Source organism: Ascaphus truei, chromosome 2 (genome assembly GCF_040206685.1).
Source record: "Ascaphus truei isolate aAscTru1 chromosome 2, aAscTru1.hap1, whole genome shotgun sequence".
In the NCBI taxonomy this organism is placed as follows: domain Eukaryota; kingdom Metazoa; phylum Chordata; class Amphibia; order Anura; family Ascaphidae; genus Ascaphus; species Ascaphus truei.
Window position 1 is genome coordinate 190,310,657 of NC_134484.1, and position 72,089 is coordinate 190,382,745.

At 39.0% G+C, this 72,089-nt stretch overlaps 1 protein-coding gene and 1 long non-coding RNA gene across 8 annotated transcripts; both read left to right on the plus strand.

The window, feature by feature from the left end:
- The first annotated feature begins 3,150 nt into the window (after window positions 1-3,150).
- LOC142488623 (uncharacterized) lies at window positions 3,151-7,865 on the plus strand. Its single transcript, XR_012799539.1, has 3 exons — window positions 3,151-3,294; window positions 7,322-7,482; window positions 7,647-7,865. It is a non-coding gene; the product is annotated as an uncharacterized LOC142488623 (long non-coding RNA).
- A 26,319-nt stretch (window positions 7,866-34,184) lies between these two features.
- Window positions 34,185-55,008, plus strand: TFAP2A (transcription factor AP-2 alpha). Of its 7 annotated transcripts, XM_075585731.1 has the most exons (8): window positions 40,131-40,257; window positions 40,455-40,967; window positions 41,935-42,369; window positions 44,948-44,999; window positions 47,533-47,764; window positions 50,198-50,316; window positions 52,185-52,326; window positions 53,157-55,008. In XM_075585731.1, exons 2-8 carry the CDS (start codon window positions 40,941-40,943, stop codon window positions 53,443-53,445), a joined length of 1,296 nt encoding a protein of 431 aa, XP_075441846.1. In that variant the 5' UTR covers window positions 40,131-40,257; window positions 40,455-40,940; the 3' UTR covers window positions 53,446-55,008. The 7 variants fall into 7 exon arrangements, with proteins under 7 accessions (XP_075441844.1, XP_075441848.1, XP_075441843.1 ...); XM_075585729.1 differs by lacking the exons at window positions 40,131-40,257; window positions 40,455-40,967 and adding an exon at window positions 34,185-34,324; XM_075585733.1 differs by lacking the exons at window positions 40,131-40,257; window positions 40,455-40,967 and adding an exon at window positions 37,705-37,891.
- Window positions 55,009-72,089: the final 17,081 nt, after the last annotated feature.

Here is a 72,089-nt window from a genome sequence, read left to right on the forward strand (position 1 = left end):
TATATATATATATATATATATATACACACACACACACACACACACACACACACACACACACACACACACACACACACACACACACACACATACTATTAAATACTAAGGGGGCTATGCACTAAGCTCAATGGGTTTGCGTTCTGATGTTCAAAAAAAGCAAGTCCGTTAAAAAGTGAGGCCGGGGACGTGATTCACTAAGGCCTTGAGCCCATTTTTTTATGTACGTGCTCAAAACACCCACAGCGTACATGTTGCTTTTTTTCCCCCTGCTAGCGTTCTTAAACTTCACATACGCTAGCTGCTAGAAAAAAAAGCCGCATGTAACATTTGCATGGAGATTTGCCATCTCCATGCAAGGCTGTTAAAGGCGATCGTACACTAAATACATACATTTGAATAATAGTGTACATGAGCAGGGGGTCTCCGGAGCTGAACATCATTGGTTTCAGGTCCGAGGACACCCTACTTCAGGAGATACAGGCCCCATTATGGGGTACCGGTATCTCCTGCAGAATTTCAATGTCCCGGTCACGTGACGCGGGCGCTTTAAAGTGCAGGGGATACCGGCACCCCATAACGGGGCCTGTATCTCCTGGAGTAGGGTGTCCTCGGACCTGAAACCAATGCGGTTCAGCTCCGGAGACCCCCTGCACAACTACACTATGAAACATGGCTGGCATCATTCCCTTTAAGTGACTTCATGTAAGTCACTTACTTGGATATGTTAATGTAACACCGTGCACTTCAGCAAGTCACCTGACATCATCACATAGGTATTTAAAGGAGGGCAATTACCTGCGCATTCACAGTTACAGACCTGAAAATGATGCGAACGTTTATGAGACGGAGGAAGATTCTATTGGACGAGAGGGATGGAGAGGATGTCAAAGGCCAAGGAAGGGATAGGGACAGAGGCAGGGACAGTGGCAGGGACAGTGACAGGGACAGGCACGTGGACAGGAGAGGGAGAGGTCGAGGGAGAGGGCAAGGAGTTGAGAGGAGAAGAGAGAGGAGAGAACTTGTGGCTCGTCCTCGTTTGTACAGGGAGAGAACCCTGTTAGATGGGATGAGTTGTTGCAATGTATGTGATTAGTTGTTGTATCACTTCATCTTCATGTTGATTACTACATTGTCACATGTGTATGTATAAGTGAAAGATGTTTGTTGATTTGACGTACATGTAATGTGTCAAAATGTTAATACCATTCCAAAGTATAGTTCTTTGGATTCTCAACTTTTCCTAATTCATTCAACACAATGACAATGTTGTTAATATAATTTTTATTTCATTCACGTTAGTTATTCATAATGATCATGATCCTTTATAACTAATGTCAACATATGAACATAAATGAAGTGGACATTTGCATACGCACACATTTCAGCAACAGTGTGTGCGTGTGTGTGTTGTACTTTTTGTGTGATGCATGTATTTCTATGTGAAATAATATAAACAAACATAATAATGTTGCTTTTATCATCGGCCTCACTTAGCTCTGTATGTGTTGAACGTTTACTAATAACACTAAACTATAGTTAGTCGTATGAATAAAATGTACACACAAATGTTCATGGTTTCATGATCTTTAACTAACATTCATTAGCTCATGCATGTTAGGTTAGCACTACAACTTAGGTGAAAATATAAAATGCACACGACTAAACAGTTTCTATCACCACCCTATTGTTATTGTGTACGTTCAGATACAATGTCTACGAGTTGTTATGTAGCATTTACATTCTTTGACAAGTCACACGTGAGATTATAATATATAGTAGATTAATGTGTTTCCTGAGTGATAATGTTGGTTGCATATATCACATGGCAATACATATAATGTTAGTAGAAAAGAACCAAAAAACAATATAAGTTCTAACGTCAGTGCTTAGCAACATCATTATGTTAATTAAGTGCATAGTAAATATTTGCATAATAGGATAACATGATGTAGTGATTGTTAATCTGCGCAACAATCATTGAAAGCATTGTTACATATTTATTATAATAGTTGTTCGCTCGTCGTCACAATCATCTAATATAACGATTGGCTCATCTGAAATCATACATTGGTCCCATGTATTCATCCGCGAAATCTGTGAAATACAGCAAACACATGATGTTCAAAGATGGCACATTTATATATGTCTCAGCATGACAACGCTTAACACATCTCTATATGATTGTGGATATTCACGCATAAGTAACGTATATGTTTAAACTGCAAGGATAAAACTACAGATACAGAACTGTGTCATTTTTCGAATGGCGTTGCTGGCATTACTACTGATATGATTTTTCCGGTGCCTGTATACATAATAATGTGCGCGCACAATGTCTGTTGCGTGCGCACGTCACGAATGTGTGGACTAAGTATTAGCGCATGTGCAAAACGATGTGTACGCTGTGCGTTCAATACATGTCCCTCCATGGTGCTGCTAGCAGTACGCATATCATGGCTGGAAGTTTTGATATGGAAGCGAAACAAATTCACTTCTACACACATACATATCTAAACTTTGTAAACGGACGTGTGCCCACGGAAAAAACGGACGATCAGCCAATGAGCGAACAAAAGACATATCACGTCATGTTAAGGCACTGTGAAATGCACGCAAACACCCCTCCCACTGAATTAACATTGGCCTCCAGCGCTGTGCACGCACCGCCCCACCGACGCGCGCGCATGACACTGCACTGACCGTACAATAAGCTACGGGCACAGCCAATACGGTTTCATGTGCGCACGTCGGTTGGGGGTGGGGCTTCCATCGGTAACCTTTTTAAGGACGCCTTGGGACATTACCACGTTCCCACGTCATATGTGGGCGACACTTTGTTTTTATATGTTGAATGCTAAACAATGAGGTGGGTGTGTGTGTTACAGTTAGTGTAACATGTTGAAATGATACTTTAAAAGCGATAATAATCTAGGATTTAGGACTCCATCACCAATGTGTACTAATGGTTCGTCATGTAGTATATTGTTATAGGAAATAATGTCTTTGTGCACGCTACATGTAAGCCTGTCTGCAATGTTAAGCTGTATCCACTCATTTGGCTAACAAATGGTGTATATTATTAATGTAGACATATATAGTTTGAGTAAAGGCATAACGAAATTTGTATTTACCATACTTGTAGAAGTCAAAACTGATTTGGCTGCAACTGCTCGCTGCAGGAAGGCACAACAGTATCATCCATGGTTGAGGCAACCGTTGAATCCTGAATCACACACATCTCCATGAGGGCGTCATATGGATCTGCAGTGGCTTCTTCAAACAAGACGTCCGGAGGTACGTACAGTTGTTGGTTGTTTTCCCATCCACATTGATATTGCCCATATAAGTTTGGATACATATCATAGTAGTTATGTCCTTCTTGCATCTGGTCTGGCTGAATGGAGGGTGCAGGTAGATCAGCAGACACGACAGTCGGTGCGGCTTCAGTGTCACTGGTATTAGGCAAAAATATGCAATTTAACAGAAGATATGTTCCATGTTCCATGGTAAGTTTAAATGATGGCGCAACATGCCAGCATCCATATCGTTGATCTAGCCGATCATGGACACGCTCAAAACATTCATTTGCGGATAAAGTGAATCGTACAGAAGTTTTAAAATTTCGTTGTATGTCAGGTTGTTGGTGGTATGGAAATGGAGGAAGTTCGGAGCAACTGCGCATGTCTGAAAGAAGGCTCCCGGATGTCTCTTCAAAAAACTTTATTGTTCACACACCAGGGCTACACCAGCGTCTCCCCCTCAACGCGTTTCACCCTTACACAGAGGGCTTCGTCTCGGAAACGCGTTGAGGGGGAGACGCTGGTGTAGCCCTGGTGTGTGAACAATAAAGTTTTTTGAAGAGACATCCGGGAGCCTTCTTTCAGACATGCGCAGTTGCGCCGAACTTCCTCCATTTCCCTGAATCGTTTCTGACGGTGGCACGCAGGAGTAGGCGAGGAGAGTGGGTCCCAAACCGGAGGAGCAGGTGATGTAACAATATTATCCCCCTGCACCGGTTATTTCTGTGGCCCTGCATAGCTCCCTCATACCTACTCCAGTGTCTGATACCTCCAGACCTGTGTAATACACTGAAGCGCACGACAGACTCACTGGTTGTTGGTAGTATGGATATTTCTTTTGGATCAAGTCATAGATTTTGGCCACGTTTGCACTTTTCTCTGGCGTTGATTCGATTGCTTCATAAATCATAAATTTGTATGATTTACTTGGATGGCTGTGCAATGTGGAAGCTTCTGCCATTTCTTCTCTCTTCAAGTGTACGTTGTGTGAAGTTGAACGCATACGGATGTCTGCTGAATGTGTGAATAGTTACATGTTATCTTCGTGGTTTCTTCCAAGGTTATAATACAACGTAGCAGTTATACGCCTAGGTTTTCCCCCACAAGAAATGTGTTACAATAATTGGCTTAAATTCTTTGGGTAAGATACTCTTTTCACAGGAATCGAAACTTTACTTTCGGCTTAGGCAATCAACATGTGCAAAACAAGTAGACTCTTTGAATTAGAATTATAATGTGTGTGAAATCATCTACAGTGCTATGATGAACAGATTTCTGGTTACACTTAGCTAGATGTAACCATACACACACATCTGTATGTTTCTCTCTTTTTCTGTTTTTCTCTCTGTCTGTTTATCTCTCTTTCTCTCTCTGTTTCTCTCTCTCTTTGACTCTCTCTGTTAGTCTCTCTTGATATATACATAAAAAAATATATATATATCCTCCGATGACGTCACCGCCTGGATTTCACTGCTACGGTGTCCCTGAGTGGCCAAAAACCTTTCCAACGCGTTTCGAAACTCCTATTGATGGGTTTCTTCGTCAGGGATGGTTGCTACATGGGATTATGCTTCTTTTTATACCCCAGGAAGTTCAAATGGGATAGTTGATGTAATTGTCTTTTGGGTACACCCTAATTAAAGTCCTCCGTATTGGGAATACACATATAAGTCAATTATAATACTTTAAACAGTTTTAAACAGGTATATAAAGTTTAATGATGATCTATTTGTTGTAATATTGTATATGTATATAACATCCATTAATATTTGTGTTTATTATTGCACTTCATCTATCAATATGATTCAAAATTCTATGTTTCATGTCACCTGTTTAAAACTGTTTAAAGTATTACAATAGGTATTAAAAGGTTTTTGGCTATTGCACTATTGCAGTGTTTTTTGCCTTTTTTTGTCTTCCTTTTCTGAGGTTTTTTCAGCTCAAAGAAAAGAACTGTTGCACAAGAATCCACGTCCATTCTTTCCTCAGCGCCATAGGAGGTTTCATCCACACAGACTTCATATCTGGTTGGGAGATACCAGATCAACCTTTTCAGGCAGCTCAAGGACTACCTTACCAACTCTGTATCACAGGTTATATTGCACCACTGTATATTGTTTGCACTAGCGCAATTCACACTTATTATTTCACCACTTTAATATATATATACACACACACACAGTGTGTGTGTGTGTGTGTGTGTGTGTGTGTGTGTGTGTGTGTGTGTGTGTGTGTGTGTGTGTGTGTGTGTGTGTGTGTGTGTGTGTGTGTGTGTGTGTGTGTGTGTACATATATCCATAGAGATACAGAGAGACTACAGATCTACAGATCTGCTATTGTAACCAGAAATCATACATGATCACATGCCAACATTATGAACTATGAAAGAAGATTAATGTACGTAATGTTTTACAGAGTTAAGACACCAGAAAACACAACATCAAAATGTATGCTGTTATATGGGTAGTTACTTAAAGTTGTATGTCAATAATATTAGCATGAAATGACAATCTACATTACCAAACAAACCCACATACATCTAATCTTGAACAAGAGCTAAGTGAATGTCAGCTTCTATAAACATGGCAAGTGTGTAATGTTGTAGCATTAATAAAACTGATGATTAATACATATTCATATGTGTTACGCCGGTGCTGCCCGCAGACCAGACCCGTCCCTTCTACTGAGGTGAGGGACGTATATAGGCACGCACCCGCAGCAAAAGGAGCGTGTCCGGAGTGTGGTGATTAGGCGTTGCCAGGCCAGATGATGTTTAGCTAGCAATACTTGCCGGTACCGGAGTAGAAGTGCCGTTGCCGTTTTAGCCAAGGTCAGGGATTGGAGAATTCCGGAAGGTCGTTGTCCAAGCAGGGGTCTAGAGCCAGAGATAGACGTCCGCCAAGCCAAGTCGTAACCTGAGAGAATGAGAGAGAGAATGCCAGAGTAGTGTCCAAGTGGAAACTATGTCGAGCAATGAGTGAGAGGATGGACAGGCATTATAAAGTGTGGCTGACCAATCAGAGGTGGGGGAAGGCCTGGAGGACTGCGTGGAGCCATCATGGATAGGTCCCTTAGATTGGCAGGCAGGTGAGGACTCTTGTTTTGACAGGAGGTCCTGTTAGTGTGCTGGGGGCGTGTTTTCACTGCAAGAGCAGTGAATAAATTATCTTCACCCTGCGTGCGCTGTTCAGGTGTGCGGCCGGAACACATGGCGACCGCGTGAGAGGATGAAGATCCCGCAGGAGCCCGAGGACGAAGAGGACAGCGGGGAACCCCCAGACACACCGGAGGTGAGTGACGCCGGCGGGAAGCGCGCGCCACAGCAGCGGGGTTTAAAAGAGGAGAAGAGGCAGCAGGGCGCGGACGCCGCGATCCCTGAATCCTCACAATATGTTATTAAATATGCCTTAATTCAGTCAGTGAGCATTTCTAAACATTCATGTGTACAAGGACATACTTGAATGTTAGCAAGCATCTGTACATGATCATACATACACTATGCATTAAATAGTCTGCAGTAAACACCACCAGGACACCAACACATTTAGTGAATGTGATTATTTATTTTTATTTATCCTTTTGAGAGCGAGTCACAGGCCTGCTTGTTGGCTGTTGTGTTTGCCTTTTCCCTTTGCCAAGTACTTTGGCCTTAACTGTACGAATTGTACTGGCCTGTGGCAGTTCTGTGGCACTCGGTGTCGGCTGTGGCACTTCAGTGGCACTGGGTGTGGGCTGTTGCACTTCAGGGGCACTGGGTGTGGGCTGTTGCACTTCAGGGGCACTGGGTGTGGGCTGTGGCACTTCAGGGGCACTGGGTGTGGGCTGTGGCACTTCAGGGGCATTGGGTGTGGGCTGTGGCACTTCAGGGGCACTGGGTGTGGCCTGTGGCAGTTGTGAACCAGTTGCTAAACATTGCATGACTGAGGTTGGAGCAGTTTCTTGTTTTGGTGTTTTAATCTTTTTCCAAAAGCTGGTTAGTAGTAATTGTTGCCCTAACTTTCTTTTTCGTGTCTCATTTGTAGGTGTCCGTTCCTGATTTTGAACAGATGTAAGCGGTTGGATGTTGACAGGGACCTGCACAGAACTTGCACCTACTGTACCGGTATCATCCACAACTGGGGAATGAAGAACTGATGACTCTGGAGAAAAAGTAGCAGCATGTAAAGATCCATCCTCAGATGGGGTAAAGTGGAATTGTTGTTCTCTTGCAGTAATTCGCAACTGATTTGCTTGGCTTAGATTCACAACTATTGCTTGTAATGTCCTGTTTACATTTTGGATTTCTTTAGGAACTTGGATGATGACTCTTTCAATTTGTGACATTTGTGATATTGACCTTTCCTGCAGTGATATCATTCTTTCAAGCACTGACATCATTTCTGAATGGCGACGATTTTCTTCACCCAAGATTCTTTCTTCAGAAGCTGCAATAGCTGAGTAGGTGTCACGAGCAGGAGGACTTGAATGCTGGATTAATCCAGGAGTGGGAACATCTTCATGGTCACTTGAGTGAATTTGTCCTTGAGTGGAAACATCTGGTTCTACAAATAAAGAAAGACATTATGAATTGCCATGGAACTTTCACTTGTTTTTCAATATAATGAGAGTTGTTCTCACAGTGTAACATATAACATGTTTCCATAATTTTTCATTTGTGTCAAATTAAAAGTTTATGCTTGAAGTAACAATGATGTTTCGACTCAGTGTGAAAGAAGAATGAATGAAAGTTTGTTGTATCCTCACAACTCCTAGCTGATAGTTTACAACACACACAATACATGTTGTCAGGAAACACTATATCTTCTGTGACAATAACTGATGTGAAGTTAATTACATGTGAAAGGCATTTATTTAGCATGGCAAATTAACATCTACAAATGTACACATTAGATGTGCTGCACCTCAAACACTCACCTTCCATGCTTGATGATGAGCTGGATGAGCCAAGTGATGAGACATGTTCACTTTGAGTATTTATGGCTAAATATCAGCATCATATAAGGAAATGACAATATGTTTCTGGCAAGCTGTACATTATCCATCTTAACATCAATGTACATGTGAACCTAATTAGCACATTTATTGTAAAAAACATACAACATACAATGTTCATGCAGGAATGCGTTCTAAAATTAAGTGTTCTGTTGGACATACACTGCATATGTTGTGTAGTAATCTAACAATAATAATGTACATCACTACCATGACAGCAAAGTTGACTCTGCTTATAATTCAGTACCTAATTGTGGAAATGTGAATTAATGTTTTTAGTGATCTGTGTGAACATTTAAGAGAAGCAGCTGTAGCACTCAATGTGGCTGACACTCATCAACACATGCAGTGTGTCGCTCACAGATGCTACTGGTGTGATAATGTGGCATATCTATAAGGTTAAAAGAAGATATGAGTGAACGAATGACTAATGTACGTTTTCATATATAGTGGCCTGGTGGGTGAAAGTCTTCATAGAATTACCATTTCAAATTAATGTGATGAACTTCTGTTCACCTTGTCAGCTTCTAACAACTGTAGTCCCTCCCCCAAGATGTGACAGCACCCTGACCTTTTATTTGTTTCTACCACCTGTAAGGCGTCCCACAAGACTTGACCGTAACATGACCCTGTGATCTGGCTCGGTGCCCAACCCCACCCCCTGTGTTCTCCTCTATGCTGTGATTACATATTAATTGCAGCTGGTTTCACACACCGGTACATGAGCAAAAGTCAAATCTGAAGTGAGCTACATATGAACACAATTAAATACCATATGGTACATGTTCCTATTTATGCTCTCAGTATACTACATGAAGCGAAAAAAGAGCTTTAATTAAACATAACGAAATATGTTTGTGCAAATTATGAATGTTCGCCGTTGAATGCACTATCTTCCATGCAAGACTTGATGAGGCAGTAATGGCCTGTTTATAGGTGTAGCATAGATTATCACTAATTTATGTATATATTGCAGCCCTGTCTAAGACATGCAAATGAGCATACAGTAATATTTACAGTTGCTATATATATATATATATATATATATATATATATATATATATATATATATATATATACATATATATACATATATATATATATATATATATATATGTGTATATATATATATATATATATATACATATATATATATATATATATATATATATATATATATATAGCAACTGTAAATATTACTGTATGCTCATTTGCATGTCTTAGACAGGGCTGCAACCCTGTCTTTCCCCATTATCGCCCAGCATACAGCGCTTCCACTGCAGCAAGGGATTCTGGGAAATGACATGCAAATGAGCACTCAGTGCCACCTTTTGCCACCATATATATTAATTTTTACTTTTTGTAGGACAACTAGATATAAATATATATATATATATATATATATATATATATATATATATATATATAATATATATATAATATATATATAGATAGATAGATAGATAGATAGATAGATAGATAGATAGATAGATAGAGAGAGAGACATATATACAGATATATATGTAGGTATGCTTATATTGGGAAGAAAGTATAAGTTGCAGCAGAAATATAGATAAGAACTGTAACCTACGACACGCCTAGAACAGTAACATTTGTCACCTGGTGGAAATGGAGCAGAATAAATTCCGATATCTCTGTCCCCGGGAAAACCCTCCACGACGACAGGAATAATTTTTTCCCGCATCTGCTCCTCCAATGGTGTTAAGATTAGAGATTGTGCTGGCGGCCCACCTCCAGTGCCAGAAGCATGCATCCGTTGTGATTGTATTTTTTTCTTTAAGTTTGCCCTGATATCATCGAATCTCTTCCGAAAATTCGCCCGGTCCCTGACATGATTCCCACACGCAGACACAGCCAAGGTTATTTGATCCCACATTTCTTTTTTTGATGCTGAACTTGTCCGCCCTTGAAATACATACAAAATATATGACGTTAATTATTATTATAAAAACGATCAGTTTCCTAAACTGCTACCTGTTCCAAGAGATACCAAACATGCTGCTTTAGGTGTAATATGTGTACCACATGAGCATTTACGTGTAAACATACAAATGTAAGGAAGCTTGCATGAATATTGTATGAACTTTGGCAACATTTTTAGACTGATTGTTATGGTCGTTCTAAAGCATGAAGGAATATGTGTGTAACAATTAAGTTTAATTGATAGATATTATAGAATAATATTTTGATATTAAGACATCTCACATGACATAGGAAAACATGTCTTTGAAGAATCAATGCAAAGATAGACTTACCTAGTAAATGCCCATACAGACAGTCATAGTGCTCCAGAATCCCTGTGACAAGAACTATGTTTTCCTCTTCATTGAACCGAGGATTACGTGGCCGCTCCACATGTTTCTTCCGAATACGTGCAGGCCCAGAGCTTGGCTGCTGCTGACTGGACTCTCCTTCCAATGGAAGAGACTCCAAAAGCGGGCCACCAGCAACCACCCCACCACCAGAAACCCCAGCAGCACCAGCAACAGAGCCACCAGCAGCACTCGCACTCACAGCAACACCACTCGCACTCACAGCAACACCATTCACACTCGCAGCAACAGCACTCCCCTGAATCCTACGTTCACTCAGACGCATACTCACACGACTACCAGTACCACTCACACCAGCATCACTCTTCCCACGCCTTGCGGCCATACCTCTAGCACTCACAAAGAACAGAAAAGAAATTTAAAGACAATCGCACTGAACACTTACAAAGTGAAAACAAGACAAAGATGTAAACAAAACAACACAGGACAAACCTCTCACAATACACCAAACTGTCTCAGTCAATATGAAATATGTAAATCGCCCAGCTCTGTGTGTCTCTCTCTCTCTCCCAACAACACAGAGAATGAATAAATATACACGCTGTCTTTAAATGGGCCGCTCAATCCAAAAAATGCTTGCTTCAGCAAATTCAGCAAGAAGTTTCATTGGGGAACCTAACACCACCTCGCCATGCACGCCGATACACCTGTGTGTGATCGGCAAATCATCGGCAGAGTGGGAGCAAATGTTTTCAGCTTGATTCAGAAGGGATTCGGCACTTATTGCATACGGAGAGGGAAAATCGGCAGAATCATGCCGATAAGGTACCCTTGGCGATTGCACTTTTTCGGCGCTTACTGCATAGAGCCCTAAGTGTTACGCTATACACAGTAGCAATATATAGGGGAAAAGGGGGAAACACAGGCGCAAATTGTTAACTAAACAGTTAAAATATGAGCATTTGTAGACTGGGGATAATAATGGAATCCTTGATTTAGTTCTCTGAAATAAAGAATGGAAAGAGACAAAATATGGTGAAGTACGTTTTTGTATTTGTTACTGCGCAAAAGTAGATCACTACTTACAAAGTAGCAGAAGTTTTGGGCATATAGGATATAAAATCCTCTCCGTCCTGCTGCCTGGAGTTGCGGTCTGTTTCCTCTCCACGTGGGACACCGAGATCCTCCGTGGTGTGGTTCCTCCGTCTGCAGCTACCTTCCTGATCTCCCTGGTTTCTCCTCTGGTCCTGCGAGACTTCAGTAGTGACGTCACTCAGTCAAAATTTTAACCGGAGTGCCAGGGAGTAATGTCCAAGGAACATGGATATTATCAGGGAGGGAATAAACTGAATATCAAATTTTGGGGATAGGGTGAGCTAAGAGAATGATCAAAAGCCACACCCTACGCGTTTCGTCCTGGTACTAGGACTTCATCTGGGGAATAAGTCTGTGCCATGGTGAGCCTGGGGTGATATAGAAATAATAATGGTGCAGCGCCTACACCTGTGATGGATCCCAACTTAGAGGGGGGAGCCCCTCAAAGTACCTTCTCACAATGATCACACAGTAAAATAAAAATTCCTTTACTGGTAATACCTTTACTGGCACCTACTTATCTCTTAACAACTTAACGCTCTAATAAGGTCACTAATAATACAACTACCCTTCAACCTCACAGGGCCGCAACTCCACCGTGTTCCCAACACCCTGTCCCAGAGTCCCACACCCAACCCCCAATGTGTGGAACAGCGCTGCCCACTAAGTTGAGATGTTGGTTGGTGCACATGTTGTATAATACCTGCCTAGTGTGTCCACACCCGGATGGTCCGTCAGGAAATAGAATGGACCCGCTGATCCCGCAATGAATCCGCCACCGCCTGGGGTGGTGTCCCGACAGATGGTCTCACCATGCAGACAGTCTCTTATCTTCTTATTGCGTCTGGTCCAGACAACAACCATCAGGGCCGTGCAGTGTTGCGTCCCTGATCTAGCAAACAACTAAAGGGGCAGGTTCCCTACCTAAAGGCCTGACCCTGTAGCAGCCACACTCATGCTCTTGAGTTGGGGGCCTATCTGGGACCTAGGGGATTACCTGGCCTAGTGCTGTGGGTCCCTGAACCCTGAACACACAACCTCCCCTAACCTTGCCCCAGCTCCAACTGCCTTTCCTGTCCTGAGTGTGCCAAAATGTATCTTTCTCCTCAGGAGATCTGGCCACTTGATTGGCTCCCTGGCATCAGGTGGTTAGCAGCCCCAGGGGCTGCTGGGTCTTGTTGTCCCCTACGGACCTCTTTACTATTGGGGCTGCGTACGCGATCTCTAGTGCACATGTGCGACATGGCAATGGCCGCCTCTACTCTCAACTGCACATGCACAGCTGTGGGGAGTCTCGGAACTACAGAGCGCCTCTTCTGCCCTTTCTCAATCCCTGTAATGGCCGTTGCAACCCTTCTGTGCATGCGCAAGCCTACGTGCATGCGCGAGCACCTAGAACATGGCAGTGCCCTGCGGAGGGAGCCGTCGGCGAGTCCGTCACCTCCCCACAACACCCCCCATGGCAGCAGAGGTAACGGGGGGGAACGGAGGACCGGAGGGTATCTGGATACAATTAGAAGAAGAATGATCACAGTTGATCTGTCGTAACCCAGCAAAATGAAACTGACCTGCCACCTTGTAAAGTGGGGAGGGGCGATCTTAAACCCTGGGGGAGGAGCCACTAACCTCCAAAAACAGCTGAGATCAGTCGGACAAGGTTAATAAACACACATACCCAGCAAGCTCTAAAAAAAAAAAAAAAATCCACATAATATATATATATATACTGTATGTATATAAGCAGTGTTCGACAAATCACCCAAAAATCTACTCGCCCAACCAAAAAATCTACTCGCCACCTAGTCCAGCCCCCACCCCCGCCCCTAGTCCCACCCCCAATACTAGTCCCGCCACCAACCCCGCTTTAAAATCAAATATATAAATAAAATTCATTTAATAAATTCCTAGTCAGAACAACATTCGTTTTTGACATAAATGTATTTATTGTATTACATTATACTACAATTAGTCCTTGTTACGTGTGTGTGTGTGTGTGTGTGTGTGTGTGTGTGTGTGTGTGTGTGTGTGTGTGTGTGTAAATGTCGATCTAGAAATAAAAGCCAGGTGTGAATGACTAGTTTCCTGAACCCCATAACCAGTGTCTGGACGTCCCCGCTTCACAATATCTAAAGCAGCAATCCCGCCTGGGATCTTACCTGGTCCGCAGTCCCTCAATGTCCAGGTACCCTCATTCCCGCAATGTTATACATTGGAGGGGAGGTGTTCCCTACCTGTCTTCTGGGTTAGGGGGTGTTCTGAGTCTTCCGTGTGAAGCTTGAGTCAGATCTGGAAGAAAGTAGTATAGGTTATTTCGGTGTAGTATAGGGCAGTTAAGATATATAAGGTAAATAAGAGATCCAGAAACAGAGTGTGAGACAGACACAGAGAGGGGATGAGAGAGAGAGAGGGGGGAGAGAGAGGGGGTGAGAGAGAGAAAGGGGGTGAGAGAGAGAGAGTGGGTGAGAGAGAGAGGGGGTGAGAGAGAGAGAGAGAGAGAGAGAGAGGGTGAGAGAGAGAGAGGGGGTGAGAGAGAGAGAGATGGTGAAAGAGAGAGAGAGAGATGGTGAGAGAGATAGAGATGGTGAGAGAGAGTGAGAGAGAGGGGGTGGGAGAGAGGGGGTGAGAGAGAGAGAGAGAGGGGGTGAGAGACAGAGAGATGGTGAGAGAGAGAGAGATGGTGAGAGAGATAGAGATGGTGAGAGAGATAGAGATGGTGAGAGAGAGTGAGAGAGAGGGGGTGAGAGAGAGTGAGAGAGAGGGGGTGAGAGAGAGTGAGAGGGAGGGGGTGAGAGAGAGGGGGTGAGAGAGAGAGAGGGTGAGAGGGTGAGAGAGAGGGGGTGAGAGAGGGTGAGAGAGAGGGGGTGAGAGGGTGAGAGAGAGGGGGTGAGAGAGCGGTGAAAGAGAGAGAGGGTGAGAGAGAGGGTGAGATAGAGAGAGAGAGAGGGTGAGAGAGAGGGAGAGAGGGTGAGAGGGAGAGAGAGGGTGACAGGGTGAGAGAGAGGGTGAGAGAGAAGGTGAGAGAGAGAGAGAAGATGAGAGAGAGAGAGGGTCAGAGGGAGAGAAAGGGTGAGAGGGAAAGAGAGAGAGAGGGTGAGAGAGAGAGGGTGAGAGAGAGGGTGAGAGAGAGGGTGAGAGAGAGGGTGAGAGAGAGGGTGAGAGAGAGGGTGAGAGAGAGGGTGAGAGAGAGCGAGAGAGAGGGTGAGAGACGGTGAGAGAGGGTGAGAGAGGGTGAGAGAGGGTGAGAGAGAGAGAGTGATAGAGAGAGACGGTGAGAGAGAGAGGGTGAGAGAGAGAGAGGGTGAGAGAGGGTGAGAGAGTGAGAGAGAGAGGGTGAGAGGGCGAGAGAGACTGAGGGCGAGAGAGACAGAGGGCGAGAGAGACAGAGGGTGAGAGAGACAGAGGGCGAGAGAGACAGAGGGCGAGAGAGACAGAGGGTGAGAGAGACAGAGGGCGAGAGACTGGGGGGTCGAATGGGTGGGGGGTCGGGGGGTGGGGTGATGGGGGGAGTGATTGGGTGACACTTCTGGTATTCTGGTATCCTACACACACACACACACACACACACACACACACACACACACACACACACACACACACACACACACACACACACACACACACACACACACACACACACACACACACACACACACACACACACAGACACAGACACACACAGACACACACACTGGGTGGGTATTCATTGAAAGGGAGGTGACCCACCTGTTCATCCAGGCCTTGTCCTCCACATGCCAGCTGAGGGTCGGGCAGCCAGGCGGGGGGGTCGGGCAACCGGACAATCAGGCGGGGGTCGGGCAGCCAGGCGGGAGGATCGGGGCCACCGGATGACAGCCGCACGGCAACACCAACCTCCCCATGAGAAAAGTGCGCGTCCGCTGTGCGCATGCGCAGTCTGCTACTTCCCCGCTCCCATTACCAGAGCGTGGGATGGAGGGGAAGTGCCTGGGCAGCAGCAGCCGCGGGACCCCCCCCCCCCCCCCCAGCCTACCTCCCGCCCCCCCCGTGCGCATGCGCAGGCTGCTGCCAGCCTTCTTCCCCCGCTCCCATTACCAGAGCGTGGGACGGAGGGGAAGTGCCTGTGCAGCAGCAGCTGCGGGACCCCCCCAGCCTACCTCCCGCCCCCCCCCCCATGCGCATGCGCAGGCTGCTGCCAGCCTGCTTCCCCCGCTCCCATTACCAGAGCATGGGACGGAGGGGAAGCACCTGGGCAGCAGCAGCCGCGGGACCCCCCAGCCTACTTCCCGCGTGCGCATGCGCAGGCTGCAGCCAGTGCTGTCAGCCTGCTACCCCGCTCCCATTAACAGAGCGTGAGACGGAGGGGAAGCGCCTGGGCAGCAGCTGTGGGACCCCCCCAGCCTACCTCCCGCCCCGGGCAGCAAGCGGGGATCGGGGGCAGGGGGGTTGGTGCTGACCCAGAGCTGCCAGCCGGCCCTCTTCCTCGCGTCAGGCCAATCAGGGAGAGGGATTACTTATTTATTTATTTAAAAAAAAAAAAAATTGGCGCGAGCAGGGGAATTCATAGAGCCGCAGCAGCGGCCTAAATCCACTCGCCAGCGGCCTAAATCCACTCGCCACGGGCGTGTGGTTATCATTAATTGTCGAACACTGTATATAAGTGTCAAAAGGAGTGCTACTGGGCGAGGCTAAATGTATACAACAATAAAGAAAGATGCCCAGTGCTACTTCCAATATGACAAAAATACACAGTGAAATACCTATATATTCTCTTGAAAAGGGTCATTTAGTGTAACCCTTTGGCCAAAGCGTCTTAAGCCTGCTGCCACTTTCATGTATACATGTGTTTTGTTTTTTTTAGAGCTTGCTGGGTATGTGTGTTTATTAACCTTGTCGGGCTCATGTCAGCTGTTTTTGGATGTTAGTGGCTCCTCCCCCCAGGGTTTAAGCTTGCCCCTGCTAATGGTTATGCCTTGAAAGTGGCAGTGACCCGTTTTCAAGAGAATATATAGGTATTGCACTGTGTATTTTTATCAAATTGGAAGTAGCACTGGGCTTCTTTTTTTTTTGTTGTATATATGAATAGCAAACTTGCAAAAATTTTCGAGAACAGCTCAAAATCCATGGTGAGTTGGTCTAACGGGCGTGCTCGCCACAAACCAGGATTGGACCACAGGGCTGAGGTGGGGATATGAAAGCACCGACCTGAGACCGCGAATCCGGGTCCGGTTTGGGGATTCCGTCATCGTGGGTAACCGGGTCGGGGTTGGAGAAGGCAGGGTAAACGTTATCCTTGATGGGGTCAAGGCAGGCGGCACAGGAGCGATGGTCGAGGTCATAGGCTGGGGTCAAGGTAGGCAGCACCAGGGGATGATCGAGGTCACAGGCTGGGGTGGCATCAGGAAGACTTCAGCGTAGAGCTTCAGCGCAGAGCTTCAGCATAGGCACTTCAGAATAGGCGCTTCAGCGCAAAGGAAGGTCTCCGGAACAGATCAGCCACAGCTCAGGGGATCCAGCGCAGATTCTCCAGCACGGGAGGACCTGTGGAACAGGAGACAAGGAGACTGGAAGCTTCAGAATAGGTGCTTCAGCACAAGAAGACCAAGCTGGTGTTCTTGTGACAAGCACAGATACAGAGCAGGAAGTGTTGAAGGCCTCAGAAAGCAGAGTATGCAGACAGGCCACAGAAACACTGAAGCTTTGGTGCTGGGGATCCAGCGCTTCAGCACAGGAGCTGGAAGGTCCAAGGTAGGCCAGGCAGAGTTGTTTGTAGCAAACACAGGTTACCAGGAAACAGTGATTCAAGAATTATGCACAGCCACTTCCTGATGGAAGGGCTGAACCTAAATAGCACGGGCAGCCAATAGGGACAGAGCTGCATAGCAGGCTGCATGAAGCAGACTGCAGTGTAAGTCCAGAACCAGGTGATTCCAACTGCCCAGTACAGGGAGGGCTTTGCATGGAAACTCTATAGCCCTGGAAGGGTGAGTTCCAGCCAAAGCCGGGACCGGAACCCTTACAGTTAGTTATTGAAGCTAATAGAATAGGCCTCTATGTGTCTATGGTAGTGTTTCCCAACTCCAGTCCTAAGGGAACCACAACAGGTCAGGTCTTAAGGATATCCCTACTCTAGAATAGGTGGCTCAGTCAAAATGACTGAGCCGCTGATTGACCCACCTGTGCTGGAGCACGGATATCCTTAAGACCTGACCTGTTTGGGTTCCTTGAGGACTGGAGTTGGGAAACACTGGTCTATGGTATGGTGATTTTTTTAGACCAATCCAGAGTATAATTAAAGTAATAGTCAAACCACTAGGTGGCAGCATTGGCTAAATTTTCCAAACTGCAAACTTCATAATCTTAAGGGAAAAAGAAGCCTTCAACTAAATAGTGGTGATATCTTACCAAGAGATAGGAATATTCATTGATTTAACCCTTCAGATGCTGGAAACACCTGCCCTAGCAATGATAGGGTTAAAATTGTGATTTTTTTTTCCCTCTGTCACTTTGTGAAATATACTAGATATTTCAGAGACTTACTGAATGCTCATTTAAATTTAGACCATAACATATTTTCCAAGCGCAAAGTCAAGTATAAAAAAATGTATTAAAGTTACATCATTAAAGTAAATTCACATTAATATGGGATGCAAATTATGTATAAGTATGAAACGGATTTGTTAACAAAATGTGGGAAATGGGTACTTTTTTCAAATTTGGTATATAATATATTCATACTGTAGTAATGGGTAAAATACATTGATCATATATAATTCACATTAAGAAGAGACCTGGGAGGTTTTGTAAGCTCTCAACATGCTGTTACATCTATGAACATGAGCTCTGTCTTAGTTCATTAAAAGGTACCCCCCTTGCAAGGAACCAGCACTTTTCCAGAACAAACACGGCTAAGAGAACTTTGCCCCTCCTAACATAAATCATTCCTAAAAATGTAGATATTTGGGCCTGTGTGTAATATTTGGAATTGCAGATAAGACCAGTTTACACTTTTTAGATCTAGTACACTTATATTGTACAGAATGATATGTATGACAAAAAGATGAATCCCCCAGTACAGGCTTGGTATTTTGTAGTTAGACTATTAAAATTGTGAACATTTCATTCTAATGTTATTTTACATATAATGATGGGGCTACATTTATATTAATGATTGTATTTGGATCTCTATTGTTACTATAAAAAAGGATAACTAGACTCATATACAGGCATACCCCGCTTTAAGTACACTCACTTTAAGTACACTCGCGAGTAAGTACATATCGCCCAATAGGAAAACGGCAGCTCACGCATGCGCCTGTCATCACGTCCTGAACAGCAATACCGTCTCCCTACCTGTACCGAAGCTGTGCGCAAGTGGGGAGACTATAGAGCCTGTTTCAAATGCGTTATTTACATCAGTTATGACGATTGCAGTACAGTACATGCATCAATAAGTGGGGAAAAGGTAGTGCTTCACTTTAAGTACATTTTCGCTTTACATACATGCTCCGGTCCCATTGCGTACGTTAAGGCGGGGTATGCCTGTACTTAAATAAATATAATATAAATAAATAAAGCATGTTCTTGTATAGGTAGCGTGTTACAGAGACATTTGCAGGCACAGGTACCTGCCCCGTGGAGCTTACAATCTATGTGTTTTGGTGCCTGAGGCACAGGGAGATAAAGTGACTTGCCCAAGGTCAGAAGGAGCTGACACAAGTAATTGAACCAGGCTCTCCTGCTTCAAACTCAGTGCCAGTCAGTGTCTTTACTCACTGAGCCGCTCCTTCTCCCTACTTGCACAAACTGTAACAGGCATCACATTTATCTACATCTTTCAAATATTAGTGTAATTAGCCCAGGCTTTGCAAAAATCTGTGCAATGCGGCAGGCGTACGCTTATAGGGGTCAATATTACAATGGACATGTAGTAAAAGGTGACACTGTTTGCTCATTTGTATGTAATTTCCCAGAATCCCTAGCTGCAGTGAAAGCATCTAGGAGATAATGGTGAAAAGAAGGGTTGCAGACCTGTCTGAGACATATTAATGTGCTCACACATGGTATTTTTATTTGCCATACACTGTACAGTGGAGGGTTTTTGTCACTTTTTTAATCACCATAATTTATATAATGTATGGTGTACTTGAAGGAAATTGAAAAAAACTGACAACATCCCAGGAGAAGTGTCAAATGACTTTAGTAAAGTCTTCCCATTACAAACATTTTTCCTTGATGCTTTAATCTGCTGTAAATCTAGGAACTAATTTCAAATGCTGGTTCTGTTTTATCTTCTTCCAAAGGCTCACTTCTTGTATGATTCTTTGTTCAATATGGTACATTTCGTTACTCATGAATTAACTTATCTTGACGGTTACTAAATCCATAGAGGCGAAAAAGACATTCCAACACCCTTCACCGTACATTGTAATTTTACATATGTGGGAGTATGAGTGTGTGGGTTCAGTCGTAGCAAACATATTGGGTTAAAGTACACTGAAACAAAATATGCTTAAGCAAATCCTATACAGTAAAAAAAATACAGGAGAAGAATCCTGTTCAACTGCATCTTACTCTGGGAGAGTGCAAAGAAAGATAAACAATACTTTGAAATGCAAATTGTGTGCTAAATGTGGTTCTGTTTCCTAAGGTACCAGTCTCCACAAATCACCTAAGTGTTTTTTTAAATTTTTCATTTGTATCTGAAATATAAAGTAGGACTCCTGGGTGTTTTTTACTTCTTGTTCACAAGTACAAGAAACACATGTCATATGGAATGAGAAAAAGGCAACACCAAAAGGGATGTTCAATGACATCTTCAACTCTGAGAATATATAAGAGAGTGGAATTAAACTGGTAAAGGTCAGCAACTATTAGGTCTACGTGTAAACATACAGAAAAATCTTGATGCACTGCGTCAGTTTTAGCCATAAAATTGAGACAAATGTGCCAAGCTTGGTTTTTAAGCAAGAACGTTAATGTCACTTAAGACCTAGCTGATTTTTTGACATTGATTAAAAGGACAAAAGGTAATGCACATGATTCACCATATTATGATTTTACTAGAATATATAAAGCTATATATTCAAAATGCCATCTAAATATTTTCTGATGTAAGTCAGTAATACAAGTATTTCCAAATTAAACTAATTATTAAAAAGTCACAGTCCTACTGTCTCTGTACTTTCTTCCTACCTACCAATTAGATTGTAAGCTCTTCGGGGCAGGGACTCCGTTTTCCTAATGTTACTTTTATGTCTGAAGCACTTATTCCCATTATGTTGTATTATTATGTTGTGTATTACTGCTGTGAAGCGCTATGTAGATAGATGGCGCTATATAAATAAAGATATACATAGATACATACAAAATGAAAATAGAGATATCTGCTGGTTCTTTTTTGTAATGTACAAAATGACTGATGTTTCTTGATGAAGGTGATGGTCACGCCGTCACTTCCCATTGAATGGTTTTGTAAGGAGACAAAACACAATTAAATAAAATACAAACATTTGGTTTTGGGAGCAATACACTTGGTTGACATATCTTGTGCTGGGAAATGAAATTGAGCTTTTGGCAGCCAGTGAAATGAAAGGGGGGGAAGGGAGAAACAAAGGAAACATGTCACAAAATAATTGTTTTTAGTTTGGAATAATGTTTGTATGTATGTATGTATGTAAGTATGTGTGTATGTATGTGTGTATGTATGTATGTAAGTATGTATGTATATGTATGTATGTTTTGTATGTATTATATATATATACAGTATATATATATATATATATATATATATATATATATATATATATATATATATATATATATATTCATATAGTGCTAAAATGTACTTAGTGCTTTTCAAAATTACAATACAGGGAAACGAGAAACAGTGTGGATAAGAGGAGAAAGTAAATGATAACCTAGAGGAAAGGGAGACCCTTCCTCAAAGAGCTTACAATCTATGTGGTATTTTAGGAGACACAGGCGGAATAAAAGTGCATTTATTAAAGTGCAGTCAGGGAGTTCAACCACATCTGGCGTCAATAGTATAAACCAAGCTACAAGTGAATTTTCAGCTGGACTTTGAAAATGGAAAGTGAAGCTGCTTGACGAATATTGAGTGAAATATTGAGAGAGAGATTAGTGAAAAAGTTTTAAGACACAAGAGGGCTGTAGAGGTAAATGGTGCAAAGATGACAACATCCTTGGGTTGAGTGTAAGAGGAACATGGAGGTGTAACGAGAGATCAGAGTTGAGATATATGGAAGGGCAGAGCAGTGTAGAGCCTTAAAAGAAAGACAAATTCAAAGTTTATATGGACACTAAAAGGAAGTTAGAAGCAGTTCTGCGTCTACAAGAGCAGGAGATGATTCGAGCAGTAACCTTTTGAATGTAAAGGAGAGCGCGGTGAGGCAATGAAGCCAGATAAAAGAATGTTGCAGTAATGAATACAGAAGAGTAGGAAGGCACGCATTAGTGTTTTAGTAGGGATGGGGCATATCTTTGCAGTGTTGCAGAGGAAGAAACTGCAAGTTATAGTAACAGGGAGGGGAGAAAATGAAGGTGGAGTTGAATATAACCACCAGATAGCGTACTTTATTTGTGTTTAATGAGCCATGTTTGAATAAATATTTTTTTTTACTTTTGCATACACTTATTTATTTATTTATAAAAATGTTTTACCAGGAAGTAATACATTGAAAGTTACCTTTTGTTTTCAAGTATGTCCTGGGCATAATACATGGTTACATTAAGTGAACAGGGTATACATTATGCAAGACATTGCATGCACAGTTAAAGATAATATATATTATAGGCGTATGTAGCAGTTACAGACTAGATTAAAATGTGAGATAGCTTTAGTTTTGACAGAACTTAGGCTGGTGGCAGCTGTGAGAGTCTCCGGTAGATTGTTCCAGTTTTGGGGTGCACAGTAAGAGAAGCGGGAGCGGTCGATTGAAGTCCACTCAATGTATGTGGGAGTTTTCCTTACCTACTTTGTTCGGTTTTTGCTTTCCTTTTAGCTTTGCTGTCTCCCTAGAGGTGCATTTAGTTATTTTGGCTGGGTTGTGTTAATTATTTGTATTGATTACATATACTTCTGTGCCATCAGCATAGATATGATAGCTAAATCCTAGAGGCCGGCCAGCGAAAGCGTTTACAGAGAGATAAGTAGGGGACTTAGGAAATAGCCTTGAAGTAGCTAGACGAGGAGTTGACAAAGAACACCTATGTGAATCACAAACAAGCAGGCTTTTTTTATAATGCTTTTAATGCTTTTGACAGGAGTGTTGCTTTCAATGCTAACAATCTAAGAGGTGATGCAAGCCCGTGTTTGCTAAGCAGTGCTTTGCCATAAGACACCTTTTAGAGCTGAAAGATTTCTTCCAGCTCATTCATTTAAATTGATTGGCTGTAAGGTGTCTTCCAGTCCCACAAGGAGTCTTTTGGAGTATCACCACTTAGAAAATATGTTCTACAGGATTTAGCTATTCTAATATATATCAAAATGTTATATACATCAAATAGACTATATTTATTCATCGTTAAAAACAATTTCCCTTCTTTTGTTGCTTAAATGTCAGATGCACATGATATTTATGATGGATGATATCACTTTAACTCAATGGCCTTTATTCTGTATGGTAAAAGTTGTAATGTAATGTAAACCCTTCAGTGCCCTAATGACGTATAGTGTACATCAAGAATAGTGCCACATAAGGGACCTTTCTGACGTACACTTTACATCAATGCCATTTGCTAGTTTTTTAGGGGCAGAACACGCTCTTGAGCACCGATTGCCTATCCTTCCCTGTCATATCCGACCCGACTGCCTGATCCCGGAACTGATCACATGATCACTGCGAAGAGCGGTCACATGATCGTGTAATGCCTTGAGTGTCTGTGGAAGCGGAGGTGGCATGACCCTCTTTTTATCTCAACATTATTCAAGCTACAGGAAGATTTTCGGAAATATTGCTGATACAACTCTAAAGTGTAAATGCCAACATAGGGGCCTATGCAGTAACTTGCGAGATGGGTGAATTTGGCTGTTTTATTGCGAGATTGGCATGTAGTATGCAGTTGATGGCGGTATGTGTGCGAGTTAACCGAAAAACGGTATATGCAATTGTTGCCGGATATCAAGCGCCGGCGGGGTGGCGAGAATGGCTATTTCGCCATATTAAGCAGCACTCAGAATTCAGTAGATGCCGAGTAAGATCTCGGGGGTGCGCGGGAGAAACTCCTTGCGAGAAAAGCGCCAAAAAGCTGCGCCAATACAAGAAGGCACCAACAAGCAGGCGAGAGCCGAAAATTTCAGCTGCTAGTGACATTGTTGTGTCATTGTACTGTTGCTGCTGGCAGCGCAGCTTCAATTGTATTACATGTCATTCAGAACCTGTTACATGTGTTGTTTATAATAAAATACATTATTAATGTTAGCCAAAGGTGTCTGTCTTGTGAATGACAAGAAGCAGGTATGTTCCTAAAACTATCTATTGCGGGACAGCGCTGTGAAAGCCTTGCTAATGTCACTAGCAGCAAGAAACACTGCTGTGAGTAACAGAATGTAAGGTCAAACTATCATGAGGTGATTTTTTCATGTTCAAAAGTTGCCGCCAAATTCTCCTTCAATACAGATACATGACGTATCTTGCCTCTTGCTGCATGCACGGGTTACAGTACACACAGCAACTCACTGACATGTACTGTAAGCTTTGCAACATAGTCCAACACACAGACACAAATGTACATGAAATGTCACAAGTCACATGCACACATGTATCACCTCTTCACATGTCAAAGAACAGAAGACACAACTGTAGCACTGCACCAGGTATGTTTCTAAAAGTATCTAATTAGGGACAGCAGTAAAAGGTTTGCTAATGTCAGTAACAGCAAGACAGTCACTACAGTGAGTAACTGAATGCTTTAAGCAAGAAGGAGGTTTTTTTTATTTATGTGCAGAGGTTGACGCCACATTAAAGTGAATTACGGATACATGCCGTCATCCGCTACTGACTGCAGGAACGCGGAGCGCTGCGCCTTATACTCACAACATGTGCAACTCACCAATTTCCCTCACAATCGCCATTTACTGCATTTAGCGGCAAATTCCCGGCAAACACAGGAGATTTAAGCGCGCTGCCGACACACACATATCGCAAATTGCTGCATAGGCCCCATAGTGTTAATGCCCATTCTCTTGATTGGCTGCAAATGCTCATCGTCAGCTATCACCCCTAATTAATCTATCTGTAAGAAGACATACATGCATTTCACCATTACTTGTGCTTTGATACTTAACTTTTAGTTTCCAGAATACATGGGTGTTTAAATACTGAACTGCTGCTGTCCGTGGCCTTTGACTTTTCTATGATGCATGGGATGGGGAGGCATGGCGTTGGCGTGGTGGAGGCATGGCTGTGACGTCACAAGGCTGGTTCGCCTCATTGGCTGAACCACACACGCCTTAGGCCTCGGGCATGGTCAGCGCTTATGCGCTGACCCATGCTGAGCCGTGCTGCTGCTCGGCACTGAGCCCCTGCAGCCGCAATGAGAGCGGCTTTAGCAGGGGCTCGCACACGCGTCAGCACGCTTGGGGAAGCGTGTGTCTGACGGAGGTTTGAGATTTCCCCACTTGCCGGAGCGCAGGGCCGGTCACGTGAGCCGTTCGCCCAATGAGGGCGAACCAGCTCCGTGACGTCACTGGCCCGCCCCTGGCCCGCCCCCGGCCCGCCCCCTGATGGCGCGCTTTGTAAGGCCAGGGAAAGCACCGCTTTCCCTGAGCCTCAGCGCGCCTCAGCACTGTTAAAAGCACAATGTCCCAGGACTTACTTATTTTTCTAGCTTCCCTCACTTACTTTCTCTAACAAAATGTGCGTGCTGTTCTAGTCTCACCCTGCTTCCTCACCCCCCCCCCTCTCCCTGTCCCCCTCCCGCCTTCCATGCCTTGTACAGGTATCTCTCCCTCTTTAGACTCTCTTATTTTTGGGTATGGTTATGTTGTCAGTTTGAACAAAGCAGGATGTGGGGATCTCCTCCTTTCTTAGAAAAATATCGTAACATATAATTAAGCAGCAATGAACAATCACATTCAACTTGTTGATCTTGCATAACCCCAACGCAATTGTAATCCCTCCTTCTCTCTGCCAGTGAAACATTAGTAACTACATGGGACATAATATAGGGTACATCAGGGGTGCTCAACTTCAGCCCTCAAGCACCCCCAACAGGTCAGGTTTTCAGGCTATCCCTGCTTCAGCTCAGGTGTCTTAATCAGTCCCTGCTTCAGCACAGGTGGCTCAATCAGAGTCTCAGTCTTCGACTGAGCCTCTGATTGAGCTACCTTTGCTGACGTTGGGATATCCTGAAAACCTGACCTGTTGGGTGGTCTTAAGCACTGGAGTTGAGCACCCCTGGGGTACACCATGTAAACACTTTAAATCAAATGTGCTGTTGACCTTAAATAACTCCTTGAACAGTGCACCAGTGTGTTATTTACTTGATATTGTTAGGGACACATACACATGCTGTGTGTTAAAGGGCAGTATTTCACATATTACATTAGTTATGCATGTAACTTTACTATGGTTTCCTTCTGAGTCACTTTTATTCTTTTTTTTCCCAGCCACTCATCAAAGTGGAATCTTCCGAGTAAACAACCATTATATTTTCCTTTAGGTTGAAGTGATGAAACCTTATTCAATCTCAATGAGTCATAGCGTTAGTAATAATACAAATAATATCTTGTTTCTTAGATAGCGCTGACAGTGTACACAGCTCAGTACATGGAATTTATGCAGGCACAATAATCCCTTGCTCTGTACAGCTTTCTATCTAATTTTGGAGCCAAAGGCACAGGGAGATAAATTGACCTGTCCAGGTAACGCGGAGCTGACACCGGGATTTAGACCTGGTCCACCCACTTCAAAGGCAGTGACATTACCTCTGTGAATAAATCAGTTTTATATGGACACTAGCTTTGATTACCATTGTTGTGCGAAGTCGAAAAGGAGATACACACAAGTGAAAGTTACAAAATGTACTGTATGTGTGTGTGCACCCACACCAGGAAAGAGGCTGCCGTCCTACATACACTTACTGCGTGGAGAGTCCTTGGACAACATCCAAGGATTTTGTAACCATACAGGTCCCGGGACAGGTACAGGATGGTGGGAATTCTCTTTGACACCAGGACTACTGATCTATAGAAATTTCCACTCAGGAAAATTCACTGAAGTCATAAGGACATTTTTAAACACTTATTTGCCCAAGTTTACAAGGAGAGCTAACACTGGAATTCAAATCAGGTTAATCTGCTTCATATATATATATATATATATATATATATATATATATATATAGTTTTTGAGGCAAAAAGTGACACTGTGTGCTCATTTGCATGTCATTTCCCAGAAACCCTTGCTGCAGTGGAAGTGCTGTATGCTGGGTGATAATGGGGAAAGGCGGGGTTGCAGACCTGCCTAAGACATGCAGATGAGCATACAGTTGTATTTGCATATTTGCTTTCCTGTGGAGGGTTTTCGTCACTTTTTTTACTCACCATAACTTAACTCAGTATTATGGTATATCCTATCCCATAGCCTCTTATGCATATCCAGTTAAAATCAACCCCACACTGATGAGACCCATCAAGGTCAAAACAGCTGTCTGTGGGTGGTTTTCTGGGTATGCACCTTAACCCTGACTGTGCTCAAAGCTGTGACCATGCAGCAAGCTTAAGCCTATAGGGAACCATGTTAAAAATGGTTTTTGAGGCAAAAAGTGACACTGTGTGCTCATTTGCATGTCATTTCCCAGAATCCCTTACTGCAGTGGAAGTGCTGTATGCTGGGTAATAATGGGGAAAGGCGGGGTTGCAGACCTGCCTAAGACATGCAGATGAGCATACAGTTGTATATGCATATATATATATATATATATATATATATATATATATATATATATATATATATATATATATATATATATATATATATATATATATATATATATATATATATATATATATATGTAAATACAACTGTATGCTCATCTGCATGTCTTAGGCAGGTCTGCAACCCTGCCTTTCCCCATTATCACCCAACACACAGCACTTCCACTGCAGCAAGGGATTCTGGGAAATGACATGCAAATGAGCACACAGTGCCACTTTATGCTTCATATATATATATATATATATATATATATATATATATATATATATATATATATATATATACACATACATACATACATACATACATACATACATACATACATTCACCTATGAGTGGAAATAAGGGCCAATAGTACCAAATCTGATGTATGGTTGATACAAGCTGAAAGAAACTGCTGAAACTTAGACAAACAAACCTAAAGAAAGTTATATATGCATAAAGTATATGACTTTAAAGAAAAATATATATTGCATGAATGCATTCTTTTGACCAACAGATAGTTCTGATCACAAGTTTCAAAGGAAAAGCAAAGTGATGAGCAAAGCAGACACTCAATGGACAAAAATGTACTTTCATTGTTTTGTAGGGTGTGGTTACTTGAATTGCACAATGGCCTTTTTGGCTTGTGGTAACAATACACAAGACAGCTAATGCACTGAAACGCACATTTTGCAAATATTTCCAACCAGTATATCACAAAATGAGATGTCACTGGTAATCAAACTTGTCTGGCAGAAAATAAAAACAGGCTGCCAATGCATCAAAGTACAATTTAATGGCACAGGTAGTTGGAGAACTTCACCCATTTGCAGCCCACACAGTTTTTTTCTTAACCCCTTTTTACTGTCACAGAAGCAATAAACAACTTTCCTGTGAACTGTGTGCTCTGAGCTTTATATACTGTGTGTGTAGAGTATATCACGTTGAGGCACTCTGACAATGTTCTATAGCACATAAATATGCAACGCAAGGGCTCCTCTACTAATGATAATGATAATAAAGACGTATTGTTACATAAAACAGGATGAATGCTCCGTCCTGGCTATTATATAAGTATTTTAACATGTTATATTTGATCATTTCTTATTTATACAGAGCAGTATCCTTTCACAACACACAATCTGTGTGATAGTGGGTATATTTTGTATTATTATTTTATTGACAAATCTGGTGATTTTCAGTAGAAATGAAGCACATTAACCAAAAGTCAGTTTTCTCGATGTAAAAATCTCCAATAAATCACTATGGCATTATACCCATTATTTACCTTGTGTGGCATATGAAAGCTATGTCCTTTAAGATTTCTAAACGGCCATTGTAATTTAGTTGATAAAACTAAACTCCTCAATAAATTATCAAAGAGTTTGAAAATCAGGAAAAAAATTAAGGAAAATTGTTTTGCTACTAAGGCAAAATACATTCAATTTTTCTTTCGCGCACCACGGAAACCCACGGCATCTCTTTAGGAATCAATTGTCATTTTTCTGAGAGAAAAATCAAATGTATTAAGAAAATGTCAAACAGAACCAGCTTTACCAGTTACAAATATCCAACAAGATGTTGAATATGTTTCTGTTGCAAAGTTCTGAGCATGTTCCCGGAGCATTCTGAAGATTTGCTGCGCACTAGAGAGCCTGCACAGTACCTTAGTTACTGTATGGATATCAATACCTAATGCCATTTATTGGTAGGATTACATATGCTATTTAGACAATCAACAGGATGATTATATGTGTTCCACAGAGTCTGCATGCTCACTCTCAGCTGCACTGAGTGACATATTATTTACCCCATGTAAAACCTGATAGGAACCAATCACTGACCATATATCTATCCAATATATAAAACCTAGGACAGGGACATTATCCAGCCAACTCCTAAAATACAGTATACACAGGGAGGGAGATTAAATTGCAGTCTGCTAAAATCATGTATACAGTAGCTGATATTTAATGTTACTCTGTTTGCTCACAAATGCATGGAATGTGTTTTGCTTTACACAGTTGTGTAGAAACTAACCGTGCCTGTAATTCCATTGGCAACAGGTATTTTTTTACATTGACATTTTTATTTCAAAATGTCCCTAAAAGCATAAAAAAAATAATCTTCCGCCGATGCCCCACTAATTTTAAAATATAAATATTTAATTAAAATGTATCTGTACTATAGAATAGACAACACGAGTTACTTTTAAATACTGTAGAGACAAACAATCTCCATTAGAAATGTTTTATATGTTCAGTCAAACAAGAACATTTCCATAAATAAAACGGGAAAAAAGACCTAAATATGGTGGTATGTTGGCAGTAAAAGTTGTACTTTACGCAAATAATTTAGTTTCGTCTTTTAAGTAAATGTAATTCACATGATATATATATAGTATCACCTACTACTTAAGTACTCATTTATTCTGCAATAAACACATATATATATATATATATATATATATATATATATATATATAAAATTCTGCAAACATTGTTAAATGAAAACCCTCTGTAATGTTTCTAGATTAGCCTGTGGCTATTAAACATTCATTTATTTACTACCAATGCTTTGTCTAATAACCACTCCCCATGAAATTGCAAGCTTAATAAAATACTAATAATATTAGCACGTGGTTTTGCAGAACATTTGCATTTTTGTTTAACGAGATATTGATAATAAAAAATATAGATAAATTACCAAAGATTATGAATTTTTAATGCAAGGTGTTTAAAAAAATAACATTACCTTAACTCCATATTTCTCGTTAAGTGTAGAGATAGTAATACATGTATTTCTGCCACCTGGCTAAGAAGAACGAAATCGGTTGCCTTGTTGCTTCCAGAACGTTTTATATGATAATAAAGATTGCTGATTACATTGGATTTCATTGAAACAATTGTAGTGTTTCTGCCCCTTTAACTTTTCCCTGCCCCCTCCTGTCTGAACATAGTTAAGACTGGAAGAAACCCTCGAAGTTTAAAAAAAAAACTGTTTTAAACAGGCTTTTAATCTAAGAAAATAAAACATCGATCTCCATTCATTATTTTAAACGTCCCTTTTCTTCCTAGCGAATTTGCACATTTTTAGAATTTTCAAGACGACTTTTCCAACTCGGAGTTGAGGTCCAGGAGATATTTCTTCAAGTTGTCATGCTGGAGGTTGAAATAAATCCATATCTAGGTGTCTATCAAACAGATAGAACAGTTGGATTTCAAGCAGCAGAAGATATGTACAGTACGGATTGTAATATTTATTGCTGTTCATTTTCTTCTCCTATATATATATAGGTGATCCAGATAGAAGTACCTCTGCATTAACTCCTAGGAAAACAAAAAAAAAATAAGGGAAATGCATAAATCCCGGTTACTTTTTTTTTTTCCAACTGCGCACAAGTAATTTTTCCCCAGGGCAGATTAGTCTGTTACAGGATTTGATAAGTGCTGATTTTCCTTTCTTTGATGATAGGATTGCTTTGTAAACAGAGTGTATATACAATGCATCATATGAATGTGTATGAGCACCACGCTACACTGCACTCAATTGCACCTGTTGCAAGGTAAAAGCGAGATACCAAAGCAAGCAAAAGATATATAAAGACCTAAAACAACAGTTTTACCTACTGTAGGTATTGTAAATTGTGCCCTTGCAGGAATTAATTATTTCATCTGCCTCAAAGTGCTGTGTATTCAGTACATTAATAACTGTAGGTATACATGGGTACTGTACTACATATATAAGCCATATATATGCAGGATATAATATATTTATTTATTTATAAAATATTTTACCAGGAAGTAATACATTGAGAGTTACCTCTCGTTTTCAAGCAATATATATATATATATATATATATATATATATATATATATATATATATATATATATATATATATATATACACATACATACACACATACATACATACATACATATATATATATATATATATATATATATATATATATATATATATATATATATATATATATATATATATATATATATATATATATATATATATATATATGCAAGGAGCCCTCAAACCTTCTGTTTCAATTGATTGAGTCTGTAGGACAAGTATATTTTAAGCATAAGCACAATCATTGAGTCGAATGGATAGTTTATTATTTAGAACAATCAAATATATTTCTGGTAAGTACTTTAGAATCCTCAACCTATCCATACGTCCCCAATACTTCCCCAATGACTTACACATTGGAATATAACATAAATATAAATGACATAGTAGCTACATACACATAGTATAGCTATATTTGTGATACTATATTTGTTTACAGAAAAGTCAGTGTCTAAGTAAGTAATTGGTATTTTACGCAGGATAGTCAAAAGAAATGTGTATACTGTAAAAAAAAAATCACAAGTGTATAACTTTCATGTACAGTAAAAAAAAAATAGGTGACAGTGAAGGTGTGTACATATCAAAGTAGTAATACCCCCGTCAGTATATCAAGACATAGGTCAACACTATGTTAGATATATTTTAAATATAAATATATATGCAATATATATATATATGCAAATAGCTATTCAGAAAATATATATATATATATACTCTGAATAGCTATTTGCATTGCATTTCTTTATCTCTTCTAATTGCTGTAATTGGAAGCTAAATGTAAGGAATAAGATTTTGGAATTGTTAGTTGATCTGGTGTGAATCGCATATTTCATGGCTCATTACTTGCGAGATGCCCCTCCCTCCTATTCCAATCTCTCTCTCCCCTCTCCTAGCTACATACACACACTGTACACTCTCCACCACTAGAAGCATCTGGTCTGGTTTAAACTCCTATATTTGTTTGACAGGAGCTCTTTTCTCACTGGTAATTATAATATACCGCATCACTGGGGTTATCCTGGAGGCCAGTATATTATTAGGAGGAATTAATAGATCATCTCTGATGTGCACTAATTATTGCACTGGAGGGAATAGTTACTATCTTAAAATGCAATGAACATTCCTTATTTTTTGTAGGTCACACGCCGTCCTATAAGCCTTTAAAACTACACCACGTCCTCTTTCTTACAGTAAGAGGGTAATATTTATGGTAACTGTAATCATTCATATAGTACATATCTTTATTGCCTTATCTGACCAAGTCAATAAGGTAAAACCATATATATTAGAGTTAAAATGTGCATGTAATGAACACGTGTTTAATATAATAATAGAAATAGTGAACATACAGACAGACATATTTCTAATATTTATAATATATCACATTCTTTTGTTTTACTTTGTAACTTCCCTTTTCATCAATGGTAGAACTGTGTTGGTTATTTTTGGTGGGGGTAGTAGTGGGGGAGGGGGGTGGAGAGCAGAGCCACAATTACAGTAGCTGTGTGTGGAGATAGGACCTTTTGCTTCAGTGCTGTCAGTAACAGGGCTTACGAGCTTCAAATGTTCGAATAGTGATCAAAGCAAGTGCTCTGCACAAACCAATGTAGCATTCAAGAGCTACTGTGCTGTACCTGTCGGATTTCTTATAAGCGACAAGTTAGACAGATGCCTGAAAAATCACTATTGGCTTTTGAGCCAGTTAAAAAAGAAACACCCACTAAACGATTAAATTAGGGCACGCAATCCCATTCATTTCCATAATTGCAAACAATTGAAAAGTAATGTTTATATAAGTATATATACAGACAAATAATGTTACAAAAGGGCCCATTGCCCGTAAAAAGTATATTTAGAATAGACCTTCTATAATTGTGTTCAGTTTAGTAACATAATTTAAAAGGCATACACATATCACGCTCTGAGAAATATATAATATATTGAATTATGTGTTATATTTGCAGAAAACTAGTGCACAGGTAAAAATCGGAAACTACTAACTGCCTTACTGCAGTGCATACAAAACAACTAATGTCTAACATGTATTATGCTCATATAAAAGACATATCAAACCCAATGTACCTAGTTATTTACTTAATATCGACTCCATTAAAGATATCTAATTCTATTATATATTTTGGTATTGTATTGCATTTCATTACACAAACAACAGTTTAAAGAAAGTGGGGCGGGCTATTATTTTGTCCATTATAGCTATTGGCATGTATGTTAGCAAAACATTAGGTCGAAATCAAACCCTTTGTGGATAACTTCAGATAGAATAGTCCTATGTTATTTTGAAAACCTGTATTGTAAAACACAATTTTGTTAATAAAAAGTGCAATTTGCATCACTTAACGTGTTTTTTTAAGGCCTGGGAACCACGTCAAACATATGTATATACATTGTTATCAAATTAATACAGGATCCCCAATCTTCCTTATATGAATAGGAAGGACACTTGCTCTCATCAGTGCTTTGAGCCCTTCAACCTAGTGCTTTGAGACTCCTCCACCTCCCAGCAAGGAATTGGGTAGTAAGGGGATCCTGAAAGAGTGGGTGGGGGTAGCGGGAGAGAGGGGAAAAAACTTGTGTTCATGTGGAGATTTATGTTGTTGTAAATCCATCAACTACCGAGACAGCTCTGATCATAGTGAGTAACTTAGCCAAGCGAATTCCTGTGCCATGAGCATGCGCGCACAGGTAGCAACCAGTCCTTTATGACCAGGTGAGATGTTCCTGTGCAGGTAACAGAAGGATTTGCCTAAGCTGATCGCATCACCAGTCGGATCCCTCGGTGTGTGACCAGCAAGGGATCATATGATTTCACTTCTGGCCAAAATGGGGGACTGGCAGGTGAGATATCCATTCTATGGCTTGTTCATTGGGATATAATTGTAGAGCTGGAGTAGCCTTTTTAATCCTACAGAATACCAGGTTGTTTGTAAAGGGCTCTTCTGAGGACATGAATTCCCCAATGCTACAGGGATGTTACGTTTGCTTCTCAACAAGTCTCAACTTCAGATCGAACTTTCTTCAGGAACTGAAGTAGATTCCAGTGTCACCATTTCACGTTGAAATATAGGCTAAGACATACGTTTGATTTCGTATTAATGATGGACAGTTGCAAGCAAGCTAAGCAGCAGTCGAGAATCGCCCTCAGCCACTTATTTTGGCGAAGTAAAGAGACAGCAAGTAAAGGTGACTGGTGCAAGTAAAGTAATAAGCTGTTGGGATTCACTGCAGCATAGGGAGATGTGTTACTTACAAAAAGTATATGGTTATATGGTTAGAGAGCTTCTGGTTTGAGCATGATGCAAGGTGCAATGTGTGCAGTATGTGTGTTTCTACATGAGGTCTACATTTCACTGTCAATTGTCACTACATTTGCAGCTAACAGATGGATGTCTAGGTGTACCTGGCATTAAGAGCTTCGGCACACTGAAAATGTGCAAGGTGACAGTGACTCTTGTCCTGAAGGTGCAGCTGATATATAATTACATGTTTGATTTTAAAACATATGTTTACAGTCGAATAAACTGGTCTGACGGGGCTCATTCCGATCATCAGTAAAATCAAGGTATATCATATTTGAGTTGTCTTGTTTAAATATAATATTATATTACAAGGCCTTAGTTGGTCACTGTGGTTTCACACTTTTTACTAGGTTTGTGCATCACATACTTAGAAATATAATAAAATCATAGTCAGATGAATCGGTATGAAATTACCTTCTTTTACGGCTAGAGCTGTTTTGTTCCACTCAACTATAATGTCCTGTAGCTTTTGGTATATGAAAACCTTGGTCAGGTTGGAAAAGAAAATTTGGCCGAAATGGGATATACTGTGTGGTTTATTTTGACTAAAACGTAGTTGCGTAGCCTTTTATATTGCACTGCAAATATATTCAACTCTTACAAGTTAGAACAGTAAAGTCACAGTGCAATGAAACCCCAAAAAGTACATTTCAATATTATCTGAGGCATTCTAAGTAGTAATAATAACAGTTGCATCATTGGGAATATTTTTGAGACTGGTTCTATAAAAGGCATCAACGGCCTGCATGTTAGCCAGCATACTGTGTTTAGGAAAGTTGCGCCTATGCACACATTTAAGTAATGCAGGAATCAGTACAACAACTCAATCAAGATCACAGAGCACATCTATAGTTAAGCGTTTCACACGGTCTCCTCATTAGCAGGACTTAAGGCTAACTACTCCACCCAAAAATGGTAATGAAGATTTAATGCAACGTCTATTGATCTGAGTTGTGTTCTTAAAGGTGATCCCCCCACACTCTTTATAACCTTCAAGCTGTAATGGTTTGATCCTCGGCTGAATATTCACATTCAATTAGCTGGGCTGTCATGGTAATCACGTTTATATGTTTCTGGGCCCGCCTGACCCCAGTGGATGGCGCTAGCTCAAGATGGTTCCTTTTCAAAAGTGGGAGTCTGTTTGCATAAACCATGGTGCATAATCTGCAACTCCATTTCAACCTCAATGGGAGAAAAACAACTATTTACTCTAAGCTAAGAAAAGGCTACAAAGAAGAAACCACAAGACCTGCTTTTTTTTTATTGGCAAATACCTTGAAAATCCTCATGGCATTGGCCTATGTCTCAACTGTGTCTTCCACCCACTTTGTTAATCAAAACATGGGGTCCCCATCCAGCACCAAAGCGTGTATTAGTTTATATATATGTATGGGAGGGAAAATGAATTTTATATCATTCATTACAAGGAAGCCCCTTGGAACATTGCAATCCTAATAATATATATATATTTCCAGATGACAGAAAAGTATTTGTATCATGTGTCATGTATTTGTCATCATGACTCTGTGCCCAGGACATACTTGAAAATGAGAGTTAACTCTCATTTTATTACTGTATTTCCATTTATAATTAAATACAGTAAAACAAAATAGACAGGCACTTCACTAACTAAAACAAGTTATTAGTGCAAAATAACGACTTCATTCAAATGCATTTGTTGGTGCAGTCTGTCTTTGTTTTGTTTCAGTTATAGTATAGTTCACTTTTCTGTAACTCTACTACCATTTTAGCTGTGTGGCAGAGCTGACACTTTTCTCTGTATGTGCTGCATGATGTTTTCATTTCACGCGATTTCTCAGATACATGTATGCAGACACCCAAGTCCAATCTCAAACAGGATACATCGAAGGAAAGGTTAACACGTTGACAAGTTGTTGCACTTCTAACAGTTTTCAGTACCGTGGAGTCGATAAATTATTTCATTGGAGGCATCTGGGTGCAATTCAGATAGGTATAGAGGTGTATGTGTCAAGCAGAAGTGGTGTTATTCTGGGGCCAAAAAAAACTGCACTTATGTATCAAAAGGACAAATCCCATTGAAAATCAATAAGATGTTTTACCATGACATATACTGTTTGGTGCAGTTTATTTCCCCCCAGAGTTGCACCACGTTTGCATTGGTATAGAACCCCCATAATCATTTGGCTAAATACTTGCTCATTTTTCAATGTCTCCCATCTGCAAACCCAAGGCAAAACCGGTACACAACTACTGCACAAGGTTTATGTTTTTCTTTAATAAATCTGGTGCTGTTTTTTTAGCCCCAGTTTTGCAGCCTAGAAACTTTGACAAATGAGGGGGTTAATGGGGGATTGATTACAAGGATTGATGCATGGACAGTGTGCTAGATAATCATTGTAATATGCGTTACTGCAGTTTGCATAATGTGATATGTAATTACCTTCATTTCTACGGAATTGGTAACTGGGTTGATGAAAGATATATCAGAAAAACAGTTCAGGAATATGAAATTCAACAACAAAAAATACATAAAAAACAAACATACAAAAAAATAAAAAACAGAAAAAAGCCGGTATCTGATATGTGTTCCTATGCGTTTTACGTAAAAGACATGTTTAACCAAAAATCCCTATTGTGCAAAAAGTCAGCATCTATGGGTTCACGGTTTTCTATCTCTCTTTTACAATAGGCACCAGGAAGCAGAAAAATCCTCGATATTACAAAAATAATGATATATTTTTTAAGCTGCGAGTGACTGGGATCTTTGCATGGAAAATAAGGGAAATTGATTTAGTATGTGATTGTGGCTCTGAAATACAGTGCTCCAGTACCTGTGTCCATTGCTGCAGGTTGTTATGCTACATAGCAATTGGACTATTGTTGATATGCTAATGAGGCGATTAGGCTTGTTGGTGAAGAGCTAAAAAAGGGAAAAGTTTCTACCATTAGAGGGAGATCTCTGAGCGTGCACAAAAGCACTGCTCCAGCTTCACTCATTCTGCACGCAAGGCAGAAGGGGCTCTGTACTTTTGTGGGGACAAGGAAGAAAAACAAACCCTATTCCCGACAATCCATGAAAATGCTTTGGAAATTGACAGATAATATCAAATACGAGGAGTGCGAGGTAAGGTCTTACAAGCTTTACGCAGGAGAGATTCTGCCATCGATTGCTGATGCATCTTTGCATTTGTTTTATGGAAAGTAATTTGCTGTTTTCGGATTACTTGGTATCCAGTTTGCATGATGCTTTCAGGACTTTGAAAGGGCTTTTCAACCTCACACTTCCAGGAATGTGTGTGTGTGTGTGTGTGTGTGTGTGTGTGTGTGTGTGTGTGTGTGTGTGTGTGTGTGTGTTTGTGTGTGTGTGTGTGTGTGTGTGTGTGTGTGTGTGTGTGTGTGTGTGTGTGTGTGTGTGTGTGTGTGTGTATATATATATATATACACACACTCTCACACACACACACAATTCAATATTGTAGTACACAAATTAGTTAATATTTCTTGTATGGTATTAACATGGATGATAATATTGTTGATAATCATTGTTTTCATAACTAAACTAAACATTGTACGCATAATATAAATATATAAAACAAAAATAATAATTAAGGGTATTTTTAATCTAATTTCTGCTTCTGCAAAGCACATCTCCCACCCACCCCCCCTCCCCCTCCCCAATAACTTCTATTGTAATATCTTGAATTATAAAGTCTGGCATCTCTCTATGTGAAAGCGAATTTACAAGAACTCGAGTAGCACACAACTACCTGTCTAACTTTGAACAAAACGAAAAACATTTCATATATAGGACAACATTTATTTGAATCACTCTACTGTCAAAATAGAACATTATTATTCTGGAGTTAAAAAAAATGATGCAATAAGGTAAAAACGAAATTGCAGGTTCACCATTATGTTGTGTTTTTTTTATTTCACCTTGTAACTTTTATGTCAATAGTTCTGTGATAAATACAACAAATATTAAGTGAGGGCGTACAGAGAATAATACTAATAGAGACTGGTTTCACTGCAGCATGGATCACTGTCTTGTTATGACTTGCAGACAGCAGCAGTGTGTCCCTTGGCGAGAGGTTTTTTGCACGGATTCCCCAAGTGGTTGGGGCAGTTTGCTGCTACACAATTCAGACATGTCTGTATTAAACTGAGCCATTGCAGGTGTGTTTAAATAGAACTCAATTGTGCTGATCTATGCGTGTACATTCATTTTTGTTGATACAGTTATATACAGTCACTTATTGATTTAATAACTTGCATTTTTTTTTTAAAGAGAGTGAAACATAATGTATTCCCAGTAATGTTTTGCTCCAGTGAAAATCCACTGCAGTATTTTTATGCTGAGCTGTGTGATGCAGGTTTATGTGGTTTGAAATCTGATTATTTAGTAAAGATTGGGACACTCTTGTGAAATAAGAAGAAGTCTAACAAAGAAAAATGATGCCGTTTATGGTGCAAGTTGATAGCAACAACCTCCCCATCCGATAGAGAAAGAGCAGGGCAGGTTCCCTTCACACATTTCCAATTGAGACACTGTAATCTTGGTTTCAGTGTTAGATTAAAGCTTTGTTTTGTTAGGTGTGCATAGTTCTGTAGAAACATGCAGGCAGTAGATGACTGTTGTTATTCTAACCTTAGCCAGCCAGGAGCTCTGTTAAAGTTGAGCATGTAATATTTTGGGGGAGTTGTTTGCTGGAGTTGTAAAGCCAGTCCGACGGGTTTGGAGCAGGAGACACAGCCAGGATCAAGCGGAAGGGAGGCTGCTGCTGAGCCGGGGCGAGCCGAGCTGTGCTGGAGCTGTCCACAGAAGGGCTCCCTGCGCTGCCTTAGGGGACCTTGATGACCACTACACTGAGGCTGATCGGATCTACTCAGAGGGAAACCCAGCATCTCTAGACTGGATCCTCGATGCAAGGCAGGAAATCAGAGCTAAACAATCAGAACAAAGTTCCTCTCTTCCGGGACCTGCATGCACCCACACGCAAACTACTGCTGCCTGTGAGTCTGCTGCTAGGGCTGTGTTTGCCCTTTGTTTGAAATTTCGTTGAATATCTTCACTGGTTTGTGCACGGAAATGAGAACTGGTTTGAATGCTAAAGCACAAACATTGGGACCAAAAAGAAGAAGATTTTTTTTTTTTTTTACAAAACTGAAAGGAATCAGAAATAATTAGAGCTTTGGGAAGCAGGAGATTCATACGTCTTGCTGGTTGGATTTTCTGAGCCTGTGTTGGCTCATTTGCAGACTATCTGTTTCCTTTTGTTGGAAAGGAGGCTTGATTTCTGGGTTGTGTTTGTTGTGGTTGGAGCCCATCAGGCTATGGATCAGGTTCAGAGGACAGGAGATCCGGGCCCATCGGATACAGACATGAAAAGCAAAGGGCTGGAGAGAACAGACAACCTTTCCATTCCCAGCAGCAAGAGGAGGACATCAGACATGCCCATGGCATATCCAGGATATTCCCAGGATTCCCAGGTGCCCATTCGTTTTATTTCCCCCCATCCCTCCTTTCTGTCACTGCTGATCCCCACACTCTGGATCTCTTTCACTTGTGCATGGCCTGCAACCTTTAAAATGTCCCCCCCTTCCCTGTGATTCGTCAGCCAGCCCCCTCTCTCCCTCACTCACTTTGTGTCTCTCCCTCTTTTTCCACCCCCTCCACCTCTGATTAGATACACTGATTCTTCATTCAATGGACGTCATTTAGAACAGGCTCTGCCTTGAGTTGCTTCCTCGGTTCACGCTTGATTTCCAGCCATTCTTCCTTTATTAAGCATTCGTGTAATATTAATAGTCATGAATATCTGCTATTAGGAGTCCGAGGAAAGCAGGCTGTATCTGTTAGTAGGAGCTGAACCAACGCAGCAGAAGTCAAGAGAAGAACAGAGAGGGGAAAGGATTAAGGAGAGGAAATATAAACTTTGCATAAAACATCCCTCCCAAAATAGTGATTGTGTTTTCAACATCAAATGAAGAAGAATTTATTCAAGTTCTGATGGATTCTGGTCTTTGGCCGGTGCATAAAAATCGTTGGCTTCATGATTTTATAGTATAACATATTCTAGAGCTGGGTTTTTTCCCCCCACTTCTCTTTATTTTTCCCTGGTTGGTAAATTTTGTCTGTTTTTCTGCCTTGATTTTAATCATCCTCTTCACAGATGTTAGTTCACAGTTTTTCGGCGATGGTGAGTTTTCTTGATCAAATATATCCCGTATTGTTTCTGTTGTGGTTGCCTTTGCTTTGGATCTCGAAGCCCTATTCCTTTAGAAAATATCTCCTTTCCTCGCCTCCCTTTATATATATCTATGTGGTTTGTGCCCTGATTTTTATTACCAATTGTATCCGACATGCGATTTTATCTCATGCATCCTGTGTTTTGTACGTGATCAAATGACTCTTTAATATTTTAAAACATATATAATCTGTCTGTTCAATGCTAAACTTAAACATATGCTACAATGCCCTATAATTTAATACATATTTCTTTCACATGTCTTTTCCGCCATGGTTGATTGGAAAAATGTTCTGTACATATTTTAGATATTCTGTTTGGTTTACTGTTTTAATGTGTATTACAATCTTTTATGGCATTAAATGTATTTACTATAAATAACGTATGTGAGCAAAGCTTTGTACACAGCTTGAACACATTGTTACAGAAGGTTCCTTACAGCATATTGAGAAAACAGACATTTTTAATAGAGACAGTCTTGTCACTTAGATCATAACAAATCATTACGATTATATGGGTATGTCTTGCTGTGTACATACGTGTGCAAAAAAGAGCGTTATACCAGAATCCATTGGTGAACATTTCTAAAATATTTAAATATATCAATTAGGGTACTGATGAACTAAATTCGTTTCAAGTTTCACCCAGTTTTTACTGCTTCTTTCATCTAATTATATAAAAACTGTGTATGTTAGCAATATATTATTGTGTGTATATATATATATATATATATATATATATATATATATATATATATATATATATAATATAAAATAATCAGTACATTTGTCGCCTTTAAAATGGAAATAAAAAGGGCTACATAAAAAGAGAAAATGACTTGTTTATTATTATTATTGTTTGAATGTCTAATATGTTATTTACATACTTTAATTTTGCTTATGTTTTGTGTGCTCTGCAGGATCGCCATGACGGTACCAGCAACGGGACAGCTCGGTTACCCCAGTTAGGGAGTGTGGGTCAATCTCCCTATGCCACCGCCCCACCACTCTCCCACACTCCCAATGCTGACTTCCAGCCTCCCTATTTCCCCCCACCCTACCAGCCCATATACCCCCAATCTCAAGATCCCTATGGTCACGTCAATGACCCATATAGTCTCAATTCTCTCCATGCCCAACAACAACCTCAACACCCAGGGTGGCCAGGACAGAGACAGAGCCAAGAGACTAGCCTTTTACACACACACCGGGGTTTACCACACCAGCTCTCCGGCCTGGACCCACGCAGGGATTACAGGCGGCATGAAGATTTATTGCATGGACCTCATGGGCTCAGCTCAGGACTAGGGGACATCCCTATTCATTCCATACATCATGCAATTGAAGACGTATCGGTAAGCCTGGCAAACTTGTTTAATCACTGATAACAGCTATATCCTAATTTAAAACTGAGGGTTAGTCTGCCCATTGTTGTGAAAATGTAATTTTAAAGATATATCAATCCACCCCACACACACAACAGTCATATACATCTGTGCATCTATTGTTGTTCCTATTTTAACACATTAGTCAAAAGGGGGATATGTTGAATGAAGGGCATCTGGCAGAATAATTATACCAGTTTAAAATCCTAGGACCAGAGACAGGATGGATTTGTTGTGTAATAAATAATCTGTCCCTTATAATTGAAGACATGTTATGCAAAATCAGTCTAATATTACTAGAATGTGTACCTGCGCTTGGCACTTATGAAGGAAGTAACAAATGAACCAAGGATATATTAAAGTCCCTTTGCATGTTTTATACAATAAGTGCGATGTGTTATTATCATAAATCATTAGTGAGCTATCAGACTCCACCAGGGCCAACTATTCAACTTCTATTGAATTAAATATATTGAGACGATTGAACAATAAATTATTTTGAGGTAACTCGGTTATCAATGAATGCAATTAAAATATTTTCCAATTAAACATGACATTGGAAATTTACTACACAAAACGTCCAAATTCATGAACACACTAGTGTAAACAAATCAATAGGATTGCATCCACAATTTCCCGTTTTAATCTTGAGACATCTCAATATTATTCATTACAACAGAAAGCCATTCTGATAAAATATCAAGTCAGTACAATGAAAAATCATTTATATTTAATAATCATTAAAAAAAAAACTTCAGGGTATTATCCAGAATCGTAGGATTACATATTACTGCAAAATACATGCTGACAGTTTAATGATAACAGTTTCAAATTGCAGATTTAACATTTAGAATGATCTTTTAATTGATATAAGGAAATGTAAAATAATTTGCAGCTTTGAAAATTTGTTAGTGCAATATGTGTTTTTTTTTAGTTGCACTGAAAGACAAATAAAGCTGACTTTGTAGTTATTCCATATTTACAGTACATTTAGTGTTACAGTTGAAAATTCATTTCAGCATTACACATTCTTCCTATGGTATTACACAATTCAAAAATGTAATATTAATTTTCTTTGGTGCAAAATGTAGAAGCAGTTACTAATGATTCAAACACTCCATCTATGAATTTGACATTGTTACTTTTCTAATGAACTATAATTTGTCATATCACATACATATTATATTAAAATAAATTCCATGCCTATCAGATATAAATATATATTAAACATCAGTTGGGGATATGCGTTGCTATTTAATAGAAACTTTCAGTGATAGCCATATTATGTGCTGTGTCTTGTAAACATGTCCTAACTGGGCATGTTCTTGATCATAAATGCTAACAAATCCGAGTCGGGGTTCTGTCAAAACTGTGCTTGTTGAAAATAATTCGCAGCAGAATTAAGATAATATCCAACTCTTGCTGTGTCTGTGTCAACTTTTAATAAAATAGTTAAATGTTCAAAGAGGTCCAAAAAAATATTGAAAATTAGTTAAAGATAAAATAGCACAGTGGGAAATTGAAATGTAAATCTGAGTGTTGAACTAAACATTTCTTGACAGAACCCCAAATCAAAGTATTATGCCACAGTACATTTTCTTTATGGGTTGAGTGTGCAAGCATAAAGGGATCATATTTCCCCATATACTTAAAACACAAGAACTGCAGTAGTCATTTCTGAACATTTCTCAATTTAATTATACTTATATGCAGGAGCACTTTAGGTAAGTTACAAATGAGAGCATTGAGTATAATAAAACCTGTAATAAAGCAACTTAGTACCATCCACCCGGAATCATTGAGATCAGGCACAATTAACAGGAGCATAAATCCAGCACCGAATGGAAACTGTTAGAATCAGTATTATTGTTGGACCCAGACTAAGAAGTAATAGGCTTTCAAATGACACTGTGTATGCTTTGTAACGATTCTAGAATCAGCTATTTTAGTATCACTGGCTGCTGCTAATGTGTAAGGAAATGAGAATATTATATAGCTTGTCAGCCTATCAGATTTATTGTAAAATATGATTTATTTTACTTTATAATGGGGGTTTAAAAATGAGAATTCCACAAATAGCCGACAAAATATAACAGTTTTGCTCTGAAATAAAGCAAACAATTTTGGTTTCTATTTTGACTTAATGTTGCATGCTATTTAGCCACTAGCATAACAGTTTGGAGATCTCAGAGGGACCTGCAATAAGGCGTGATTTACCCATCATCACACAATTATAAATGCATGCATTTTATGGTTGCCATCAATTTCTGCTGCTCTCTCTTTGTCTTGCATCGTTTGGGAACACATTTTTTCCACTCCTTACAATACAAGAACTATTTGAGCATTTGTGAGATATGGCGAAAGAATGTGGAAAAATATAACACAATTTCAATTCTTAAGTTGTATTACTTATTTGTGTTCATTTAACTAACAGTCTCAATTTAAGCTGGGAGTGGGAAGCTTTTTTTTTTTATTGACAGGAGCCTCAGAATTTCCTTTTTCTTTTGTTATGACAGTGCATTAAAACATTTATGTATTTTTGTTGCAGCACGTAGAAGACCAAGGTATCAACATCCCAGATCAAACTGTGATTAAGAAAGGTAAGCTACTTTCTTCTGCATTCCAAGCAAGTTCTTACACGCTCTCTCCATGGTAAAAAAAAAAACCTAGCAGAGCTTCATTTTGAAGTATTTAAAACTTGCTGCCTAAGAAGATGTAGTGTGCAACTAATCTGATCTACATCTCATTCCAAGAAGCTTGCAGTTAATTTCCCTTGTTGTTTCCCTTATAGAAAAAAGATAACAGTCATTCTGTAGTTTATAGATTTTTACATGAAATATATTTGCAAAGACTTCCAAATTTGCATATATATATATATATATATATATATATATATATATATATATATATATATATATATATATATATATATATATATATATATATATATATATATATATATATATATATATAGACACACACACACACACACACACACACGCACACACACACATACACACACATACACATGCTCGTGTTGAGATTTTCCTGTTATAATTGACTTTGGGTGATTTGGTTGATATTGTTTTTTTTATTATGCTGAAAATTCGTCTCAGGGCTTTTGTTGTGGGCATTGATTGTACAATAGATATAGTTTTCTATTATTAATAATATTATTATTTAAGATCATTCGTTATTGTTAGCAGCACGTGTGGGTGAATAAAGCGTCGTGTTAACAACACACTGTTCTTCGCCAGAAGGTGATGCTGTGTATATTTATTCTAATTTCAAAATCAAATCGTAACAATGAGAAATGTCTTATAGTTTCATATTTTGTTCTGTTTTTGTCAAGTGCAATTTGATTTAGCAGAGATGGATCTTAAGAGATGCTCCTTCCAAGTCAACATGATAATTGGCTCTTTTATTAGTAATCTCAAGAGTTCGTTTAACTCCTATTGTCTCTATTAGCCTCCCCAGAGCTATTAATGTCACAAGTGATGTATCCACAGCCGAGAACCCCCATACGTTTGAATATCCCCACCAAATTAGATGCACAGACCATCCATACCCCAGATGATTATACGTTTAGTTACATTGCAGTGCATTTACATTCAGGGCATATTGTGAAGAAATATGCACTCCTGCGTGCATATTATGGATTGAGCTGTGTGTGGTGGATTTCCTGAAATTGGTGCTCTTTCTTAAAATCAAATTTCGAGAGTGGATATGTTTGTAATGCAGCTTTTGAACAATGTTAGCGGGACACATTGTTCAGTGTTTGCTGGAGCCACTGTATGTGATTTCATTGGCTTGTTGTTGTTTGATTTATATATATTTTCTCTCAAGACATCCTATTGTGTATACAAGTTTATATGTGATTTCCGCACTTTAAAAAAAAATCATCCATGTTAAGCAATTTCCTGAGGTGGTCTAGGGGCCTGTTAGGTACAAATACAACCATTTTTCTGTTAAACAACTGCAAAGATGTAAGTAATTAAAAAAAAACAAAGTGTGGACATAATGCTAAGAGGTGAATCTGCACCATTATCATTTAGATGGAACATACATCAGCAAAGGAGAATGAGCATAACAATTGCTTAGCTTCCCCTATGCAATGATCTGTTTTTCCTGCACAATATATTGCAAGGTTATTATTCAAAAATATATATATATATTTTCCTTGATAATGTTTTTATCGGCGTTTATTTATTTTGCTAAAACTGGAAACTGCAAAAGTAAATAAAAAAAAATGGTTATCAGTAAATATATTAATTGTACCGACCAAAATACATTGTCAAATCACATAACTAAATTACCACTGGATTAGTAGTGTATTTTTAAACAAGGTTAAAAATGTATTGAACCATGTTGTCTTGGATTTGATCATTCGAAAACCATTGTATTGTGTTTGCTATGGGTGTGGGAAAATCTATGTGTAAATGGGGGGAGATTTGGGCTTGAATGTTCTTGGACGGCACTGATAATATGGGATATGACAGAGGCCCCCTTTTAAATATCACTTTGGGTTGAACATTCTCTAGTGTATTGTGCTGCAACCTTCTCTGTTGGGTGAGGCTGCATGTGGGGGTGTATCATACTACAGAACTATCTAACTTTAATCAGTAATTAAATCAGACAGCCTTTTCCCTCAACTAGACATTCTGCAGTACAGCTGCCACTTTCTGCCTGAACGTGGCGCTTAAAGACCTCTATGCTTCCTACGCTTTCTCTGCTCTCCAGGTTAACCCTGATCGCTGCTGGCTGGGCTGGGATTACACTGTTTGCCAATTATCAAGCAAATGGATAACACATACAATAGTTGTAGTAGTAGTATTAGCAGAAGCAGCAGTAACAATCATCCTAATAATAATAATAATAATAATATCATAATCAACAACGCCTTCCAATTTATTTACATATCAAAGGCATTCATGCTGCCACCTCTTGAGTGGAAACAAATGTATGGTGATCTGTTAAAAGGAACTATTTTCTATACCTACACTAGGAAGCTGGGATTGAACCCACAACTCTGTGTATTTAGTCACAACTCAAACATCACGGTGTGTTGATCACAAGTGGGATACATTGAACCCCTCGAGTTCATTGGCATCATTGTGATTCTTCTTCTTGCAGGGCCTGTATCATTATCTAAATCCAATAACCATGCGGTGTCGTCCCTCTCTCTCAACAAAGACAGTCTCTTCGGTGGAGTAGTCAATCCCAACGAGGTGTTCTGTTCAGTTCCTGGCCGCTTGTCTCTTCTAAGCTCAACTTCAAAGTACAAGGTGACTGTGGCTGAAGTGCAGAGACGGCTGTCCCCGCCCGAGTGCCTCAATGCTTCACTGCTGGGAGGAGTGCTTAGAAGGTGAGGGCTTGTTTGCTGTATCTACACTGTGTAGATGGGACAGTGTATTTAGCTTGTGTTGGAGGGTACTGCACATGCCTTCCAGTGTCTTCTCTTTATTGGGGGCGAAATCAGATCTACACAACCAACAGGTCTAAACCAATGAAAGAGGCTCATTTTTAATTTAGTCTAAGTGTATTAATAACATACAAAATCACCCAGGTATTTTCTAAAGATCTATTTGGCCTTGAGTTGATAAAATCTACATTAAGTTTCCTAGAGAAAAAACAAAACAATATTGTTTTGTACTAATGCACTTTACTTGTATTTAGTCTTACTTTCTTTGTGACAATCTCTTTTCTGAATATATATTTTTGTTATTGATTATTATTCATTTAATGTGAAAACAAAACACACCAAAAAAAAACCCCAGTGGTTTAGCACCCAATGTTTTGACATCAAACGTCAGTTTTTATTCGGAAAGATGACATGTGTTTCCTGTTATTAGCTGGCAGTGGGCACCCGAATATTTGAGGGTGGTTTTATGGGGTCAGGTGAATAAGAACAGGCTCAGACAGTCCTGGTTTTAAATTTCCTATATTGTTTTCTATGAGAAATTGCATTAAAGACCTGTCTTATTGCAACATATGATAGCTTTGTATAAGAACATAATGTGGAACAAACATTAGGTTATATAAATTGGAAATAATGCGAATAATTATTTAGCGAGAGAAAAATAAAGATGCAGTACGTTAAAAACACATAATGATTTTTTTTGCCACTCAAAATGGCTGAAAGTCTTTGAATTCATGTTTTAATTGACACATGATGAAATAAGGTTACTACCAAAGGTCACATGGAATTCTGTCCAGTATTCAGGAATGAATCTCTGTCTCTGTGTGTCTCTCGCTCTCTGTCTCTCTCTCTGTCTCTGTCTCTCTCTGTCTCTCTGTCTCTGTGTCTCTCTCTGTGTCTCTCTCTCTGTCCTCTCTCTGTCCTCTCTCTGTCCTCTCTCTCTCTCTCTCTCTCTCTCTCTCTCTCTCTCTCTCTCTCTCTCTCTCTCTCTCTCTCTCGCCAGCAACATGTCAGGATTTCAGGATATCCCTGCTTCAGCACAGGTTGCTCAGTCTAAGCCACCTGTGCTGAAGCAGGGACATCCTGAAAACCTTACCTGTTGGTGGCTCTTTGGGACTTGAGTTGCCCACGCCTGCTTCTATACACACACACATTTACATCTTCCAGTCAAGCAATGCATTTTCCCTCTGCACAAACCTTTCATTTGTGTACTCCCTCTAAAACAGAAGAAATCCGATTGCTCTGATGCCCTTCAGAGATGTCCTAGACATGGAGCTTAACGCCATGTCCTATTTCTATAACTAACAACTATGAGGGTATTCATCTGGTTCTGTAAATTACATGAAGGAGAATGTGAGGGAGGCTTCATTTAAGTGGGTCAAAATAGGTCACTTTTTCTAGCAATGATGATCTTGGTCCACAGCCATGTCAACACATTCCTTTTCCCAGCACTCCAATTAGATTTCCAACCTTGCGTTTTGTGCCCCTATGTGAGAGTTTTCTGTGTTGAAGGATAGGGGGAGGATGCCACGTGACATCACTGTGTTAAAAAAAAGGGATAGATATACGCTAGTTGTGGGGTGGCCACTTTGATGGTATGTTTTAAGGGTATCGAAGAATGATAGGATTAAGGGTAACAAAAACAGCAATATGAAGGGAATTGGAACAAGGAGCAAATCGGTTTTTTTTTGTTGCTAGGGCACACTTTATTTTGAAAAATGGTTCCAACGCTTCCAATTGTGTTAAAGTAGCTGATTATATATCCTTAATTGTTATTGAATTTCCAGGATGTGCATAAAACAGCATGGTCTTATATTTAATATAACCATGGCAGTAAACTAGATCATAATTTCTGCCCTTAAACTCAATCTTACACATTTACAGAGCTGATGATGGTGTGTGTGTGTGTGTGTGTGTGTGTGTGTGTGTATATATATATATATATATATATATATATATATATATATATATATATATATATATATATATATATATATATATATATATATATATATATATATATATATATATATATATATATATATATATATATATATATATATATATATATATATATATATATATATATATTGTTATTATAAAATATGTAAGATTGAGTTTAAGGGCAGAAATTATGATCTACTTTATTGCCATAATTATATTACATATAAGACCATGCTGTTCTATGCACATGCTGGACATTCAATAACAATTAAGGATATATAATCAGCTACTTTAACACAATTGGAAGCGTTGGAACCATTTGTCAAAATATGTGTGATAGTTAACTCCCTTTATCTGGTTGAACATTTAATTGTTCTGAACTTTTAATGTAAAATAAGGTATCCAGTCTAAACCACTTGTATTCACTTTCAACAGGGCAAAGTCCAAAAATGGAGGAAGGTCGTTGAGAGAAAAACTAGATAAAATAGGCTTAAACCTACCAGCAGGAAGGCGTAAAGCTGCTAACGTTACACTGCTCACATCACTGGTGGAGGGTAAGTGACTGCCAAACGCACAGTCCTGTTTGGTTTTTCTTCTACCTTTTTTTACACAGCAGTAGCACAACTGCCCTTAATCGCTCATGATTGCCATAATTTTGAGCTCTCAAAAGATTTAAGAGAAACTCATTTCAATCTGATGATAGTTAAATACTTAGAGCTAAAGTTGTTTCCACTGAAAACAATGTAGTAAATCATTTAAGCTCGACTGCCATCTGCATTTGAGGAGTGCGTGACCATTACTTCCCGAATTACTTTGGGGGTGCTTGACCTATGCCAGGGTATAACATTATCCGGCGGGGATCTCCTCACTGCTGCCTTTCTTTCCAAGATGCTGTTGGTATATTTATGCATTTACCTTCTCATCAATATAACTGTGTCATCTATTGTGGAAAATATATGTGGGAGTGCATAAAACTCTTCCCATAGCAAAACTTGTACTAATAGAGCATTACCTTTAAGTGTACAAAGTCCAATTAATTTTGCTTGCATTCACGTGGTGCTCTTTGTGTGTGCCAGTTTTGTAAAAACAAAACAAAAAAAACCTTACTCGTGGTATTTATATTGCACTAGTAGATACAAATTAAATGCATCTGATTTCAATTCAACATGTTCAAATAACTATATATATATATATAAATACCCTCCAAAGTGTAGATGGAAGTATATAATAGTATAAGCACTAGTAGGAAAAAGTCTGACCAAGCGTCTACTTTAACCCTTATTTACAATTTGCTCACACTTTACAATATTTCAGTAATAATCTTCATCTGCATTGTCCACAGGGTTAAAGGTTGAAGCAAAGGCTGCCTGCACACAAATACATGGCACTTGTTTCTATTTTGGCTTAGTTTAGTTTGTTTTATTTGTTGAAGTGGCCAGAGGTGCTTAGAATGTTGGTCATATAGTGATGAGGCAGTTCTGATGAGTAATGTTATTGTTTATGATCTGCCCCATTTTTATGGAAACAAGCTCAGTGACTTGGGCTTTGAAGCTCTAATTGGCGCATGCGTTCTTCCGGAGTGGAGCTAATAGCAGGAAGCCCTGCAGTAAAAAAACAACTGCTTGAGGAAATTAAAACCAAAAGATTTGAAAATCAACAAAACAGACAGACTCCGTGCAGTGACCCCAAATATCTTATAGCTAATCGTTCAAGATAAAAAAAAAAAAAGATGATTGTAAACGATTGAGTTAAACATTTCAGCACTTAAGCTCTACAATAGTTTCTTGATGTAGGGGGCTGAAGCACAGTTTGCAGTATATAGACATTAACATGCATATCACTTTCGTTAAAGAATGACTACTTAATGGATCAGTTGAGCTAAACGAGCATTGTGTAATGCACTGTGTAATACAAATACTGTTACTTGGACTTACTTTTAACAATAGTGTTACGTATCAAAGTAGGAAAAACATATTATAGTGTGTAATATATATATATATATATATATTTATGTATATATATATATTTTTTTTTAAACATTTCTTGTTATAATAGTCAGTGTGGAAATATGCAATGAAAGATATTTAATCTATAGTCACTTATACAATAGTAATATGTTCTGGGTATGATTTTTGTTGTATGTATTCATTAATATATTCATGATCTCTTACTTTAGATTAGATAAGTATTGTATGCACAGTATGTACTGTATGTAAAATTTGCATTTTGTTAGAACCCTTCCGATTATTTTTAAAAGTCAACTTACATTTTTATTGAGTATTCACAAAGTCAAGCAAACAGCAAGGACTTTGCATCCCATGTATTTTAGTACATTATAATATTATAGTTGTGCATACACAGGCTAACTCGGCATACATATTACCTTCACGCAGACTAATGAGCTATTTGTTCTTTCTTGAAGGAGAAGCGGTTCATCTAGCCAGAGATTTTGGTTATGTTTGTGAAACAGAATTCCCTGCCAAAGCAGTAGCTGAATATGTCAACCGACAGCATTCCGACCCAAACGAGCAAGTGACCAGGAAAAACATGCTGCTAGCTACAAAGTAAGACACTCTCTTAGAATACTTGTAACAAACTCAATGTGGATCAAGACCTTGGTAGAAAAAAACATACGTTTCTCAAAGTACTTATTATAATAGAAACAATAAAATTGTTATTTTTTGTTTTGTTTTAGTATGCTGCTTTAATCATTTATTGGAGGAACATCATTCTCATCATGTAATGCAAATAGTACCTTTATAAACTATTTGTCGAATTAACTAGAAAAAAACGAAAGCACTAACACTTTTATTTTGATGGAATATTTTTGCTATTTTGTGATTAACAAATTAATAATATTAATAATGTTATTAGTATTATTAATAATTATTATTATATTTAATTGCCTATTACATGAGTGATGTGTGTCAACTGGAAAACGAATACATGATGATTTTTGCATTAATGAAGGAGATAAACAAGATTGTTGCTTAATATTTTTGTGAGCAATTGTTTCTCTATGATTAGGATGTATACATAGCATTTTAGAAAACATTTTATTTGAGAGTTCTCTAAATGTCATAATTTTATATTGCCACAAAGTTGATGCTGATTGTGTGGTGCTGTGTACAGTAGGGTACAACAGCTTTCAATCATATAATTTCTAAAAAGACACACACAAACAAGTAGTGTTTTACTTAATATGACCCACCTTGTTAAAAACATAATCAGAACTGATTGTTGAATGGATACCCGAACCCATTTTCAAAGTTAATAGTACAGAATGGATGGATTATTATACTTTGGTGTGGATTTGTTTTCTGGCTGTAAACTGTTTAATGTTATGAGCATAACATTGGTAGCTGATCTCTGTGCTGCTTGGCTTGTTTTGCAGACAGATTTGTAAAGAATTCACAGATTTGCTGTCTCAGGATAGATCTCCGTTGGGTAACTCCAGACCATCCCAAATTCTAGAGCCAGGTATCCAGAGCTGCCTGACCCACTTCAACCTCATCTCTCATGGCTTTGGCAGCCCAGCAGTATGTGCAGCCATCACTGCCCTGCAGAATTATCTCACTGAGGCACTCAAGGCGATGGACAAAATGTACCTCAACAACAACCCAAACAGCCACTCAGACAACAGCAACAAAAGTGGAGAGAAAGACGAAAAGCACCGAAAGTGATCCCCATTTCTACATTATTACAACTCTTATATGATCTTGTTCTCCTGTCCACTGGGGCAACAGAATACATGTTATTGCCAATCCTGATCTCAGAGATTGAAGACTGGTATACTCCTTAACTTTGCCCCATCCTTCTATTGGTCTCTTAATCCACATTTGGAGTCTCAACAGAACAGGCAACGGAGTCATGAAAGAAAGGTCTGTTTGTGTTCGAACTTTTTGTAAGAGAACTTTTTTTTTTCTAAAGAAACAAAATAATACAAAAAAAAAAAGAATATATATATATATATATATATGAGAGTCATCGGACTGAATCACCACCTTCCCTTACATTGCTTCAGTTGAGATTGTAGCCATATAAAGAAGGCAAGAGGATGACATTTTATCAGTATTGTGAATAAACTTGACCACAGAATACTTGCAGTTCCATGTCATGTCTTCAAGTTGTACCTTTTCCTCTAAAGGTAAATTGAACACCTTGAACTTTCTATTTGGACAGAATTCACAGTCAATATATAAGGGAATCAGTGTTTATGTATATATTTATTTATGTGTAATTTAATGGGAATTGTAAATATGGTGCGTCTGTTAAAGCTTCTTTTTTATTTATCTGGTGAACTCGTTTGCCTATTGTTTAGTGAGTTTTTGAATCTCCCTCTTAGTTTTTCACGTGGTTCTTGGTACTTATTTAGAAAAACAGAGGTTTGGGTTTCTTTCTCTGGGATTCATCATTTTAGCCCTGTTGTAGCATGTTAAGGCAACAATGAAGCAGCTGAACAAATAAAAAGACAATAAAACGAATTTTATATATAATTAGTATTATATTTAGTCTCTCATTTACCAGAAATCTTAATGTTGGACCCTGACAAGATGTAATGCTAATGGTTACAAACCTCCTTGTGTGTTGTGAGAAAAAAAAAGAAAGTTTATTTGCCTCTTCTGTCCTCCTCTAAAAACACCATCAGAGCAATAAAATAATGTCGTACTTTAAAGAAGGTTGGGTTCTTTTCCGTTTAAAGAACTGTAAAGGTCTGGGACCACAGGTATCCTATATTTCACTGGCCATGCTGGAAACAGTGGTAGTTGTATTGTAGTGAGTTGTGCTGGCAGGCAGTGCTTTTCCATGCCTGTCAATGTATCATAGTCCTTTGTTGCCCAGATGAATAAATATTTGATACGCTTTATGTCGATTTTTTTTTATTCAGTGGCTGTTTTTACCCAGGCGTATTTTTGTCCTTGGCAGTATTTTTTATTCAGTATGGTTACAGTAATTGAGTTTAACTCTCCCCTGACAATTGCTCCTTGCAATAAGCAGCTGAACCCATTGTTTCCCTCAAGTATAATAAAAACTTACTTTCAACTTGGAGTTCAGAGTAGGGTATCATTCTGATATTCCACTGAGTCTGTATTCAGATAAATGACACAATAATACACATTGTATTCTTTTGGATAAAATATGTCTGTTATGCTGGAGGAATGACACACTATCGTTTCCTTAAACGAACCATGAATTTACAAGAAAAAAAGAAAAAAAAATAAAGTTTTTATTTTATGTATGTTGAACCTCTAGGCTTTTATCTGTGTAAAACAAAATCAGGAAAATAGAAGCCTTTGGCACTGAGATGTGAATGGGTGTGTTTGGAAAATGCTTGGGGCATCTTTGATAATTGCTTGGGGAATGCAGAAAATGAGGCATTGAAACCAGTTAATATTTTTTTCTCTCTCTTTAACAGCTCTTCCATGAGATAAGGCAGCTTTTAAATACATTTGTAAATACACGCGTTGAAATTAAAATAACTCATGCATTGATTTTTCCGGGTCCTAAATATAATCCATGAATTTCTTTGATTTGATGTCATTGTTCATATTAAGGCCCCTCTTCGTTGTTTTTTAAACATCTTTATTTCTGTGTAAAAATATGAAAACATTTGAAAATAATAAAAAAAAAATCACTGATCTAAATGATCTAAACCACTGATCTATTTGATACTGTAATTTAGTACAGTACTGTACAAAGTAATACTGCTTTTTCAATGTAGTGGCTTCTTCCAGGTTCAGTCGGTGTATTCAAGATTATGTCAATGTTGAACATTATTTGACATGCAAAACGAAATAGCGGAAATAACCAGTGATTTTGGACTCTTTTCATTTTTAAGATGTGCTTGTGTAACTGAGGCAGACTTGTATAAGGTTTATGGTAAGTTGTTTACAATAGCAATGCAACAAGAATTAACATTTCCTCATGCTGTTTGACGTTTGGTTGAGCTGTTGAAGTAACACATTAGATAAAGCACAAGATGTTTCATTTTCCTCTGGTAATCTATTTATGGAAGGCACTGTAAAATCAATCTCGTCAGGCTGAAGAGAGTTGGACTCTAAATTCTATTTTCATGAGCCAGCCAGTTCATAACAATGCTAGATATTTAAATACAAATTGAAAGTGGATCAACAAAATGCTTAGCTGCAATTGTTTTTAGAACGGTTATTTATTCGTTTTCTAGAGAGCCTGGTTAGCTATAAAGTAGATGTAACAAAATAATGAGGTGAATGAACCCTAAGTGCACATATTCTTGACATAAATGAAATGCACAGTATTGCAGCAGGTGAAGTGAAGCATTGTCTATCAGGGCTGTTTTTCTTGGCTGCATCTCAGATTGTGTGTGGGATCCTAACCTCAGGCACAATAGCATTCATAAACGGCAATACACGGCTGCTCTTTCTGCTGCAACACATAAATACTCATTTTTAAACCAAAGCAATCTTATTAAATACAATTCATTCTTCTATGGATTTATAAATGCTTACAAGCTTTATAAACCTGTACCACATAAATGCATGTGTACTGGGCAATGTATATGTGTGTGTGTGTGTGTGTGTGTGTGTGTATACATACATATATATTTGTAATACAGCGTATGGATACATATTTGTAATTTGTTGTTCTCAATCTGTGCATGATCGTTCTATCATAATTGTGGAGTTGTTTGAAGATGTCACAGTCAATCCCAGTCAATTCTGTACTATTTGTTACCCCATATACAAGACCATAATCACTAAATAAGGGCTTTTATTATTTTGTGCCTGTGGCGAAAATCATTTATTTAATGAAATTAATAAGCTGTATTATTAGTGTTCTACCTTTGAATATAGAGTTCGAAATCAATTAATCAATATTTAAACAAAATCATGTGCTTATATACAAACGTATCAATATATATATATATATATATATATATATATATATATATATATATATATATATATAATACTGAGTTAAGTTATGGTGAGTAAAAAAAGTGACAAAAACCTCCACAGGAAAGCAAATATGCAAATATAGCTGTATGCTCATCTGCATGTCTTAGGCAGGGGTTGCAGACCTGCCTAAGACATGCAGATGAGCATACAGCTATATTTGCATATATATATATATATATATATATATATATATATATATATATATATATATATATATATATATATATATATATATATATATATATATATATATATATATATATATATATATATATATATATAATCACACACATACATACACTCACACACACACATTCAAGAGTATGCAAAATATTTTCTCTTGATAATTAAGGGTGTGTATCCTCTCTCCAAGCTTTTTAAGTCATGGTTTATACCCTGATGTTACTCCACCTCACCTCCTCCTTACCCCCCCCCCCCCCAAAAAAAAGAATCGAATATTAATATAATTTGAGATTTAACTGGTGGAACAGCCATCAGAACAGCAATGCCCTGCAGCTGAAATAATATTAAAAATAGAAGGGATTTGACATTTGAGAAGTCAGTGGCTTGAAATACCCAGTTGTACTTAGCTAATTCAGTCCTTAACCTCTGGTTTCAAATAAATCAATTACAGTCGATTCCACTTCAGTTCAGAAGTGCACGAGATTTTTAGTTAATTGAATACAGTTTATTCACTTGATATAAATATTCATATTTTAAACTCGTTCCTTCCGCCAATATAAAATACACTTTTATACCGAAGAAAAAAATCCCTGATGTGTGTAACACGATCAAAATGCAGAATGCTCCGATTGTGAAGCATTAAAAGTGCAAAATGTGCTCCCCAGATACAGGTTTCTATTATGCTCTTGTTTTGGAAGACAAAAATAACTCAGAATAACAGAATGTTTTGGCAGTATGCTCACAACACTGAAGTTTGCAAGCCAAACAATATGATCTTTATCCTTGATCATCATCATCATTCTGTGGATAAGACAACTACTAGGGTGTATAACTTTAACATTAAATAAAGAAATATGAACACGTCCACATAAAAGAGAACACACAAAATAAAGTTGGGTTTCCATGATACAATTACTTGTCAATTGATACAAAACGTTGTTGCGTTACATGTCCAATAGTCAAAGTATAGAATCAATCCAGATTTTGTAAAAAAAATAAAAAATGGAAAATCTCATCTTTTGTGTAATTTAACCTTTTTTCTACCTAAAAAGATGATTTCAATGTTTTAATCTATCATCAACGTACTGTAGAAATTATGTCCCCCTGTCCTCTCCTTGTTTTTGCTAAACTGGGGTATTTCGTGTGCTAGTAGGAAGTTGTATTCCTTATCCACAGTACCTTAAACAGATATTGATGTATGCAATTTTGATGTTTATTGTTTGAAGTATCCTGCTGGCAGTGGTTTAGTGTTTGGAAAGGAAAGGGGTTAATTAGCGTCATTATCAATCACTAATGCTTGCCTAACGTGTCCAAAGAATAATCAAGTTAGAGGGCTGCATGAAACCAACATCTGCTTCACCCCGGTTAGAGATCTCATCCTATATGGCTCTGTTATTGGCAGTCCACTCACGTCTTGTGCAGAATGGTGTGTGCATTATTGCTATATAAAACATGGTCGAATCGTTAGAGATCCGGGCTACATGGGGAATTCGAAAGATAAATAACAAATGCAGATTTTTTTTTTTCTATAGGAATTACAGGTGGAAGGTGCTAAAGACCGCAGGTCATTCTCCATTACTCTCATTGTGTGGAGTTTTGCCATCTTCTGCTTTTATTACTCAGCTCTCCCATTAAAGCTATGTAAATAGAAAACCAATACACACAATAAAAGAATGTATGCAACACATATCATTAATACACACAAATAGGAATGGGCCACTGTGACAACGTGTGTTGGTGGTTAAAGTCTTGCGGATTACAAAAAGCAGCCCCTTAGTAAATACATTAAGTAACTGACACACGAATTACTTTCAAACTCACCACCATTCTGCAAGCTGGATACAAAAGAAGTATGTGATAAAAATGTTATGTACATCCAGGGCTCATACACTGGTCGTAAAAATCAGACACACACATTGTATTTCATGACAGGGTGACATGGCAGTGCACCTGCTTTTTGGCGAGTTCAGACGGATCAGTGGTGGGTTTAATGCGCCTCTTATGGTGCAGGAAATAGGGCATTAACAATAAAAAATTTGCAAAGGTGAAACAAATGTTGTAAAACTTTTAGAAACTACATGGAAAGTCGTGCTGGGGTCCTGTAGGTGTACAACTGTCATCAGTGTTGATACATGGCTGGATCTAAACAGCTGTGTCATGTAAAGATTTTGACTTCATGGAGACTTGAACTAAAAACACTGCTCAGTTGTAGAATCACGACCCTTTTATGCCAACAGCGCATTGACATTTGTGTAGGATGCAGGGTACTATCAAATACTTCCATTTTTTGGACCAGGGCTATACATAACCAAATGCTGCAATGTATTTGATTATTGCTTGTTTTTTTTAGCCACATGTGGCACTTTAGCTATACCCATAACGCCTATGAATACATTAACAGCTCAAACGAAAAACAAGCTATAAATAAAGGTGAAACATGTAAATCTGAGGTGACTATAGCATCGCGTTTCTAGCAACTATAAATGCATATTTTGTAAACCTTGATTATTAAACCAAATAGGCAGGGAAGGCAGGGTGAAGGAAAGATACATGGCGTGTAACAAGTGGGGAATTAAAGTATAGATAGAGTGGAGTGGTGAGATGTATAAAGCAGCACCAGAAAGTGGACACATGCCACTTTTACAGCACAAATAAAGAAGACATGGGCAGCTAAAGGGTTAATCACGGTGCTTGTATTAGTGTGGTATAATAGGGCTATATATAGTGCTTAACTTTATTGCTTTCCAGTTCATATTTAATCAGTGTTTTATTCAACTGCAATTTTGCTGCCAACACGGAAAGATAGTGATTAAAAAGATGAAATTTCTTAGTACTTATGTGCAGTTAAAATGGAAAGGTCTGAAACGTATATTTTGTTGGTTTACGCGTATACACTATACAGTACTATGTTGTATACAAGACATTGACCTGCAAAATGTACCAATACAACCATTTTTCATCTCAGGATCTTAGTATATCACCAAATAATCTTATATTTGTATTTCCATTTTTAATTAATAGATTTTTGTTATTTGTATTAGATATCAACTGGTACATTGCAGGCTTGTTATACATTAGATTGGCTCCCTCAAATAATTTGACATTAAATTATACTTTAATCAAAAACCCAATTAATATATTATATGACTCCAAATAAAAAAAAATTGCATGTAAATGTAAAGAAGCAATGTTAATAATCTGTTTACGCTGCAATCTGACTATGATAACCATGGTAATCCTGAAATGCAAAATACTTAGGGGTCTACAGTATGTATCAAGGCAAGATTGGTACAGTACAACTCTGGGGCCAAATAAATGCGGGATGTACCAATGAAAATCTTTGTACTTTCTTTTAAGTGGGACATTTCTTGGAGATATCTGGTGCATCTTTCTCCTGCCCCAGAATTCCCATTTGCCTGTTAATTATTTAGCCATCACACATATACTCCACAGTATCTCTACACAGATATTAGAGAAAGATTACATTGAGTTATACGTCTAGATATGTCCCATCGGAAGGTGCGAACTAAGTTACCTACCAAAGTCTTCCAGCTGCAAAACTAGGACAACATTGACGTAACAAACGTCATCTGATATACCACAGTCGAGTCTCAGCTTTTGCAGCTGGTAATATCTGATTCATAGCCACCAAAGTGTGTATTCAAACAACATGTATGAGTAGCTCCAAATGTGATTCAATCAAAAACAGCCCACCAAAAGATATCACTACCTGTACAATAGTCCAGATTTATCATGGATTTTATGTTATAACAACGTATCAAACATGGCACTAATATTTCCTTGTGATCTGATATTCATTGGTATTCTGAGTCAGAGTCAATCACAGTCTATAACCTTTCTTAGTCTTCTTTTTGTTGTAGTGGTGGTAGGGAAGGCTGCTTCTGGTATAGTTGATATTCCAGGTTCAGCCTCTTTCTTCGCTCTCATTCTCTAAGCTCAGCCAGGGGGAGTGTCGCCCCAGGCCAAACATATGCTTCTTTCCATTGCACTAATCCACCTTCAGCGTGGAGGAATAATTGCTCGAGTGTCCATGGATTCACAGAGCATTGTCCCTAGCCGGCTCTCATCAGCAAGGCACACGCCATTTCAATCAACTCTATTCAGAATACTGTCTCCTTTTATCAAACCTCAGCCCTTGCAAATGATGTGAACATTTAACAAACCACACCATGTTGTACCAGCATCACTTGGCACAAGGAAGGACCTTCCAACATTACTGTACAGCTGATGAATATTAATACACTGCAGACTATTGCAACACTTTCCTGCACTTTCATATGGTGCTTAGCATGCTCAGTATAACAAATGGTTACATAATAACATGTATTGTGTAAGTGCAACTAATAGAATTTAGATGGTGAGCCTTAATTTCACCACTGCAACTTTCAAGCCATCAAGAGTTTGTTTATTGCTTCATTCGAACAAGCTTTTTTTTTTTTTAAACTTACTATGATGTTTCAGGAATTAAAGGACAAAAACATAGAAACCAGAGGGTATGTATCAGGAAATGCAGCTACAGCAGAAACTGAATAACATTTTTATTAAAACATTTCAAGGTTCAACTGTAAGTGATGTGATGTCAACATAGAACATGAAGGATATGACACCACCACAAATAAATCGCATATATGTTGCACCAACAAAATATCAGCAGATAATTATTTTATTGATTCTAATACCAGGTTGTACATCTCAGTCCCTCTTTTTACAACTCATAGTTCCACTGATAAGTGATGGTTCAGTGCAGGTATTCCTAATACTAATTTTCATCTGGTTGATGACAAAGCAGTGGGGGTCTATATATTTCCCCCTACATATTAGCACACAGTGCTTATTTTGTTGCAAATTCTGCGTCAGTATATCTGCTTATAAAATGTATTATTCTTCTGTGCGTCATTTTCGTGTATGTCTGCGTGGGTCTGCGACGATATTAGGGATTTGTGGAGTAAATGGATGAATTTTAGGGGGGAGTTATATTAAATATTGGCACATGTATGGAAATGGTATATATGCAGAAATGTGCGGCCTGTGTTTCTTTTGGTTGAGGCTTTCTGCATCGTTTTTTTCTTCTGTCCCCATAAAGGTGACATAGGATGTGTTTTTCACACAATTGAAGGCCAGCAATATGTACTATCAATGTAACCGTTCATTCTCAGGAATCCTGGTATTGTCATTTGTAATATCTTTATGTGTAGATCAAATGTGTCACATTCTACAGCAGTATAAGTTCTTTTCATTCATACGTCACCAATCGCACAAAGAAAAAGCACATTTTATTAAATGAAAATGCTTCAGCATAGTTCCACTTCTTTTTACCTTTCGTAAATTCACTGATTCAGTCTTGTGCCAGATTACTTTTCTTATTAACTCCCAAAACAGTAGTGTCCTGGCGTCCCTTACATTGGAATTGTTCCTATTCAGTTTCACTGTAAAGGTGCAGCAATTATCAAAGTGGCTCAAGCATTTACCTGAAGCTTGTACAATGATTTAGCAGGTTAATAATTTCAGTGCTGGGTGGCTTTTTAGGAAATAAAATGTGAGCAATGTATCTCATTGCACCCAGGTCAAGAATATAGCACACCATAAATATGAAAAATAAAAAAAATCTTTTATTGGCGTAAATCGGGCCAATAAAAGACATTTTTGTGCATATTTATGGTTTTCCTGTCCCTTTGTTATTTTTGTACAGTAACTTATAGGTACTCTGATAGCAGCACCCTCCCCAGTAGTCTGTTTTAGGACTCGTCCAGGGTGGCACTGAGCGGGCAGGCGCGCTCACGCTGGCCGTGATGAAACACATTGCGGCAATGTGTGTGGCCAGCGTGGGCGAGCACCTGCACCTGCTCGGCACTTAGATGCTTGCAGAGCAAGCAAATTTGTAATTGCCACCCGCAAGCGAGTCACATGAGTGGTTCGCTGCATGAGGGCGAACCAGCTCCGTGACGTCGTGGCCGCGCCCCCAGATGATCGCGCACCTAGCCGGCCACAAATCGCCCGGCAGAGCAGGGCGCAGCTCACGAGCACCAGCTCCCTGCCTGGCCGCAGCCTTATACTAGTTAAATGTGTGCCCAATCCCTTCACACTAAGGGCCTCATGCAGTAAGCCCCGATACAAAATTTTCGGCAAGAATTGCGAAAAGGCTTTTTTTTGTCGATTTGCCCTCGCAGTATTCAGTAAGGGCCGAATCCTTCCGAACCCTGCCGAAGCACTGCGAAAGCAAAGCTGCAGATGAGCCTGTGCCGATACAGCCTGGCTCCCGATAAGGCCTTTTCTGCCGATAGATGTTTGCAGCTGAGAGAGACAAGCCGATCTCTCAGCGCAAACATCGGCAATAAATAAAGTATTTAAAAACAACTTTTACTGATAGTGTACATGTGCAGGGGGTCTTCGTAGCTGAAGCGCGTTGGTTTCAGCTCCGGGGACCCAGTGCTCCCCGAGATACAGGCCCCTTTATGAGGTGCCGGTATCCCTCTGCGTTTAAAGGTCCCGATCACGTGACCGCGACCTGTAAACAAAGCAGAGGGATACCGGCACCCCAAAAGGGGCCTGTATCTCGGGGAGCACGGGGTCCCCGGAGCTGAAACCAACGCGGTTCTGCACCGGAGACCCTCTGCATATCTACACTATCAGTAAAAAACACACATCAATAAATTGGCGGCTATGTGCTACGGTAATGAAGTAGCATGAATGTATTTTTAATAATACTGTACAGTGAGCAGGGGGTTCCCTGAGCTGAACCGCATTGCTTTGTGGAGCAGGGACCCCCTGCTTCCCGAGTTACAGGCCCCGGTATGTGTCATCGGGTGGCAGTGTCGCCGCCATGTTTATAGCGTCCCCGCAACAAATATGGCGTCCACACTGTAACCGATGGCCCAAACCGGGGCCTGTAACTCGGGAAGCAGGGGGTCTCTGAGCCACAAATAAATGCGCTTCAGCTCAGGGGGCCTCCTGCTCCCGCACAATATTATTAAAATACATTAATGCTGCTTCATTACCATAGCGGATAGCCGCTAAGGCAATGAAGGGGTTAACGCATAGTAGCATGTTTATTGGGGACAAATGACCACAAAAAACATAGCAGCAATACACAACATTCAATACAGTAATGGGCAACATTACTATTATCCACAAAAGGATAATAGTGCAGTTGTCCATTTACAATACATACACACCAATAAAGACATTAAATACATGTAGCACTCACCCATGTGCGGCTGCCACGATGAAGGCCACCCTCTTCTTCATCCTGCCCATGCCCCATCCGCTTCTGCAAAACAGACACAAGAATTAAAACATCCAATGTACTGTCCCCTAACCCCTTAATCACCATAGCGGTTATTAACCGCTACAGTCATTAAGGGGTTAACCCACCATCACCCACATACCCTCCCCCACTAACCCCCCCACCCCTGAGGCCTAACCACCCTCACCCACTACCCACAGGGGAGTCCTACCAAATACCCTTGGGGCCAATATCCCCTCCCCCAGCACATACAGTACAATAATGAGCCAAATAAATATTATCCACATAGGTATAATACATTATTTGGCCATACACATTGAATACGGTAATAAAGTGAATTAAATTGTACTAACCTCATCAATAAGAAGTCTCCATCGCCAGCATCATCCTTGGGGTCCGTTGCCAAAATAATAAATAGCCAAAACATCTCAATACCAGTAACATAACAATGAACCCCTTAATCACCTTATCGGGTACTAACCTGAAAGGTAATTAAGGGGTGAAGCCATCCTGCAATGCCAACAACACTTATGCATAACATCCTCAATGATTTAAAAACCAATTGCCTAACCAAATCCCATTTAATCATTCAATCTGAAGGCTCACATGCCTCTTAAAACATTGCATTACAGTGTATACATGTAGCATAACATGTAAAGTACATGTACACGCTGCAAATCAATGTTAACAATACAATAATCCCACTCAAATCGCCATACATCACAAGAAGTATATTATTTAATCCAATAAACTCACCATCAATGAATTAACACACATCAATTACATCCCTAAACAATTAAAATACCATCCACGTGGATTGGTTCGTGGATTGGTTCGTGGATTGGTTCGTGGATTGGTTCGTGAGTAAGCTGATCAACGGGAGTCGGTGGGGGCAAGTAATGGTAAGTTAAAGAAAGAAATGTATTGAATGTAACTGTGTTTGTTGTTGCTTTTTCATGTGTTCATTTTTTAAAATGCATATCATTTGTTGCCACTGTATGTATGTATGTATGTATGTCTACAGATATATATATATACAGGGTAAGAAATGATACTGTTGTTAAAGCTTGATATTCTGTATTGTTAATCATTGTGGCTATGCATAGATGTGTGGTAAATGTATTTTATTATTAGAGAGATGTAAGTTTTGGGCTTCTAGGCCGTACAGTAGGTTATGGAAAGCCTTGCTTTAGTATATTGTAATTGTTGGTGTACTTTTTTCTATGTTTTGAAGTGGTTCTCTGTTACGAAAGCTTTAGTTCATTGTATAATTGGTATGGATGGTATTTTAATTGTTTAGGGATGTAATTGATGTGTGTTAATTCATTGATGGTGAGTTTATTGGATTAAATAATATACTTCTTGTGATGTATGGCGATTTGAGTGGGATTATTGTATTGTTAACATTGATTTGCAGCGTGTACATGTACTTTACATGTTATGCTACATGTATACACTGTAAATGCAATGTTTTAAGAGGCATGTGAGCCTTCAGATTGAATGATTAAATGGGATTTGGTTAGGCAATTGGTTTTTAAATCATTGAGGATGTTATGCATAAGTGTTGTTGGCATTGCAGGATGGCTTCACCCCTTAATTACCTTTCAGGTTAGTACCCGATAAGGTGATTAAGGGGTTCATTGTTATGTTACTGGTATTGAGATGTTTTGGCTATTTATTATTTTGGCAACGGACCCCAAGGATGATGCTGGCGATGGAGACTTCTTATTGATGAGGTTAGTACAATTTAATTCACTTTATTACCGTATTCAATGTGTTTAATAATGGCCAAATAATGTATTATCCCTATGTGGATAATATTTATTTGGCTCATTATTGTACTGTATGTGCTGGGGGAGGGGGTATTGGCCCCAAGGGTATTTGGTAGGACTCCCCTGTGGGTAGTGGGTGAGGGTGGTTAGGCCTCAGGGGTGGGGGGGTTAGTGGGGGAGGGTATGTGGGTGATGGTGGGTTAACCCCTTAATGACTGTAGCGGTTAATAACCGCTATGGTGATTAAGGGGTTAGGGGACAGTACAGTGGATGTTTTAATTCTTGTGTCTGTTTTGCAGAAGCGGATGGGGCATGGGCAGGATGAAGAAGAGGGTGGCCTTCATCGTGGCAGCCGCACATGGGTGAGTGCTACATGTATTTAAAGTCTTTATTGGTGTGTATGTATTGTAAATGGACAACTGCACTATTATCCATTTGTGGATAATAGTCATTGTGCACATTACTATGTATGTATGTTAGGGGGGTATAGGTGTTTGTTGGGTTTATATATATATATATATATTTATATATATATATATATTTCTTTAATTATTTATTTATTTAGTTATTGTGTGGCTGGGGTGTGTATTTTTTTAATATTGTGGGTAGTGGGGGTGGGTGAAGGGGGTATTAGCCCCAACGGTGGTTGTTTAGGGCTTGCGGGTGGGTAGCGGGAGGCCTTAACCCCTTCAGGACCGTAGCGGTATTAACCGCTACGGTCGTGAAGGGGTTAAGTGCCCCCGCAACCCCCCCGCAAGTCCTAAACTCACACCCAGGGCCAAATACCCCCTTCACCCACCCCCGCAATAACGCTGGCACGGTGGGTTAACCCCTTCATTGCCTTAGCGGTTAGCCGCTAAGGTAATGAAGTGGCTTTTAAATGCCTTTTTCCTGCCTCGGATGCATGCCGGGGGGCTCCGGTGCGGGTATCAGCTCCAGAGACCCCCGGCATCAATCACAGGCAGGAAAAAGGGCTGATTTTTTTCTAAGTGTCGCCCTTGCCGATGCTTCTCCTCCAGCAAGTTGCCAACTTTAGTTGGCGGGACGGATTGGCCACAAAATCTCCAATCTGGCCTGCCGATCAGCACCGAAAAGCTGATCGGGGCTTACTGAATTCAGCCGGGTTAAAAAAGTCCCGATAAGTGGCTTATCGGCAGCCGGGTGGCGAAATTTTTTTTTTCGGAACAAAAGTTGCCGATAATTCCCACTTATCCGGCCTTACTGAATCTGGAAGGGAAAAAATGGCGAAAAACGCCTTATCGGGGCTTACTGCATGAAGCCCTAAGGCCCAAATACATCAAGCAGTGATAAGGAAAACTGGAGTTGTTATCTCCAAAAATGAGTATATTTTTGGTCAACTAGAATGCAAGTTGACCCAAACATTTACACATTTTTGGCGATAACAACCCGTTTTCCTTATCATTGTTTGCATATCTGGGCCTTAGACACATGGAATTGTTCAACTTGTATACATTTAAGCTGCCTGCTTTTTACACGTTGCACTACAGTTCTACAAAACGACACTAGCTAGATTTAAATGTAACTACACGATCCACAAAAATGTCTTATGCAATCAGGAAGCAGAATGAAAAATGATCTTCTTGTAGCAATTGTCTTCCATGCAAACAATGATTTGTTGTGTGTGTTGGAGAATGCATATGGTCTTTCTATGCCTAACATTGGGATATCCAAAACATGGAAAATGGACTACTTTCAATGAAACTGTATACTGTATATAATAGTCAAAATGAGGTATTATACATATGAGTCATATGTGAGAAATCAATGTATTCATAAGAGTAATGTATTTATCGTGTTTTGGAATAGAACATTGATTTAGTTTACAGGCCTAATTATATTGAGACATGCACAATAACCTCACTATCAAAAATGTGGATTTACATCTTTCATTTTTTCATCATCAGAAAATTAGTGATTATTTTTGATATTTTAGAATTATAATTTCATTGTTTCCTTACAAATCTGAGTATTTGACACTTTGTACATGGATGATTATTATTGTTGTTGTTGTTATTATTATTATATTTACATTGCTGGAAGCTCACCTGCAGGATATCTGGACATTATAACTTTTTATGATTAAACATCTTTACTATGCTACTAAGGGTATAACAATATGTTTCATGGAAGTGGGTATTGTTGATGCAAGTGTCCATAGTAATGGTAATATTTAAATAAACAACATACTTTTTAAAGGGGCAACCTCAGAAGGACTCAAGTTTACTTATGGCTGCTACTGGTTTAAATTAGTACATCTGGGTGATTCATGCATTTTTTTTTTAACTCAAATCCAGTCCTTTAAGTTTTTTTTTAAATATTTGTTTTTAAGTTAGTTTCTAAATATGGTGAGCTGAGACTTTTCATTACTTTCTTTCTAATAGGAACAGAGTTGGCTAAGGGTAAAGAAAACACATGATTGATATTGATAAACACTTCCCTAGTTAGGACTCCCTAAGATTCAATGTATAATTAGTTACCTCTACATTGTAAGCTCTCACAATCAAGGTCCTCATTACCTCTTTGTATCTGTTTGTGCATGTTTGTCCTTATTTGTATTTCTATGTAACTCTGTTTATGTCATTATCATATCTCTGTACCCCCATTATACCTCACTGCAGAATATGCTGGCACTTTACAAGTAAACCATAACAATTAGTTACAAAAATGAAAGTAGCCAAATCTATGTTATTAGCATGTGGAGATTTATTTAGGGAAGCCAATGATACTGTTACATTATTTACAAAAAGCTGATTTCTGGCTTACTATGGGGCATTACTCCTTGAAAACCACGATAAGCCTGTTTCGTACTGGTTGAGATGAGAATCTAGGTACATATATTATTAGTTGATTTCCATTAAGACTGTATTAGCCTGAAAAATACAATCCAATCCATTGGACTCTGCGACTCCATTGAACTATTCCTTGAACTAATTCAAATCCCTTGTTTGATTCTGGATTTTCTGAGTATTTGATTAAAACTGATTGCTCTTAAGTCATGTTCACCATTACATGTGACTACATTTTCAGGTCTGTAAACCTGGGCAACAACAATGCAACATATTTATCAAAGGAAAAATTCCCCCTGCTTCCAATGGGGTACCTTTGGTTTTATACATTGTGTGCAGTTTTTTTGCACTTGTTCTGCACACGTTTTGCAGCCAGAACACTTCAGTACATAGACCCTCTAGTGTTATAGGTACATAGGGGGTTATGTATCAAAGTGTACTGGCTACAGAACTGGGGCACAACCAGCGCAGCAACATTTCACCAGGTTTATCAAATAAAAAGGTGCCACCTAATACAATAGGCTGTCCTACTGCTTTGATAAATATGATCAGCTTCTTTGCTCCAATATTGCCCCTGTTCTGTATCAGGGAGATCTGGCAACCCCCAATGTATGTACTGTATGCATATCTTTATCAAAGTCTCCCTGTTGCAAAAAGGATGCATATAAACTGCACTAGATGTATCAAAAATAAAATATCCAATAACTTTCAAACCAAGAGTGGTGTATTGTATTAAAATCACTAAAATGTATATACTACAAAGTTAGCACCTAATTTCTGGTGAATAGTGGTTATTTCTTGTTAACTTAAGTTAACCTTAACAAAATAATCATTCAATCCTTAGCCTGTGATAACCATTTTTATGGCAAGTTGTTCACATGGTCTGTGATTATATCTCCAGACTCAAGAGGAGGAATGGGAAATATGACTATGAAATGCAATGAGGCACAGCAGGAGTTGAAGGCCCATTAGGAGGGGTAACCACAAAGTATTAAGGTCATGCCACAATAGTCCACTTCTACCAAGTCTGAAAACCCCATAGGTGAAATTGTTGGTAAATCCATTGTAGTTAAATTATTATCATAACATAAATGTATGACTTATAAACAGCAATACATGTGTATACAAGTGGATATAGTCACTCCAAAAATAATGTTAGAGTTAGAGTAGGAAGTAAATACACATATAGAGGGTACACTGTTATTGCAGAACACATCCATTTAGAAAACAACTAGGAATGGTTGTAACTTTACTGACTAACTTAGGTTAACAAAGCAATGCTCCAGCACAACTCCACATATTAGCTTGCATTGTCATACTAAACTATTCCAATTCAATATAACTAACAATTCAGAATAATTAACCTCAGAGTTTGCAAAAGAATGGTTCCCAAAAGTTCCACTGATGCAAATGTTTCTGTCGCCTTTGCCTTCAATTAAAAACAAACCAAAAAATGATTTTGTTTAAAACTGAATTAATCTAATGCAAAACATTGCTGTTCACCTATATTGCTGGTTGATGCTGCTTGGCATTTTGTCAACTCATTTTTAAATCACTAGTTTCCTGCACTGCACATTTTGCTCACATGATGTGTTTTACTGTAGATCCGAAAAGTTAGATAACCGGGGATTGTAGAAAGAGAAAGGAAACAATAAGAAAAACCTCATATGTGGATGGATTCATAAACATGGTAATTTCCCACTAAAAGAAAGACATTATTTTTGTGCGCTAGCTATCCTCTCATCTCAAAGGGTCAGGATACAGCAGCTGTGGCAAGCACAGTGTTCTAATGAAGGCTGATGATAGAATCCGGCTTGCCATCACAGTTTACCTTGAGGCAAGCAATAGCTGGAGGCAGTGCCAGTGCCACCCAATGATAAAGGACTTATCCAATGTGTTAGAAAATAGAGCAGCTTTCAGATCAGAGGTAATCATTTTGCAGCCACAGCTTTATAATCACCCCCCACCCCCTTTAATCTATAACTTTTGAAGCACATGCTTTATCCCACGTTTTACCTTCTTCTGTGCTTCTAGAAAACAAAGGAAATGGTGATGCTTTAATTAATGGGAACAGAAAATTATATCTGCAAAAGTTAAGGACAGTTGTATTTGATGGATCTCTGGTGTCAAGAATTGGGCCCAAGAGCTGTGAGACTGAGACAATATATTAACTGCAATCCCATCTTCTCTTAATCACATTATACTTTAAGTGAGCATGTGTAATTTCACCCATCAATGATTTATTTAAGCGTTGAAGCACAATTACAAGTCTCACATACAAACAGTGACTATAGTATTGTTATCTGGAAAGAGAGCATTTGATTTATGAACATATATATATATATATATATTTTGTTCCAGCTTGCAAGTCTGAATTCCTAATAGCAAGTAACTGTGCTGCAGCACACATTTGTGGGTTCATACTCACACAATTCATTTAGATTAAAGATGCATATGTTTTAGTTGTATTTCAAATATTTTATTCACAATGTATTAATTATTGACCTGTTTACAATACATCCAAGTACAAGTTGCCTTGAGGCATTTTCTCAAGAACTGGGAATGAATTTGTATTAAATGGCTTAACATGCAAATTTAAACACACAGACACACTATCTATCTATCTATCTATCTATCTATCTATCTATCTATCTATCTATCTATCTATCTATCTATCTATCTATCTATCATCAACAATGAATAGACGGTACTATATCTATCTATCTATATAGATATATATATAGATATATATATCTATATCTATATCTATATATAGATATAGATATATATATATATATATATATATATATATATATATATATATATATATATATATATATATATTATATCTATATATATCAAATATTCCTGTATGCTCATTTGCATGTCTTAGGCAGGTCTGCAACCCTGCCTTTCACCATTATCACCCAGCACACAGCACTTCCACTGCAGCAAGGGATTCTGGGAAATGACATGCAAATGGGCACACAGTGTCATCTTTTGCTTCAAAACCATTTTAACATGGTTCCCTATAGGCTTAAGCGTGCTGCATGGTCACAGCTTTAAGCACAGCCAGGGTTAAGATGCATAGCCAGAAAATCCACCCACAGATATTGTCTTCAATGGAGAGTAGTTGGCACTCAAGTGTATGCAGTAAAAGGTAGGTGCATGTCCCTTAGCAGTAGTAAACAGGAAGGTGTGTTCCACACAGCAGTGGTGCAGCCGCAGCAATGCAGTAGGAGACAGCACTCAGAGGTAATTTTCAAAAAGATTGTATTAGAGTAGGTGGCACAAATGCCAACCTTTCGGTCCTCACCTTTCTCAAGCACTGCCTTTTTTAGCTTAATTCATTGTAACATCGCT

Excerpts from the sequence above, each read along its gene's own strand:
- TFAP2A (XM_075585727.1), top strand. The coding sequence starts at position 40,102 with ATGGATCAGGTTCAGAGGACAGGAGATCCGGGCCCATCGGATACAGAC. Across the intron at positions 42,370-44,947 it reads ATGCAATTGAAGACGTATCG|CACGTAGAAGACCAAGGTAT; the intron begins GTAAGCCTGGCA and ends TTTTTGTTGCAG. Across the intron at positions 47,765-50,197 it reads CTGGGAGGAGTGCTTAGAAG|GGCAAAGTCCAAAAATGGAG; the intron begins GTGAGGGCTTGT and ends CACTTTCAACAG.